This window comes from Primulina eburnea, chromosome 9 (genome assembly GCF_022965805.1).
Source record: "Primulina eburnea isolate SZY01 chromosome 9, ASM2296580v1, whole genome shotgun sequence".
Lineage (NCBI taxonomy): Eukaryota > Viridiplantae > Streptophyta > Magnoliopsida > Lamiales > Gesneriaceae > Primulina > Primulina eburnea.
The window spans coordinates 24,492,574-24,564,662 of NC_133109.1; the positions used below are offsets into that span (position 1 = coordinate 24,492,574).

At 38.1% G+C, this 72,089-nt stretch overlaps 1 protein-coding gene across 1 annotated transcript; it reads right to left on the reverse strand.

Annotated features, from left to right (window-relative positions):
• Positions 1–45,155: 45,155 nt before the first annotated feature.
• LOC140841366 (protein transport protein SEC24 A-like) lies at positions 45,156–53,949 on the reverse strand. The gene is made up of 14 exons (XM_073208720.1): positions 53,792–53,949; positions 51,848–52,992; positions 51,565–51,703; positions 50,666–50,856; positions 49,317–49,424; positions 49,023–49,226; positions 48,683–48,914; positions 47,933–48,082; positions 47,664–47,820; positions 47,196–47,323; positions 46,725–47,047; positions 46,469–46,654; positions 45,719–45,959; positions 45,156–45,601 (listed from the first exon to the last, which is right to left on the reverse strand). Exons 2-13 carry the CDS (start codon positions 52,955–52,957, stop codon positions 45,726–45,728), a joined length of 3,162 nt encoding a protein of 1,053 aa, XP_073064821.1. The 5' UTR covers positions 52,958–52,992; positions 53,792–53,949; the 3' UTR covers positions 45,156–45,601; positions 45,719–45,725.
• Positions 53,950–72,089: the final 18,140 nt, after the last annotated feature.

Below are 72,089 nucleotides of genomic sequence, written 5' to 3' on the forward strand. Positions count from 1 at the left end.
CCGTCCATTAAGGTTCAACATTGATGGGTAAGGCTTGACACGTAAAGATGAACGACGTCATATTATTGGGTCCTAATCAAACGTGAGACAAAAGTTTACGTAAAGGGTTGCATAGAGATGCAATTGGAAATTACCTTTTAGGAATTGTGATTGGTTGATATTATTCGGGATCATAATTCGCTAATTAGACCTTGTGTACCTACTGAGGAAAGGAGTTTCCCGTTTTCAATAGAGGGTAGTGAAAGATGTCAAAACAGTGGGAGTAAACATTTATAAAGTAAAAGTTCATACTTTATATCTTACCAAATATTTTAAAATAGTTATTAAAATTTATCTGTTTTACTTTTCAGTACAATTTTTGACTATGTCTTCGATTCGCAATCCGCTATCTGCAATACTTGACAAACACGTATTAACTGGACATAATTACCTCAATTCGATAAGAAACTTAAAAATTGTCTTGAATTCGGAAAGGATAGCATATACATTGACTGAGTCGCCCCCTGTTGAGGCTCTGACTGACTGCACTCCTGAGGAATTGCAGACTTACAAGGAATGGTGTGACCATGACTTGAAAGCCAGGTGTTATATGCATGCTTCTATGAATGATAAGCTGCAGAGACGTTTTGAGGATGCAAAGAGTGCTGCTGACATTCATTTGCATCTCAAGGAGCTATTTGGTGAGTAGACTCAACCTCTTAGGCATGCTACCTTCAAGAAGCTGATCACTTTGCGCATGCGAGATGGGGCCTCGGTCCATGAGCATGGACTGAAGTTGATTGGGCTCGTGGACAAGCTCGTTGGCATGGATCTGATGTTGCCTTCGGAGTTGACCACCGACGTGTTGCTTTTGTCACTGCCGAGCTCATTTGATTCTTTTGTGGAGAACTTCAACATGAACAAGATGGAGCCGACCCTTGAGGAGTTGGTGAATATGCTTGTGACATTTGAATCCACTATCAAGAAAGAGAAGCCGGTTCTTTATGTGGGTTTTTCATCCGGTGTGAAGACTGGTCCACATGGGAAGGGAAAGAAGCGTTCTTTCCAATGTCCCAAGAAGAACGTGCCCTTGAAAAGGCAATCTCCGAGTCCCGCTGTGGCAGCGATACCAGTGAAGGCTGACAAGACTGTTGACATCTGTCATCACTGCAAGAAGCCTGGACATTGGAGGCGTAACTGCAGGGAATATCTTGCCCAGAAGATTTCTGGAAACGGTATATTCTATATTGAAGTAAACATTTTAATTAACTCTACTTCTTGGGTATTGGATATCGGCTGTGGCTCACATCTCTGTAATGATTTGCAGGTAATGGGAAGAAGTAGGAGACTTAGGGAAGGTGAGACCTTCTTGAGAATGAGCAATGGAGAAAGAGTTGCTGCCAAGGCCGTAGAAGATGTTTACTTGCATTTGAACAATGATTTTAATTAATTTTTAAGAGATGTTTTGTTTGTACCTGAATTGGTGAAAAACATTATTTCCATTTCTATGCTAGATAAAGATGGATATTCTTGTTTATTTAGCAAAGGTGTTTGCAACATTTACAAGAATGAATGTTTGATTGGTACTGGAGAACTTGAAAACGATCTCTACAACTTAAAATTGAAAGATATTATACTAACAATGTCCAAGCTATAACAATAACAAATAAGCGAAAACAAGATACTCTAAATTCGGCACAATTATGGCATGCTCGATTAGGACATATTTCCTTAAGAATGATGAACAAGCTAGTGGGAGTAGGCATGTTTGATATGTCTGATATATGCTCTCACGGCTTGTGAATCCTGTCTAAAAGGAAAGATGACCAAAATTGCCTTTAAGGGCTATGTGAAGCGAGCAAAAGGGTTATTGGATTTGATCCATACCGATGTGTGCGGTCCGCTTAGCATCACCCCTAAGCATGGGCATGCCTACTTCATAACCTTTAACGATGACTTTTTGAGGTATGGCTATGTGTATCTGATGAAATACAAGTCTGAAGCCTTTGAAAGTTTTAAATAATTCAGAAGTGAAGTAGATAAACAGTTGCGACGAAGCATCAATCACTTCGATTGGATCGAGGTGGTGAGTACTTGAGTGCAGAGTTCCAAGAGTATCTTAGGGAGAATGGGATTCTCTCGTAGTGGACTCCGCCCGCTACACCACAATTGAATGGTGTTTCGGAGCATCGTAACCGGACTTTGATGGACATGGTTTGGTCTATGATGGGGTTCATGGAGTTGCCACCATCTTTTTGGGGATATGCACTTGAGACAGCGGCACTGTTGTTGAACAATGCCCATTCAAAGGCAGTTGACAAGACTAAGCCTCCCAAATATTCTTATCTTAGAATATGGGGGTGCCGTGCTTATGTGAAGCATGTACTGGGAGATAAATTGAATAGCTGATCCAATTTATGTTATTTTGTGGGATATCCAAGGAATTCTGTTGGATATTATTTCTATAATCCCCAAGAAACAAAGGTGTTTGTTTCTAGAAATGCAACCTTTTTGGAAAAATAATTTCTATTGGATAGAAAAGGGGAGATGATAGAACTCGAAGAGGTTCGAGAGACACCCACAATTATACAACCCACACCCGAAGAGCCAAGAGAGGAGATACAAGCTCCTAGAAGATCCGAGAGATTCTCGAGACCACCTATGAGGTATGGTCTGCTTCTTGAAGAGGGCCATGATGAGCCTAACCATGGATGTGACCAAGGACCTTCAAGGAAGCGTTATCTGATGCCGATTCATCAAAGTGGCTTGAAGCGATGGAATCTGAGATGAATTCAATGCATTCGAATCAAGTGTGGAATCTCATGGATCCAACTGAGGGAATTGTTCCCATAGGGTTTAAATGGATTTACAAGAGGAAACTTGGGCCGGATGGGAAGGTATTGACCTTCAAGACGCAATTGTTAACAAAAAGGATATACTCAAAGACAAGGATTTGACTTTGAGGAAACTTTTTCTCCAGTCGCAATGTTCAAGTCTATAAGGTTATTGCTAACCATAGCTGCATGGTATGACTATGAGATATGGCAGATGGATTTCAAGACAGCCTTTCTTAATGGGGATATTAAGGAAGAGATTTACATGTCTCAACTTGAAGGGTTTACATCTGTCGGAAGTGAGCATATGGTATGCAAACTTCAAAGATTTATTTATGGTCTAAAGCAGGCATCTAGAAGTTGGAACCTTAGATTCGATAGTCAATCAAAGAGTTTGGTTTTACTAAGAATCATAAGGAACCCTGTGTGTATAAGAAGGTCAGTGGGAGTGCTGTGACATTCCTGGTGCTTTATGTTGATGACATTCTACTCATTGGGATTGATGTAGGAATGTTGCAATCAACTAAAAAATTGTTAGCGAGTAAGTTCTCGATGCAAGAATTTGGTGAAACATCTTTTGTATTGAGAATACAGATCTATAGAGATAGATCGAGAAGATTGCTTGGTCTCACCCAGTCCACATACATTGATACCATCGTGAAGCGGTTCTCGATGGATGAGTCCAAGAGAGGACATCTACCAATGTGTCATGGCGTGTCCTTATCCAAGTCTATGTCTCTTAAGAATGATGCAGAGATAGCGGCGATGACAAGCATTCCTTATGCATCTGCGATTGGTAGCATCATATATGGGATGATATCTACATGTCCTGACTTGGCTTTCGCATTAAGTGTAGTGAGTAAATATCAATCGAACCCTGGTCTTCCACACTGGAAAGCTGTGAAAGACATCCTCAAGTATTTGAGAAGGACCAATAAGTTGTTCTTGATCTTTTGGGGGTGGAGAACTGAAATTGGAAGGCTATTACCGACTCTAGCTTCCAAAGCGATATCGATGACTCGAAGTCAACCTCTGGATTCATATTCATTCTCAATGGTGCTGCTCTCTCTTGGAAGAGTTCCAAGCAAGACAGTACAGCGGATTCCACCACTGAGGCAGAATACATTCCTGAATCAGCTACAGCAAAGGAGGTTGTTTGGATAATGAATTTCGTCCAAGAGTTGGGCGTCATTCTTAATGGAGTTTCTCATGTCCCGGTGTTTTGTGACAAAACGGGAGCCATTGCTCAAGCAAAGGAGCCAAGGTCTCATCAGAAGTCCAAAAATGTATTGAGAAAGTACCACATCCTCCGAGAGATTGTGGAAAGAGGAGAAGGGTCGATCGACAAAGTCGGCTCCGCAGATAATATTGCTGATCCACTAACTAAGCCTTTACCTGGACCATTATTCGAGAAGCATCGCGAATCAATGGGTTTGAAGCATATGAGTAATTGGCTCTAGTGCAAGTGGGAGATTGTTAGAGTAGGTGCACGTCGAGCCAAGTGTTGGCCGAGTGTTCACAATGAAACTCTATGTATAAAAGTCTTTATTTTAATAATATTTGAAATTATTGCTTTGGCACATCTTTATCTGTATACCCATGCTAGTTGCATAGATAAAATCCTTGAATATACAAATAGTAGAAAGAATATGAGATGCTCATATGATTAGTATCATGGAACTCAAATTTGGAATATTGTATATTCTAAACAGTTCCTAGTCGATTCAACCGCCGCTAAGAAGGATATAGGCCACTCGAGTTCGAGACTAGTATCTGCGATGTGAGTACCATGTTTCATTGTTAGGGACATTGTGATGTCCGAACATGAAGATATGTGCTCCTTGTAGAGAGCACTGAACAATCCTCCATAAAGGACTTTCCAAGTGGTTCTCACTTATCGAGTGGAAACGTCCTAGTTTATGGTTGTACACCATTAGTCTTTATGACTCGGGACAACATTCAGACTCTATATGCTAGCATTGCACTTTGACTTGTTTACCGACTCTCATGGGGTCAACAGGTGGAAAGGTTGGGTGTTCTATCGAAACATATAGGAGTCGATGCATTGTAGTCGGGGATTCACTGCTTACCTTCGGGTATGGATATCCTATGTGATCTCATGTGTATGTAGTTTGAAATCTCTGATCAGAGTATGGTTGTAATTATGAAAGAGGTTTCATAGATTACACCATCGATGCAACTACGACATGAAACATAGTATCGATTCATTTACAACTCTCGATATACCAATGGTTGTCGAATCGGTCTTGATATATGAGTTGAAGGGACCGTACTGTACGCTAACCATAATTGATACCTAGGGAATCATGTAAGTGATGCTGCTAGGCGTTTAACATGATTGGTTGGGTACTATTAGACTTGAGTTATGACGTTCTTATTATCAAGGAGTTGATAAGTAAGAATGGAGCAATTGGGGTATGCTCGTATAAGGATATGATTAGTCCGAATCACATGGAGATGTGAACCCACGGCTAGTTGTATCAATTAACCATTGAGGGCCACACAAATACTAGCTTTCTAGATCACGTGGAGAAGTTAAAATAGTTCAATGTGTTTAACGGCTTATAAAGGAGTTTATAAGCGTAAATAAAAATAGAAGTATGACTTCTATAATGAGAATTTAACTTTTAATTTGAGGAAATGTTCCTAAATTAAAAGTTGGCCAAACGAGTAATGTATTTGAAAATTTTGATTTTCATAAACATTATTATGGAACAAATTAAATTAATTCAAGTATTGAATTAATTAAACACTAGTGGGCTTAGTAGAGTCCAAATAATTAAATTAATTCAAGTGTTGAATTAATTAAACAATATTGGGCCTTGTAGAGCCCAACTAGAAATAATTATTAAACTAGTGGGCTTGAGTAAAATCAAGTAAAGTTTTAAATGGACTCAAATGTGTTTTAAACATTTAAATAAAGTCCATGGGCTTTGTAAATGTTACAAGCCCACTTAAAAAGCATGCCAGGGAGGTGAAGGGTTGGAGGCACTTTTTCATTAAAAATTTGCATGGCATGCTCATGCACCTTTATCACTTTTTCAAGAACCAAGAACAACTCATCCCTTCTCTCTTGAACCTAACTTGGCCGAAATTATACACACAATATCCTCCTCCAATTTTTATTCTTCAATTGTTGAGGAAACAAAATACTTTTCATTGAAAAATCCTCTTATTTTTCTAGTGCAAAATAAGAGGGGTTCTGGCTTGCAAGTGGTGGGCCTAATTTTGAAGCAAGGAGAGCTTGTAGATTGTCTTGCCATTCAAGAGCTAAGGCGTTTGCACCTTAGTTGGAGCCATAACATCAATCTTTGAGATTGATAGGTAAAATCTTAAAAACACCCTATGAATGTCATTTCGTGTTTTATTGTATTTGCTACACACTAGTACATGAGGTGCTCGATTTTTGCCTTGAAACTTCCGTTGCGCATTCGGACAACTTAATCGATCCCCTTTCAGCAAGAGGGTATTGTTCTTGGACATAAATTATCTTCTAAAGGATTAGAGGTAGACAGAGCCAAAGTGGTTGCAATTAAAAAGCTTCCACCACCAAAGAATATCAAAGGGATTAGGAGTTTCTTATGACACGCCGGGTTTAATCGTAGATTTATCAAATATTTTTCTGAGATTACTAAACCTTTATGTAATTTGCTTGAAAAAGAATCCACTTTCATTTTAGATGATGATTGTCTGCAGGCATTTGATAAGATCAAGAAGACATGGGTGACAGCACCAATCATGATAGTGCCAGATTGGAAGGAACCCTTCGAGTTGATGTGTGATGCAAGTAATTATGCAGTGGGTGTGGTTTTGGGCCAAAGGCGTGATAAATTTTTTAGATCAATCTACTATGCAAGTCAAACCATGGATGCTGCCCAACAAAATTACACTACGACTGAGAAAGAGATGCTTGCAGTAGTGTTTGCATTTGACAAGTTTAGACCATACTTGGTTGGCACAAATTTAGTTGTTTCACTGACCATGCAGCTATCGATATCTATTTGCCAAGAAAGATGCAAAACCACGCTTGATAAGGTGGATTTTATTGGTCCAAGAGTTTGACTTTGAAGTGAAGGATAGGAAAGGATGTGAAAATCAAGTTGCTGACCACTTGTCGAAACTTGAACTAGAGAAGAAGAATGAAGAGGGTGTTATACAAGAAACATTTCCGGATGAGCAACTCTTGAGGTGAACTCTGTACTTCCTTGGTTTGCTAATATTGCAAATTTTTTGTCTTGTGGTACCCTTCCACTAGATTTGAGCCATCATCAGAAAAAGAAATTTTTCCATGATATCAAGTTCTTCTTGTGGGATGAACCATTTGTATATAAGAGATGTGCCGACCAAGTTATTAAGAGATGCGTGGATGGTGTCGAAGCACACCAAATTCTGGAGGAAAGTCATTCGTCACCTTATGGTGGACATTTTGGAGCAACACGAACAGCAGCTAAGATATTACAATCTGGTTTCTATTGGCCTAGTATGTTTAAAGATTGTTATACCTTAGTAAAATCATGTGATAAATGTCAGAGGTTAGGAAACATCTCTAGGCGTCACGAACTACCACTGACGAATATTTTGGAAATGAAAATTTTTGACGTTTGGGGCATAGATTTCATGGGACCTTTTCCCCTTCTTTTGGTAATTCTTATATTTTATTAGCTGTGGATTATGTTTCGAAATGGATGGAAGCAATCGCCACCAACACTAATGACGCTCATGTTGTAGTTAAATTCGTGCATAAGAACATCTTCACCAGGTTCGGAACACCGAGAGCCATCATAAGTGACGAAGGTACGCATTTTTGCAATAAAATTTTCCACTCACTTTTGGCTAAATACAGTGTGAAACATAAAGTGGCATTAGGATATCACCCTCAATTGAATGGACAAGCTGAAATATACAACCGGAAAAATAAACAAATATTGGAGAAGGAAGTCAACCTTAACCGGAAGGATTGGGCACTCAAGTTGGATGATGCACTATGGGCATATCAAACCGCATTCAAAACACCTATTGGGATGTCTCCCTATAGGCTCGTATTTAGGAAAGCATGCCACTTGCCGCTGGAATTGGAGCACAGAGCATTCTGGGCAGTTAAGAAGTTGAACTTTGACTTGAAAGGATCTGGCGATGTCAGAAAATTGCAGCTAAATGAAATGGAGGAATTCCGAAATGACGTATATGAGAATGCCAAGATCTAAAAAGAGCAAACTAAGAAGTGGCATGACAAGATCATTGTACGAAGGGAGCTCAAACCGGGACAACAAGTACTATTATTCAATTATCGTCTGAAGTTGTTTCCTGGTAATCTGAAGTCTCGTTGGCCAGGACCATTTGTTGTGGAAACAGTGTATCCTCATGTGGCTATCGAGCTAAGTTGCAATGATGGAAGAACTTTCAAGGTGAATGGACAGCGGATTAAGCCTTACTATGGGACCAAAGTAAGGAATATCGACATCATTGGGTTGAGCAAACCAAACTGAGCAAACTGGCGATAATCGGGCTGACGAAGTTAAACCAAGCGCTTATTGGGAAGCAATCCAACCAGTTTATTTTCCTGCTTTAGTTATTTTATTTTCAATAGTATAATTGCTTTTATGTTTTATTATTTTATTTAAATTGGCATGTGAAGATTAGACACTGATTTATGTGTTATTATGTAGGCACAAGTTGAAACGAGGCATGGAAAGGACTCAATTGGATAGAATTTGCGCAAGAATAACGCCTAGGCGCTATACTATAAGCGCCGCAGCACTAAGATGCCGTGAAGAAAGCGCCTAGGTGCTAATTAGGAAGCTCCGCAGCGGTAATATGCGAGGATCAAGCGCCGCGGCGCTACACATTCAGCGTCGTAGCGCCGAAAGGCCGAGAGTTAAGCGTTGCGCCGCTTGTTTGTATTATATGAAAAAAAAGGGCAGCCGACACTTCATTTTCCGAACCCTAAGAAGCAAGCGCCGCTCCTCTCCTCCACTCCACCTCCGGAAAATCGTCCCTCACCATAAATTCTCGACAATCCTTCCTTCTAAACACCACATTTCACCACACAAATCATCATCACCTCAAATCCACCAAAATTTCTCACTCCTAGCACCTCTTTGGCTCAACATTCCCCAAGCGATTTCTTCAACAAGCCGACACCCGGACAGATTGAAGCATATTTTGGGTAGCATATCATAAGGTAACAACCTTTGGATAGTAATTTTTGATTTTAAACGTTTGAAATTTGAAAGATTTGAGTTTTGAATTACGTATACAAAGTGCTCGATGAATTATCTAAGAGAGTTTGTTGTTGAATAATTTGTGGATTGGAAGTAGCGCATGTTAGAGGGGAATTGTTGATTGATTGATTGTGTTGATATCATGAGTATTGCATTGTTGAAATATAGTTGGGAGAGACGTTGTCGGAAATTTTTGTGGAGCCACGGGTTGTATCGAATTGCCACATGCCTCCGAAGAAGAAGAGCAAGCAGGTTCAGTCTGGGGATGGCGAGTCGTCTATATCTAGTTTTGATAGACGATGATTCTGGAATGCCGTTGCTGCTGAAAACTACTATAAGTTACAAGATAAAAGCATGCAATGGGAAATAGGGATGGATCATAGTATCCCGGTATGAACGACATTGATTTTTGCTAGGCATATACATTGGGACGAGTTTGTGAAACTGCCAGCAGACGTTGTGATCTCCATTGTGCAGGAGTTTTATGCCAATTTAAAGGTTAAACATGTGGATTACAAAGTGAAGATTCGGGGGCGGATGGTTGCCTTCGATAGCTGTAATGCCCGAGATTTTGAGTCCGTTAATATGAGGTTATTGAATATGAATTGTGGTGATTATTTCCGGGCCATTCCGAGATCAAATTTGGGCAAAGAATATGAAAAGCTAAGATTTTGGGCCGAAGGGTTGGTGCCCGGGCGGAAGTCTTTGACTGCCCAAGCGCCATTTAATAGGGTAAGAAACCCGAACACCTCGCGCCCGGGCGGCAAGTTATTTCCGCCCGAGCACGACTATAGGAAATGCAAGGGCCGTGAGTTCCGCGCCCGGGCGGAACTTAATGTCCGCCCGAGTGCGAGACATGTTACTTGAAAGAATGAGCCATGTTTCTCTAATATGCATGATATATATATATATATATATATATATATATATATATATATATATATATATATATAAAAGAATGAGCCATGTTTCTCTAGTTATATATATATATATATATATATATATATATATATATATTAAGCTTCCTTTTCTTAGAATCTGAAAGGAAAAGAAGAACGAAGGCTCCAGGAAAACTTTAGGAGTTCGTGGCTTAAAAGTGAGATTTTACAAAATCCGTCCGTCAGAATTAGAATCCGACTTCAGTGTTGTGTTCCTATCCACGTAGGCTACAACTGGACATAGGTTTTGTTAACTGTTGATATGATTTGAAATTATGGTATTGGCAGAATCAAATAGGATTCATATACGATGTTCTTGACATGTTAGACATCGTAAAATCGAAGTCAGATTGAGAAACAGATTGATTATGGAATTGTTATGATTTTTCAGATTATATTGATTGATATTGGACAGATTTGGATTGTTGATTGATTACCGATTGTATTGGATATTGGTTATGGATTGTAATTAATATCTGTTGAGATTGTATTGACGGGGATATCGGGATTGTGCAGTTATGCCGATTGATTTCAAATTAAATCCATATTAATTAGATTGATATTGAATTGAGCAGTATATTGATATGATATTATTGATATTGTTATTGCCAGATAGAGTATTGACATACTTTGAATTCCAGACTTGAACGTCGTCAGAACTTCAACGAAAGAAAGGTATAAGTCAATGTGGTATTGGGAGATCGACTCGAGTAGGATATACTTGAGTTTCCCTAAATCACATACTTATTATTATTATTATTGTGTTCATTGATTTGATTTGATTTGATTTGATATGCTTGTTCTATTGATTTATAGGAAGCATGTATTAGATGAGTATTAGACGAGTTATCTTGTGACATAAGTGCCGATAGTGATGGAATCGTCACTGGTACATTGCACATTGTAACAAGATAGTTAATTGGCAATAGTGCCACAGTGTGTGACGGAGAGGTCAAGACACCGGATGTTTGGTTATATCGAAGTGGATAGAATTGGATTTTCTTCTATTACTGATGTTCGATATAGGAATACCAACATCTGGAAACCGGGATCCCTAGACTAGGATTGAGTCTAGTCTGAGATGTGGACTCACGAGTCTGATTAACAGTTTTATATTGATTATGTTTTCAGATTTGATATATATTACTGATATGTGTTACATGCTTTTACATTGTTTAGATGATTGTATGTTTCATTAATTTATACTGGGATTTTATTATCACCGGAGTTATCCGGCTGTTATCGTGTTTGTATGTGTGCAGGACAACAGGTGGGACAGGTTCGGGGTCAAGGAGATGAAGAGAGATCGTGATTAGAGTGGAGACTACGGACTTTTATTTGAGATAGGGTTTGGAACACTTGATATGTAGTTGTTAAACCTTAGTTTGAATGATTGTACATAGTACTAGACTTGTACTTTTAATACTGATATGTATATTTGCATGTATTTCATTACGTTCTGCAATTTTAAAAAAAAAAATTTAGACCTTGTTTATTATAATTGATTAAATTGTCCCAATGATGATTAAGAACATGATTAGCGTCCGGGTCCCCACAACATGTGGTATCAGAGCGATAGATCCTTTAGACTGAGATAAGAGCTAGTGAGCGGGGTAGATTGAGTTTTATTTCCTTGCTTTTGATTGCTAGCATGATTTACTGCTTTATAATTCATGTTTATCTGTTTATCTGACTTGATTTGAAAACATGTGTTATTGAGAATGAATCAGAGCCGATTCTGGATCAGCAGTAAGATGATCGGAGGAGGACTGAAACAGATTTGTTATATTTAGTTCCTAACCCTTTTGATAATCAGATATACATCCTCGAAGAGTACCGGAATAGGGTAGCACTTCGAATCCTCCAATGGATGTGACAGAAACTCCAATGGAAACATTGGTGAAGAGATTTCAGTCATTTCATCCACCGACACTGAAGGGTATTGAGACAGCAGTGGATTGTGAGAGTTCGCTGGACGATATTGAGATGTTGTTCGAGTCCTTGGATTACACGGATGAGCGGAGAGTGAAACTGATAGGGCACCAGTTGGATGATGTTGCAAAGAACTGTTGGATTACAACAAAGCGGGCATTGGAGCACCGAGGTACTGTTAATACCTGGAATGTGTTTAGAACAGAATTTTATCAGAGGTTCTTTCCAGTGTCGTACAAGAAGGATAAGGGATCCGAGTTTGCCAACTTGAGACAGGGTCAACTGAACATCGAGGAATATGTGGCCAAGTTCTCTACATTGCTACGATTTGCTCCACATGTGGCCGAAAATGACGAAGCCGTTGCTGATCAGTTCTTTAATGGCCTGAATCCTGAAATCTTTACTTTGGTAAACACTGGGAGACCGAACAACTTTACTGATGCCTTGAATAGAGCGAAGGGAGCCGAAGTCGGTCTGATGAGACAGAGAGGAGCTTCGTTTGTGCCTCCAGCACGGAGACCACAACAACCATCTCCTCGGTTTGAGAGTGGCAGCAGCAGTGGCGGAAAGAAGGATTTCTTGAAGGCTAGAGGGAAGCAGTTCAAGAAGTCAGGAAGCTGTTCTTCTAGCTCTGGGGGTCCTCGACAGAGCCAGAGCTATACCGGACCTTACTGTAGCATTTGTGGAGGGAATCATTCCACTAAGCAGTGCCGAGGAGTGTTCGGAAGTTTCCGTATTTGTAGGCAGCAGGGACACTTTGCTAGAGTTTGTCTCCAGAGGGATATTCAGAGATCACAGGGTGCTAAATCATCTGGATCAGTAGCTCAGACTGGTAGACGACCACCAGCTGCAGTTCATTCATTTCAGCCAGCACCATCTCAGTCACAGCAGAGGCCAGGAGGTAGCCAGACGGTGAGCCATCCTCCTAGACAGCAGGCCCAAGTATTTGCTCTGACAGAGGAGCAGGCTTAGGATGCACCTGATGACGTTGTTTCAGGTAATTGTTCTTTATGTGGTTACCCTGCGTATGTATTGATTGATACTGGTGCTTCACATACTTTTATTTCTGAACGATTTGCATTGAGTCATGCTTTGCCTGTTGAGTCATTATCTAATATAGTGGCTGTCTCTTCTCCGTGGGGACATGTTTGATATCAGTAAAGTCTGTGAAACATTGTATGCTACAGTATGATGCGCATGAAATTGAGTTAGATTGTATTGTGCTTGGATTGTCTGATTTTGATTGTATTATCGATGTCGATATGTTAACCAAGTACAAAGCCACTGTTGACTGTTTCCACAAGATTGTAAGATTCAGACCTGAAATGGATGAGGAGTGGAAATTTTACTGTAAGGGTTCTTGAGCCAGAATTCCTTTGATATCTGCTATGAATATGACTCGATTATTGCAGAAGGGGGCAGATGGATTTCTTGTTTATTCAATTGATCTACTGAAATCGAGTCCATCATTGGCAGACTTGCCAGTGGTGTGTGAGTTTGCTGATGTCTTTCCATATGAGATTCCTGGTTTACCTACGATTCGAGAGATAGACTTCAGCATTGAGTTGATGCCAGGTACAGTTCCGATTTCGAGGGCTCCATATAGAATGGCACCGATTTAGTTAAAAGAGTTGAAAGAACAGTTGGAGGATTTACTGGCCAAGGGGTATATCAGACCGAGTGTGTCTTCTTGGGGTGCTCCAGTACTGTTTGTGAGAAAGAAAGACGGTTCGATGAGACTCTGTATCGACTACCGGCAACTGAACAAAGCAACGGTAAAGAACAAATACCTTTTGTCCCGTATTGATGATTTGTTTGATCAGTTTCATGGTTCATCTGTATATTCCAAGATCGATCTGAGATCTGGATACCATCAGCTGAGATTCAGGGATTCTTATATCTCGAAGACAGCATTTAGAACCAGGTATGGACATTATGAATTTATTGTCATGCCATTTGGTTTGACGAATGCACCGGCTGTATTTATGGGGTTGATGAACCGTATCTTTCAGAGATATCTGGATGATTTTGTGATCATTTTTATTGATGATATTCTGATTTATTCCAAGAATATGATTGAGTATGCTGAGCATTTAAGAATTGTGTTGAGAATTCTGAGAGCTGAGAAATTATATGCTAAACTGTCGAAATGCGAGTTTTGTTTATGACAGGTTGTATTTCTGGGGCACATTATATCTGGAGACGGGATTTCTGTTGATCCTATTAAGGTTGAAGCCGTGATTTCTTGGCCGAGACCGACATCAGTTCCCGAAATTCGCAGTTTTATGGGTTTGGCAAGATATTACCGGCGATTAATTAAAGATTTTTCCAGCATCTTACGCAATTGACTCAGAAGAATGATCCATTTGTATGGTCTGAAGAATGTGAGACCAGCTTTCTTGAATTGAAGAAAAGATTGACCAGTGCCCCGATCTTGACGATTCCATCAAGTACTGGTGATTTTGTAGTTTATTTTGTTGCATCTCACCGAGGATTGGGTTTTTTTTCTAATGCAGCGAGGGCATGTTATCGCGTATGCATCAAGACAGCTGAAGCCCCATGAATCTCGTTATCCAATTCATGATCTTGAATTGGCAGCCATAGTCTTTGCATTGAAGATATGGCGGCATTATCTATACGGTGAAAAATTCGAGATCTATTGTATTGCCCGAGGAATTTATCCCGTTAATTCGAAATGAGTTAGGGATGATTATTATAATCTATTGGTGATAATCGATTTGATTATAGACGAAACAGATCGGACCGGAAAAGACGAGAAAATACACCAAATAATGAGAAGGGCCGAAGCCACGGCGCACATGCGCGAAGAAATGCGCGCATATGCGCGACATGTCCAGAAGGTTCGGCGCATATGCGCGACGTAGATGGCGCACATGCGCGGGAGGGACAGTAGGCTTGGCGCATATGCGCGAGAAAAGTGGCGCATATGCGCGAGAAGGAAAAATGCTGGTTCTAAGAACTGGCGCATATGCGCGACTTTGGGCGCGCATATGCGCGAAACGTGCAGCACATGCACGATTCCACTTGCCTTACATGCGTTCGTGGATGTATATATATATATATATAAATATATATATATATACAAACGAATTCTTCAGTTTTCAGAAGAAAGAATCGAGAAAGGTACGGAGAAAAGAATTGAAAAATCCTTACGCCTTTTGTGAGAAATCCGTCCGTCCGATTTTGAATCCGACTGCGGTACTGTGTTCCTATCAACGCAGGCTACAACTGGACGTAAGTTTTGTTACGTTTTGACCTGTTTTGAAATTATGATATTGTCAGAATTGAATGGAACTCATATATGTTGTTCTTGACATATTAGACATCATAGAATCGAAGTCAGATTAAGAAACGGACTGATTATGGAATTGTTATGATTTTCGGAGTAGTTTTGGAGTCGAGTTGATATCAAAATTGAGTTGTTATTGAGTAGGAGATATTAGAATTAATATCTGATTGATATGGTATTGTTGGGTATATTGATATTATACCGTTATGCCATCGATATTGAATTAGGTTAAGTATGAGCAGAACAGATTGGATTCGAGTGGTGTATTGATATTATACTCCTCGATATTGTTCTTGTCATATTGAGTATTGACAGGCTTGGGGTTCGAGACTTCGACAGAGTCAGAGTAACAGAAAGAAAGGTATAAATTAATGTTGTGTTGGGATTGCACAACTCGAGGAAGGTTTGACTCGAGTTTCCCTAAATCACATACTTAGTTTATTACATTGATTCTTGTAATTGATGAGATTGATGATTGTAGTCTATTGATTTATAGCCACTGCATGTAATGACTGCTGATTCGCTAGTCATTGATTGATTTGCTTAGATACTGACTGTATGTATTGATTTCTGAGTCGTTGAGTTATAGGCTGATTCGCCTAGTCACCGGCTGATTCGTCGGGTTATTGACTGATTCGTCTTATTATAGGCTGATTCGCCTAGTCATCGGCTGATTCGTCTGGTGATTGACTGATTCGTCTAAACTTAAGCTGATTCGCTTAATTACAGGCTGAGTTGTCTGATTATTGGCTGATTCGCCTAATTACCGGCTGATTCGTCGGGTTATTGACTGAGTCGTCAAGTCTACGGCTGATTCGCCCAGACACTGGAGATATTAATTATATCGATGTCGTTTAGGGATTGATTCATTCCTATCGACTGAGATTCGATATAATTACCTATATCCAGACATCGGGATCCCTAGGGTAGAGTTTAGTCGAGTCTGAGACGACGCGTCAGTGGAGTCGAGTCTGAGACGACGCGTCGGTTGAGTTGAGTCTGATATGACATGTTGATTTACATTGTTTAGACCATTCATGATTATTGAATGTTTGATATGGATTCATGTTTCTGATTTGAGACATGTTATGGATACTTCTTATATGCTTTCGTATATGCTTTTATATGATTGCATGTTTACATTGTTTATACTGGGATATTTATATCTCACCGGAGTTATCCGGCTGTTGTCTTGTTTTGTATGTGTGCATGACAACAGGTGGGGCTGGATCAGGGTCAAGAAGAGGATGAGAGAAGATTAGATAGCGTGGAGATCCGGGCTTCGAAGCAACATAGGATTCAGCACTGATATGTAGTTGAGCCTAGTTGAATTCTTGTAGATAACACAAGATTTGTATGTTCATGTTTAATATGTAATTTGAGTAAATTACATTACGTTTCCGCTTTGTATTTTAAAAAAAAATTTAGACCCTGTTTTATAATTGATTAATTAGTCCCAATGATGATTAAGAACTTGATTAGCGTTCGGGTCCCCACATCTATTCTAATCACAAGAGCCTGAAGTATCTGTTTTCGCAATCCGATCTGAATATGAGGCAACAAAGATGGCTTGATTTACTCAAGGATTTCGATTGTGAAATCAAGTATTATCCAGGAAAATCCAATGCCGCAGCTGATGCACTGAGTCGAAAGGTGTGTTCATTATCCTTATCGACGATTGGTGTTTCCAATTTGATAGAAGATTATTGTTTGTCTAGATTAGCTTTTGAAACAGATCGTCAGCCTCTGAGATTATGTGCTATTGGGGCCGAACCAAAATTGATATTGCGAATCAAAGAGGCAAAGAAAGTTGATTAGAATGTACAAAATTCGATTGCCATAGTCAGAGATGGACATCAATCGGAATATAAGGTTCGTGACAGTGTTTTGTATGTGAATAATCGTATTGTTGTGCCGAATGTTTCAGAATTGAGACAAAGGATATTAGTTGAAGCGCACAGCAGTCGTTTTAGCATTCACCCCGGTGGCAGAAAAAAGGTATAATGATTTGAAGACACAGTATTGGTGGAAACAGATGAAATCTGATGTTACGGAATTTGTAGCCAAGTGTCTGAATTGCCAACAGGTGAAAGCAGAAAGAAATAAATCAGGAGGTCTACTGCACAGTTTATCTATTCCTGAATGGAAATGGGATCACATTTCCATGGATTTTGTGACGCAGTTACCACGTTCCTGCAGAGGTTGTGATACGATTTGGGTTGTGATTGACAGATTGACCAAATCTGCATGTTTTATTCCATACAAGATGACATACAGATATGACCAGAGGGCCGATATTTATGTCAGAGAGGTGGTCAGATTGCACGGAGTGCCGAAGTCGATTGTTTCAGACCATGATCCTCGGTTTACTTCGCACTTCTGGTAGAGTTTGCAGGAGGCTCTCGGTACGAAGTTACATCTGAGTACCGTATATCATCCCCAGACTGACGGACAGTCAGAACAGACGATTCAGACATTGGAGGATATGCTGAGAGCTGTAGTTCTTGACTTTAGCACTAATTGGCAGGATGCCTTGCCTCTTTGCGAATTTTCGTACAACAATAGCTATCAGACGAGTATTGAGATGGCTCCATTCGAAGCGTTGTACGGACAAAATGCAGATCCCCTTTATATTGGGATGATATCTCTGAGGTTCCTGAGATTGGACCTGATATGATTAGAGATATGACGGAAAAAGTGAAGCTGATTCAGAAGAAAATGAAGGCAGCTCAGGACCGACATGCCAAATATGCCAACATCAGACGACGACCGTTGGTATTTGAGACTGGAGATCGAGTATTTTTGAAGATTTCACCTTTCCGAGGAGTTGTCAGATTTGGAAAAAAGGAAAGTTGTCTCCACGATACGTTGGTCCATATGAGATTCTCGAGAAGATAGGAGATCGTGCCTATCGACTCGCCTTGCCGCCTTCATTATCGGGAATACATGATGTCTTTCATGTATCTATGCTGCGGAAATATCTCCCTGATGATTCTCACGTTATTCAGCGAGACGAGGCAGAATTTGATTAAAGTCTAAGTTATGTCGAGAAACCGATCCAGATTATCGATCGCAAGGAAAAACAACTTAGGACGAAGACTATTCTTCTTGTAAAAGTTCAATGGACTCGTCATGGCATTAAAGAAGCGACTTGGGAGACTGAATCAGATATGAGACAGGAATTCCCAGCACTATTTAACTGATGTGAGTTTTCTATTCAATATTCTCTTATATACATTTCCTTTCGATATGATTTGATTGCCTGGGATTTCGGGGACGAAATCGTATCATAGGGGGGAGAAATGTAATGCCCAAGATTTTGAGTCCGTTAATCTGAGATTATTGATTATGAATTGTTGTGATTATTGCCGGGCCGTTCCGAGATCAGATTTGGGCAAAGAATATGAAAAGCTAAGATTTTGGGCCGAAGGGTTGGCGCCCGAGCGGAAGTCTTTGACCGCCCGAGCACAATTTAATAGGGTAAGAAACCCGAACACCTCGCGCTCGGGTGGTAAGTTATATCCGCCCGATCACGACTGTAGGAAATGCAAGGGCCATGAGTTCCGCGCCCGGGCGGAACTTTATGTCCGCCCGAGCGCGAGACGTGTTACTTGAAAGAATGAGCAACGTTTCTCTAGTATGGATGATATATATATATATATATATATATATATATATATATATATATATATATATATATATATATATATAAATATATATATATATATATATTAAGCTTCCTTTCCTTAGAATCTGAAAGGAAAAGAAGAACGAAGGCTCCAGGAAGACTTTAGGAGTTCGTGGCTTAAAAGTGAGATTTTACAAAATCCGTCCGTCAGAATTAGAATCCGACTTCAGTACTGTGTTCCTATTGACGCCGGCTACAACTAGACGTAAGTTTTGTTAAGTTTTGATATGATTTGAAATTATGGTATTGCCAGAATCAAATAGGATTCATATATGATGTTCTTGACATGTTAGACATCGTAAAATCGAAGACAGATTGAGAAACAGATTGATTATGGAATTGTTATGATTTTTCAGGTTATATTGATTGATATTGGACAGATTTGGATTGTTGATTGACTACCGATTGTATTGGATATTGGTTATGGATTGTAATTAATATCTGTTGAGATTGTATTGACCGGGATGCCGATTGATTTTGAATTAAATCCAGATTAATCAGATTGGTATTGAATTGAACAGTATATTGATATGATATTATTGATATTGTTATTTCCAGATAGAGTATTGACAGGCTTTGAATTCCAGACTTGAACGTCGTCAAAACTTCAACGAAAGAAAGGTATAAGTCAATGTGGTATTGGGAGATCGACTCGAGTAGGATATACTTGAGTTTCCCTAAATCACATACTTATTATTATTATTATTATTATTATTATTATTATTATTATTGTGTTCATTGATTTGATTTGATTTGATATGCTTGTTTTATTGATTTATAGGAAGCATGTATTATATGAGTATTAGACGAGTGATCTTGTGACATAAGTGCCGATAGTGATGGAATCGTCACTGGCACATTGCACATTGTCACAAGATAGTTAATTGGCAATAGTGCCACAGTCTGTGACGGATAGGTCAAGACACCGGATGTTTGGTTATATCGAAGTGGATAGAATTGGATTTTCTTCTAGTCGATATAGGAATACCAACATCTGGAAACCGGGATCCCTAGACTAGGATTGAGTCTAGTCTGAGACGTGGAGTCACGAGTTTATTGATAGTTTTATATTGATTATGTATTCAGATTTGATATATATTACTGATATGTGTTACATGCTTTTACATTTTTTATATGATTACATGTTTCGTTGATTTATACTGGGATTTTATTCTCACCGGAGTTATCCGGCTGTTGTCGTGTTTGTATGTGTGCATGACAACAGGTGGGACAGGTTCGGGGTTAAGGAGATGAAGAGAGATCGTGATTAGAGTGGAGACTACGGACTTTGATTTGAGATAGGGTTTGAAACACTTGATATGTAGTTGTTAAACCTTAGTTTGAATGATTGTACATAGTACCAGACTTGTACTTTTAATATTGATATGTATATTTGCATGTATTTCATTACGTTCCGCGATTTTAACAAAAAAATTAGACCCTGTTTATTATAATTGATGAAATTGTCCCAATGATGATTAAGAACATGATTAGCGTCCGGGTCCCCACAATAGCAAACAATCAATTCGTTGTACTTGATGCCGGATTACGATAATGATGAGTACACGACATTCATGCGAGAGGCCTACCCCTATGAGACGATTATCACCACACTATGTGAGCCGGGCACGGTTTGGAAATTAAATAATCAACGAGCCCCGACACATTCTCTGCGACGTCCATGGATAGGGAGGCATACAACTGGTACCACTTTGTAGCCTCGCGATTGATGCCATCTGGGTATGTATCTAATGAGACAAAAGCAAAGGCAGCCTTGGTGTAATGTATCATCATAGGCAAAACAGTAGATGCAGGCCGAGTAATTATGACTTCGATGATGCAGGCGTCTCGGGGCATTTACACTGTTATCATGCCCCACTCTTCTGCCATTACGGATTTATGCCGGTTAGCAGGGGTTGTATGGGATGATAGCGAGCCAGTTTTGCATACAAAAGGCGACATCTTACTGGTTGTTAGACTCTCGAGGGATCGGAGACAAATACAGATTACTAGTGCTCCGGGAGAGGCTTCAGGGAGTGGAGCGCAGCCACCTCCCGTCCCACAGGCACGTACAAGGAGAGGACAGACCGCACACGAGCGTCTCGATGATATTGAGCATATTATGAGGCGACAATGGAGGATGGCACGAGAGCACATGGAATACGTGCACGATTTTAATCAGGTGCTCGCACAGCAATTCTCAGCGGCCGTATTTCCACAGCCACCGCATTTTCTCACAGACCTATTGAGGATGACGAGGAGTATTATGATGACGAGGAGCCTGAGCTGTCTAGCAACGACAGTGATTCCTGAAGCGCGCAATATGAGGTACGTGTTCCCATTTTTTTCTTGCTTTATTACTGTACATTGGTGACAATGCACGTACTTAAGTTTGGGGGGGGGGGGGGGGGTGGTCTCACTCTGTTTATCATTCACTTTGTTTTCCTTTTGAGTTACAATTGTTACTGCGTTTTTATTCTATGACTTTCATGATTATTTATTCCATGCAAGGTACAGTTTAATTCCAAAAAAAATCATTTATTTATTTATTGCATGCTAGAATTGTTAGGAAGATTCATGTATACGTCGTTGTGTGGCCAATGATGAAAATGAAATCGTGGTTTTAATGCATATATGTATTCATGATAACTTGGGAGTCACAAATATTGTTGCACGGTCATGTTTGTTGATATTATCAATGCTTAGAGACAATTTGCATGCTTGTGATGCTAAATAGACAATAGATATTTGAATTTTAGTATTTTTCACATGACATTAATTGACATTTTTGCAAACACAGAAATGACCTAGGCAATCTTTCTCAATGTCGTTGGGCCTGTTTTCATTGCTATTATCGTTCGTTAGCCCATTGAGCCTTGAGTATATTGAGATTCTTAACTTTTCTTTGTGCACCTCTCATATATAATTTGATTGAAAATTGCATGTGATTGGTTTTTATGCTTTGACCACTGGATTGATGGTAATCTAGAACTTGCTTGAACACTTTTCGAGGAGAAATACAGATAATATGTGAAAAAGGAATGATTTAGGCAATCTTTGGAACCGTTTAAGCCTTTGAGCCTACCGAATAAACATGAAACATCCCTAGTGTCCCATTTTGAGCCTATTTAAAAAATATCAAGTGGTGTGTGTCAATGACATACAATTAGCCCCCACTTGTATCTATTCTACATCTCACAATAACTACCTAATGAAGCTTATACACTTATTGTCCTACCTAATTTTGAGAGAAATAAGTTCATTGTTGTTGTAACGATTCAAGTTCTTCTTGAAAAGAAAAAAAAGTACATGCGAAAAAAAGAGTTGAAAAAGTGACAAGAAGAAGAAAAATAATCAAAAGAATGAATCAAAAAGTGGAGAAAAAGAAAAATATGGGAAATGGAGGACATGATTGGGAAGAAAACAATGAAGTGATGGTGAATGAAATAAGAATGAAGATGGTGAAAATTTGATTATTTTTCTCAAATTTTGATTTCCATACCTTTTATTGTAGCCATGAGCCATAGCCTAACGTTACAAGCCTACAAGACCTATTAACCTTGTCACATTTATCCAATATACTAGTAGAGAAAAGCAGTTCAAGTCAAGCCTATGGATACCTGAGAAACATGGTTAGTAAGTATGAACTTTGATCATTTTCATGTAAGCATCTCATTATGTAACATCATCGTTTGGTATACTTGCATTGATACCTATTGAACCAAACAATTACCAATGAAACCCTTTGGGATCTTTGTAAGTGAATTTTTATATTTATGAAGTTTGATTTGAACTGAGCTAAAGATCTCTTGAGTTTATAAAGCTAGTGTGTGTTGTAAATTTATTTGAGCATTTGATTGGGTAAATGAACATTGACATATCACACACGCACATGACTCTTGAGTGATTATGAATTACATAAAAAAAATGGATTAATCAGAGGCGAAGATCAATGGTTGCATGTCCATGACTTTTAGTCGTTTTCATTATTTGTGGATCGAATTTCTATTTCTGCTTTTATTTTGCTCGGGACTAGCAGAAGTTCAATTTTGTGGGGTTTGATAAGTGCAAGAATTGCACTTAATTTATATGTTGATCCATTCAATATATGCTGGTTTCGAACAGAATTATGCTTGGTTTTTGTTGTTTTTGTGTTGTGCAGAGGATAAACAATAGTTGGATGATTTAGAGCAAACAGAGGTGTTTTTAAGCATGATAATGCAATATACAAAAGCCGCAGCGCCACAAAATAGCGTCGCAGCGCTCATTAGGCCGAATATCAAGCACCTAGGCGCTGCCCAACAAGCACCGCGGCGCCAAACTACCAAAGAGTAAGCACCTAGGCGATGCTTCTCAGCGCTGCGATGCCTATATCAGGGAACCAGGCGCCACTTACTCAGTGTCGCGGCACCAATGACGGCTAGACAAACACTTTGGGCTTTCAAATTACGGCCCAGGCGCGGAAGTAAATGGGAGCCGAGGGTTTAGAACAGAGGAGGCCGTTTTTGGAGAGAAAGGATACAGGAGAGCAAGCACGGACACGAGACGAAGATCCAGAGTATGAAGAACAATCACAAATACGAAGAGCGACGGATCTGGGGACGGAGACGACACTTCAGATTTGTCATCTATTCTTTTGTTTTTATATTTTCGTGTATTTCAATGTCTAAATCTTTGAACATGCATTGTTTTTATTTAGATTTCGTCATGAACTAATTTTCTAGTCTAGAGAATGATGTAGCTTTGTTGATACGATAATTTGACTCGTTTTTCTATATGATTGAATTCCTTCTCGTTTAACTTTGTTTTCTTTGTATTGTTTTGACTGCAATTTACTGGCCATAAATTGTACGTTATCTGATTAATTCTACAACTCGGGAGATTGATTAGGATTATAGATCACTAGATACACATCGTTGAATGTTTATATCGTTTGGAAGACGTATAAATTTAGCGAGGCTTAGACAAGAACATTGTTTGCATTTATCACGTAAATCTAGATTCTTATTAGCAATGTTTGAATCAAGGTTTGAATGATACAGTTTATTTGTCAATTGGGGAAGGGGGAATAAAATAATTATGTGTTCTTGGCCATTAAATAATTGAAATTCATGAATATAAATTTAACTGGAAATAATTATCGTGGAAACTTAATGAAATCATTCCTCTAGATATTTTCTCTCATTGTTATTTCTCAACTCGGTGACTATATTAATTCTTTGTTTTTAAATTAATTCGTTTAAGCAAACCAAACATTTTACTGAATTTTCTAGATAAATTCGGGACTATTCTAATTACAAGCACAAATATACATTTATATACACACTCCTCGTGGGATCGACACTTGTACTCAAAAACACATTTTACTATAACTTGACGTCGTGCGCTTGCGAGCAATCAAGAAAACACGCAACATTCATCTTTACGTGTCAAGCCTTATCCATTGATGTTGAACCTTAATGGACGGTCGCCATGAGTTCTCTCATTAATATGAGCCGAAATCATGGGAGTTCCAAGTAGTTCACATCACCATGTCAATGGATGTCACAACTTTCCGGTGTCCAGGGCCCCTCCCAATAATATCAGCTGAGCCCCGAGCATGGGTAGAGTTCATCATGCACTCATTGTCGATAGAAGACATGAAAATTATAAACACTTCTATAATTCTCTTTTTCAGGCTTGATAATAATTTTGAATCTTATTCAAAATGAGGGTTCTTTAAGTTTGAAAAGTCTTATCATTAATTTTGTTTAAAAGCTCGCCATGCTTCATCGTATTTTTGCCGAATTCATGCAACTTTGTTATTATCATAATAATAACGAACATACTCATTATTTATAATATATCATGCATATATCATAAACAGTAAACTAAACAAAGATGATCAATCACCCCAAAACTAATGGCCCGTGTGAGCTAAGCACGGGCCTAGGTCCAATCCTAGAGAAATGCATGGGAAGCAAATGAAACTTTTACATAAGCCTCCAATATTTATATGTCTTCGATCTTCATAATCATCAAAGCCATTATTTTCCAATCTTAATCTTCCACTATACTAATATTTACAAATAAATATCAATGTCAAATAGAGATGCATCTCATGGGGTGGGAATGGGCCATAAACCAAGCTTACTTGTAAATTGATAATTATTACAATCATTCAACACAAAATATCCTAGCATACACCTAGCAAATTGGGCTTGAGATTTTGGTCATCCATTATGCATAATATCACATATCATACACCATCAATTAATTATCACAATAATCAATTGATCCAATATTATATATCTTAATCCAATCACTAACCACACGATTATAAATTAAATTAAAAAAAGTAAACAAACTCCTTTTTTCTCTTTTCTGATTAATTTATTTTTAACCGAATTTCTTGTAAATCACCATTTACTATAAATAATTAAAGTCCAACTTCAATTATTTGTTTCATGAGAAAATATATAAAAATTTTGTAAAATTTAAACTTAAGGGCCCAATAAGACATTTTTCACCAAAAATATTTTGGTCCATTTAAATTTCACAAATTGTGTTAGCCATCTAATGTCCCAACAACTCAAGGTCCATGACACTTTGATATTCCAAAACACTTTTAGAAATCTTAGTCGTCACTGTCGTTGCCAGAGCTCTGTTGCCGGATTCCGTCCGACAATTTTTTTTTAATTTTAAAAGATTGAGGGGGAGTTGATTTGATGAAAAAATTTATCTCATGCGGTTAGAAATAGTTCTCAATATAATATCATGTATTTGTTACACTAAAATTGTAACCATTGCTCTGATACCACTTGTAAGGGAATCAGTTACGGTGTCCGGTTGCGCAACGGAAGTTTTGAAAAATTGTTTTTCAACAAGAAAAACAAAACCGAGCTCCTCACAATATGTGTAGCAAATAAAAAAACAAACATGTCATACATAGAATGTTTAAGAAATATATCTATCAATCTCTTAAGATTGATGATTGCTCCAACTAAGATGTTAAACACTTTAGCTCTTGAATGTTAGACTAGTCTACAAGCCTCCCTTGAGCTCTTCTTGCTCAAAATCAAGCACATCACCAACAAGCTAAATCCACCTTACACTTGCAATAGAAAATGTAAGGAAATTTTTTTTTTAGAAGTTTGTGCTTTCATTAACAATTTGAAGAAGCAAAATAAGAGGAATTTTTACTAAAAAAATTCGGCCAAGGTGAGTTAGGAGAGAAGGGGAGGAAATTTTCTTGATACTTGAAAAAGTGATAAAGTGCATGAGCATGCCATGCATTGTTTAATGAAAAAGTTTCCTCCAACCCTTCACCTTCCTTGCAAGCTTTTTACTTGGGCTTGTAACAATTACAAAGCCCATGGACTTTTATTTAAATGCCTCAAACAAATTTCAGACCGATTAAACCTTACTTGAACTAGTCAAGCACACTAGTTGAATAATTATTTATAATTAGGCTCCACAAGGCCCAATATTATTTAGTTAATTCAACACTTGTATTAATTTAATTATTTGGACGCTGCTAGATCCACTAGTGTTTGATTAATTCAACACTTGAATTAATTTAATTTAGTCCATAATAATGTTTATGAAAATCACAATTTTCCAATACATTATTTATTTGAGCCATCTTTTAATTTAGGAACACTTTCACAAATTAAAAGTTACATTCCCCTTAGAAGTCATACTTCTAATTTTCCTTGTGCCTATAAACTCCTTTATAAGCCGTTCAACACATTGAACTATTTTCTTCTCAACAGGATCTAGAAAGTTAGCACTTGTGTGGCCCTCAATGGTTCATTGATACAACTAGCAGTAGGTTCACATCTCAATGTGATTCAGAACTAAAAATGTCCTTATATAAGCATACCCCAATCGCCCCATTCTTATTTATCAACTCCTTGATAATAAGAACGTCAGAAACTCAAGTCTTATAGTACCCAACCAATCATGTTAAACGTCTAGCAGTATCGCTTACATGATTCCATAGGTATCAATGATAGTGCTTGCAAGAACCATTCTATTATGGTTAGCGTACAGTACGGTCCCTTCATCTCATATATCCCGACCGATTCGACAACGATTGGTATATCGAGAGTTTTCAATGAATCGATACTATATGTTATGTCATAGTTTCATCGATGGAGTAATATAATAAACGATTTTCTTAATTACAACCATACTCTGATCAGAGATTTCATACTACATATACATGAGATCACATAGGATATCTATACCCGAAGGTACGCGGTGAATCCCCGACTACAATGCATTGACGCCTATATGTTTCGACAAAACACCCAACCTTGCCACCTGATGACCCCATATGAGTCGGTAGTAAAGTCAAAGTACAATGTTAGCATATAGAATGTAGAACCCGATAAATCAGATTACGTATAATCCATGCATAATTACTATTATTTAAATTAAAAATGAGTTCTTTTATATTTATGGAGTGTTTAATGCATTTTAAAATTTGTTAAGTCATGATCATTTATTTTAAATCGTAGAATTTTAGTTTATCTTTTCGGTTAAATACGCGTGGCCGGACTGGAGTTGGAGTATTGAGATAAAATTTAATAATAAGAAAATATTCCTAAACTTAATTTAAGCCAAGGAATAATTTATTTTAATGAAAAAGAATGTTTAAGGATTTATTTAATTAATTGGAGTGAAGTAGTAAATAAGTTCTTTTATGTCCAATAATTAATTAAAAAACCTAAATTAAAATGTGTAACCAATTGGGATAAATTAATCTAGGCCTATTTTATTTAAGAAATTGTAACTTAACATGTTAGTAATTTATTTTAAGATTTAGCCATGCATCCAAGAAAAATTATTATCCTAAATTAAGTTATGAATTCACTAAAATACATAATAACTGTATAAAACTTTATGTGTTTAAAATTCATTAATTAAGCAATATTTTACCCCATTTTGTTAAGCAATTTCGGCCACTCCCTTAAACAAGTTAATTATGTTTTGGCAACTCTCCATTTTTATTCCTTTCCTTATCCTTTTTTAGTAAGATAATTCCCTCACTTATAATCACCAACAATTAATAATTAAGAAATATTTCTACCTTGTTTTTTATAGCGAAATTTGGTAATATCATCCTATCAAATCTCCCTCAATCCCACCATATCACACCTCATTCCATATCTAACAAACAACTAGGATAGAAATATTTGTATTTTCCATTCAACCTCCTCATTTAATTGGTAACTTTCACCCTCATCACCTAGCCTTCCTCCCCCACCATCCTTCCGAAATTCAGAAGCTAAACCAGCAGCAAAATCGTGTATAGCAGGAAGAGAGCAAGAGAGAAAAGAAAAGAAAACTCTGTCTCCGCCGCGCCGTGTTCGTCGTAGTGTTTGATTTCTTTCTTAAACGAAATTCAGGCATGTATATGTTATTCTTTTCTTTTCAATCAAGTCTTATACATATTTTAAAACCATGTTATGTCCATAAATCATGAAGCAAAAACGAAATCATGACAGCAAATTTCGAAAAAACCTGCACAAAAAATTCTTTGTCTCGGCTACTTCCTTCATGCTTCACAGTTTGTGTGTTTTTGGTGATTACAGGGAGTTGGTTGGTTCCAGGCGCTCAAGGCTGCATCTAGACACAATATAGAGTTTATTAGGTCCATCAGTTTAAGTCCATTCGCCACAGCAAAACGAAATGGACAGCAACTCTCCATAGTTGCACCCGTTGAGTCTCGATTTTCATTGTTTATTGTCTAAGGTGGGTGTTCGAATCATGGTTGGTCCAAGACCGGTAACCATAGTTAGAACATCTCCTTAGCAGGTCTAGGACATGACCAAGATGGCCTTTCAAGTCTTGAGTCTCGGTCCCATCAGTTTTCAAAACAAAACATGCAAGTGCCCCTCGGTTTCTCTTTTGTGATTTTGTATCAGTGAGTTTCGAATTTTGGGTGTTTGGGTGGATCTTGGTTGGCTTTTAGCCCTTAGGCATGGTTCACACAATACCTCATGATTTCTAGATCGAGCCATGGTCGATCATATGGCCACTGAAATGATGTATGACAGCAAGCGATTCGATACATCACAGTACAGATTTTTGAGTTCTCGGTTTGGACCTTGGTCGATCTTAGGTGGTTGCTGGGATTGTGGTTGGCATAGGGCCCTTAGCCATGCTTCAAGCCACACCTTAGGATGTTGGGAAGAGGCTCTGGTTGGTGGTTCAAGCCCCAATGATCATTAGTCTCTTAAACGAACACAACAAGCGCAGCTGCTGCCATCTCACATTTGACAGCAGAATGGCTTCGGTCCAGAGGTGGTATTTTCGTTCTTGGTTGGCTTTTATCCTATGGCCTTGGACTGGACAGTACCTCAATGAGTTAGGAAGGTCATGTTTTTGGCCTTTTGTGATTTGGTTAAGTTTAGAGGTCGTACGAGAATTTACGGTGCAATGTGCCAAAGTGACTCTCGAAAGAGCGTTTTACAATTTTGGCCTCCATTCACTATTTGTGTGTATTACATACAGTCCTAAGGATATGTTTTCCAGTATTTTAAGAGTATTTTAATTATGTCTAAACGATGGTTCAATGTTGGTTCGGGTTTTTATGAAGCCATGGTTGAATACTAAGTTTGTTGGGCGTAATTGTCTCGTTTCTAGTTCAATTATAAAGTGTTGGTTACGAAGCCAAAATTATAATTATATAGTATTTATTTAAATTTAAAGAAACAATAGAAATTATGTATGTTAGTTACGTGTGAGTTATGTATGGAACAGTATGCCTCCTAGACGCAATCCTGAGCACATGAGAGATGATGAGCATCGTCATGAGGACGGTGAGGATCATAGGCAGGAGAGAGATTTACCAGCACCCCCTCCACCGGACATGAACGCCCAGATGCTAGCCGGAATGACGCAGTTCTTCGCACAGTTTGCAGGGAACAATGCTGGGGTAGCCAGGCAGACGGGGCCTGAGGCTACCTATGAGAGGTTCATGAAGATGTGACCGAAGGAGTTCTCATGGACGACAGATCCCATGATTGCCGAGGGCTGGATTAAGTCCCTCGAGGTTATCTTCGAGTTCATGGAGCTTGGAGACGAGGATAGGGTTCGTTGTGCGACCTATCTGTTTGGAGGAGACGCGCGCTTGTGGTGGGAAGGAGCATCTGTAGCCTTGAATGCGGCTACTCTGAGTTGGACGCGCTTTACAGAGGTATTCTACTCTAAATATTTTACTGACGAGGTGCGTTCCAGGTTGACCAGGGAGTTTAAGACCCTGAGATGAGAGTCTTGACTGTTACGGAGTTTATCCTTAAGTTTGAGAAGGGTTGCCATTTTGTGCCCCTGATTGCAAATGATGCTGAAGCCAAGTTAAGACATTTTCTGGATGGTCTACGGCCGATCTTGCGCCGCGATGTTAGGGTGGCTGGCCCTACTACCTATGACGTCGCTGTCTCCAGAGCTCTAGCTGCAGAGCAGGATCAGAATGACATCGAGAGATCGCCAGGGTAAGCGACCAGTCCGAGTGCCGCACCGCCCTCCTCAGTAGCAGCATCAGAGTAATAGGCCTTTCCACGGCCCACCCAAGAACAGAGGACAGCAGCAACAGGGACGGGAAGTCCCGAGGAACGTAGAGTACCCAATTGTGCTAAGTGCACGCGCGGTCACGCTGGAGCTTGTATGTATGGCTGAGGGAAGTGCTACAAGTGTGGTAGTTCTGACCACTTACTTAAGTATTGCCCTCAGGGAGTCTGCCTACCCAAGGCAGAGTTTTTGCCCTCCATGCAGCGGAGACGAACCCGGAGACGCTGCTCTCTACAAGTATCTTAAAGCTTTAAGTTTATATTTGAAAGTTAATGTTTCAAGGGTTTGGGTTAAGGTTTTGAAATTAAAATTTGTGATAGGATTGCATGCTCTAATCAGAGTTATTTCGGGAATTTAGTTTAGAAGAACTTTGACCTTCGCATGTCTATAAGTTTAGATCTTGTGATTATTAGGGTCAGCTTGATGTTTCAACTTTTCAGGGAGAATTTTTATAGCTGGTTCAGCTACTAATTACTTGATAGATTCAGGGGCTACTCATTCGTTCATTTTGGAGACCTTTGTGAATTTTCTCCAGATCAAGACCATTGGGCTAGATGTAGCGTATTCAGTAGTATTGCCTTCTGGAGAGGAGCTGTCAGCTACTAATGTGATCCGAGACATAGACCTCGAGCTTCATGCTAATCTTGTTTATGCGGATCTTATCGTACTGCCGATGCCAGAGTTTGATATCATCCTGGGTATGAACTGGCTATTAAGGAACAGAGTTTTGATTGACTTCCAGAGGAGATCTGTTCTAGTCCGACCGCTTGGGAGAGAGCAGTACTTATTCTAACCTGACAGGTACTTTTCTTTACCGCATATAATACCTTGTGTCCAGGCTAGGAAGCTCGTGCGTAGAGGGTGTCGAGCGTTTTTAGCGACTTTTGTATCTGTTCCCGAGACACCCAGTCAGTCAGCCTCCGATGTCCCAATTGTTAGGGATTTTCTAGACGTGTTTCCTAATGACGTCTCTGGTATGCCACCTGTGCGGGAAGTGGAGTTTTTTATTGAGCTTATGCCAAGTACCACACCGATATCAAAAGCGCCGTACCGATTAGCACCGACAGAGATGGCAGAACTCAAGAAGCAGATTCAGGAACTTCTTGACAATGAGTTCATTCACCGGAGTTTTTCACCATGGGGCGCGCCAGTCTTATTTGTGAAGAAGAAGGATAGTTCGATGAGGCTCTGCATTGATAACCGGGAATTGAACAGGGTTACAGTGAAGAACAAATACCCACTCCCGAGGATTGAAGATTTATTTGATCAGTTGCAGGGAGCTTCAGTATTCTCAAAGATTGATCTACATTCAGGTTATCACCAGTTGAGGGTGAAAGATGCCGATGTTCTCAAGACTGCTTTTAGGAATCGTTATGGCCAATTCGAGTTCCTTGTGATGCCGTTCGGTTTAACAAATGTGCCCGCGATCTTCATAGATCTAATGAATCGCGCAGTCGTATCTTGATCAGTTCGTGATAGTGAAACGTCTGCCCTTTTTATTGCTTTAAAAGTACTAGAATTTTTTTTTAATTTTTATAAACACTCAAATTTTCGGCCATGAATATTTACCACATGAAAATATTTCTATAAAATATTTTACTCTTTTAAAGTAAAACATCAACCAACTAGCATATTTAAAAATCAAGTTCAATAGTCATAAAATAAAATAGTCAACTGTTTTACCAAACCTAAAAAGCAATAAGTTTGAAAAGTATAGTCCATACTAAACCTCTCAAAAATCTCTCAAAAAGCATAAATAAATAGTCTTAAAATCTTTAACATAAATCATAAATGCGGAAAAAGTAGAAGAGCTGGTCCTCAGGTTGTGTGCGCCTTCAGTCCAGTCAAATCATCTGTCAAGTCCTCCCTCAACCTCACCTGAATCCACCCACCTAGTGAGTCTAAAGACTCAACACACCCTAATCTTTATAGCAAATAATACATATAAAACCACATGCAACAGTGAAAATACTTTTACGTAAAAATTACCTTTCATGACATGTAAACATAAACTTTAACTTTCCTTTTTTCCTCGACATGACATCACATAAACATTTTTCATGATCATAAATATTTTCTTTTTCCTTTTCCTTTTCCTTTTGTTGAATTCAGATCGTTAATTGTGACTTTCCTCATCATGACATAAACCTCAAAATTCGACAGATCCATCTACATGTAACCACAGTACTGGGCAGTGGGGACATCAGCGACACTCTCACCGGTCAACTGAGCCTTGGCCTATCCTCTTTCGAATAGAAATACGATCTTCGGGGCTCCCTCTGGGGCCTTCTCTCATAAATGGGATCGCTCTGGGGCCTTCTCCCCTCACGATATTCTTATTCTTACCTCAAACCTCATATCCTCAATGATCAATAGAATTATGATCGTCGGGCTCCCACTTGGACCATAACCCTCACGATATCTTCCAATGTAACCACGTAATAGTCACAATTACTTCCCTTCCTTCAACGTTTCTTATTCTCATCACTTTATAAAAATCATACATAACATAACATTTTTGTTTTTGAAACCAAGCATGCAACATGTCTTTTAAATGTCTTCCTTAAATCATAAAAATCCCTTAGATATTTAGAAAAATCATATTTTAATCATGAACATTTCATAAACATTTAAAAATAATCATAATATCATAAAAACAGCATTTAGGGCACTGCCATGACGTTTACTAATTTTTGGTGTAAAAAGATCGTTTTACCCCTGGACTTGACATTTTACGATTTTGAATTTTTTCTTGATTTCTTGACTCTAACATGTCCCAAATAATTATTTAAGCTTACATGAATTTTTCCATAATTTTATTTAGCTTAAATATTAGACTTTTTGATTTATCTTTAATTAATTGTTTTTACGGTGTTTTTAATCCCGAAAAATCTCAAACATTAATATAAAATTCCTAAATTCAAAATTTAGTCTTTTTATATTATTTTAGCCCTTATGAACCATGACTCGACCCCCATGAGCCGTTTCAATTTTTCTTAATTAAAAACCCTATTTTGACCCTAAACTTCGACCCCGAGCCAACTTTCGATTTTCACGAGTTACCCCCGTACCATGTAGATCCAAAACTTGACCAACATCCTAAAGTACCCTACTGGACCCTTAGACCACTAAGAAACCCAAGCCAAACCCAAAAACGAGCAACCCCAAGTCACCCCTATGCTGGCCGTGAATCCCAATCTGCACGGGTTCTATGTTTGTGCATCCAGGCTGCTTCCCGCGAACCCAGACCTTGAACCACTCATCCTCACACCTTCCTAAGACTCTAAAGCCTCGTCCTAACCCAGCCCTTGATCCCTAGACCGAGACCTTATGCCCTTGCAAGTCACCCGAAGTCTGCACACTTTTGTGCCACTTCTCGGGTAGGAGTCCTTGCTTGCAAGAACTCCTCCCAGCCCTTCCAAACCGAGTCCTAGCATAGCTAGGACTCTCCCCCTGACCCATGACCGACTCTAGCCGAGCCCTGGCCCAAGCCAACACCAAGCCAATCCCTTTTTAATGGAACCCGATCACCCCCAACCCATGACAGCAACTCACGGCTTCAACCTGTTTTGCTTGTTTCGCTTCGACTTTGGTGAGTATGGTGAATAGGTTAGGGCCTTAATTCATGTATAAACATTACCATTGCATAACCTAAGACCATGGCAGCCCCTTTACATGACAAAACCATGAATTTGCATCAAAAATCTTAAGTTTTCTCATGAGTGCATGCAATATCCGAAAATTCTGAAAATAAAATCATGTTCTTCATGCATACAATAATTCAAACAATAATATGATATGATGGATGAGAAAAGGAGATGTAGGGCGTGCCTTTGCGTTATATACGCACGAAAAAAAAACCGTTGAAGTCTAAGAACGGATCGAAACCTTGGCTAACCTTCCCTTGAACTCCTTCGAAAACCCTTCTAAGTGTCGTGTGTGTTGTGTCGTGTGTGTTGTGTGTCTTTGGGTAGAGTTTTCTGAATTGAAAAGTGGGAGGCGTAAGTTGTGATTCATGGTGTAGGGTTTATAACAAATTAAATATAAGTAACTTACTAACTAGGCTTAGGCCTATTAAGCCAATTAAATTAAGCCCATTAGTCTCAAGTAGGATTTAATTAAATCAACAAGGTTTTTGTTTAAATAAATTTATGAATTTATTAGCCGGGTTGTCAAAACACTCTCATTTTTATTGAAAACCAACACCGATAAAATTTTACGTCCCAGCGTATAAAATCACCTCAAAACCCCTTATTTTCAAAAATATGAAAAACCATCAACCTTGTTTTAAACAATTAAAAACAATTATTTCATAAAAACATTTTACGTTTTTTCAGCCATCAGTCTCCGTTCCTCGATCGCAACTCGAATAACCTTTAAAAATTTCATTTTAATGCAACCATGTAGAAAAATATAATTTAAACATATCAATATGCACCACATAATTAATTAATACAATTAAAACATTTAAATAAAATACAAAAGAGTTTAATAATTGCATGCATGTAGTTCGCGTGGACCATTAAATTTTCGGGACGTTACATATAGTATTCATAGACGACATCTTCGTCTACTCAAAGAATCAAGAGGATCACAACAGACATCTGACCGCAGTTTTGCAGACCTTGCAGAAGCACCAGCTATTCGCGAAGTTCAGTAAGTGTGAGTTCTGGTTAGAGAAGGTAGTGTTCTTAGACCCAGCGAAAGTTGCAGCAGTCAGAGATTGGGTTGTACCGCAGAATGCATCAGAGATCCGTAGTTTCCTTGGGCTAGCAGGATATTATCGGAAGTTTATTCAGGGATTCTCCTTTATCGCAGTTCCACTCACGTCGTTGACAAAGAAGAATGCAAAATTTGTGTGGAGCGATGAGTGTCAGAAAAGCTTCGATACTTTGAAGCAAGCTCTTATCTCAGCACCAGTATTGGCCATGCTATCAGGGCCTGCAGACTTTGTTTTGTATGCCGATCCTTTGAAGCTCGGTCTAGGCGCAGTGTTGATGCAGCATGGGAAGATGATAGCATATGCTTCTCGTCAGTTGAAAATCCATGAGAAGAACTACCCCTACCCACGATCGAGAATTGGCAGCCGTAGTATTTGCCTTGAAGATTTGGAGGCATTATTTGTACGGAGAGAAGTGCCAGATCTTTACCGACCATAAGATCCTCAAGTACTTCTTTAAGCAGAAGGAGCTGAATATGAGTCAGAGGCGTTGGTTGGAACTAGTGAAGGACTATGACTGTGACATTAGCTACCACCCGAGCAAAGCTAATCACTGAGCAGGAAAGTCACAGTGATGGCTCATTTGGTGATTCTGAGACATCTTCAGTTTGAGATGCAGAGGTTTGATCTAAAGACATATCCTCGAGGTAGAGTTCCCTGTCTATCCACTTTGACGATTCAGTCTTCTCTTCTAGACCGTATTCTCAGTGGACAGTCAGCAGATGAGCAGTTGGCAAAGTGGAAGCAGAGAGATGAGGCCAAGGGCAGTATCTTGTATACAGTTAGCGACGGCATTGTGAGATATCGAGACAGAATGTGGGTTCCTAGCAGTGATTCTATTCGAGCAGATATTTTATCAGAGGCCCACATGTCGCCGTACTCTACTCATCCTTGGATTACGAAGATGTACAAAGATCTACAGTTGTTGTATTGGTGGCCCGGAATGAAGAAGGATATCAGAAGTTTTGTATCCGAGTGTCTGACGTGCCAGCTAGTGAAAGCGGAACATCAGAGACCAGCAGGCTTGCTCAAGCCTCTTCCTATTCCCGAGTGGAAGTGGGAGAATATTACCATGGACTTCGTGGTAGGCTTGCCGAAATCAGCCAGAGGGTCAAATGCTATCGGGGTGATTGTTGATCGTCTTACCAAATCCGCGCACTTCTTGCCCATTAAGACGACTTTCACCATGATTCAGTATGCAGAGTTGTATATCCGAGAGATATTCAGGCTTCATGGTATTCCCTTTTCTATTGTATCTGACCAAGATCCTAGATTCACTTCCTCATTTTGGAAGAGTTTGCATTCAGCCGTGGGTACGAAGTTGTTGTTTAGCACAGCCTTCCTTCCTCAGACGGATGGTCATTCAGAGAGAGTTATCCAGAGTCTGAAGGATCTTCTCCGTGCATGTGTCATCGATTTCTCAGGGAGTTGAGAGTCGAAGTTGTCATTGGTAGAGTTCACCTATAACAACAGTTTTCAGTCGTCTATAGGTATGGCTCCATATGAAGCACTGTACGGTCGTAAGTGTAGATCTCCTATTCATTGGGATGAAGTAGGGGAGAGATCAGAATTGGGTCCGGAGATTATTCAGTAGACTACCGATGTAGTAGTCAAGATCCGCGATAGGTTGAGGACTGCTCAGAGTCGACAGAAAAGTTATGCGGATCAGAGGATGAGAGATCTAGAGTTTGTCGTTGGTGACCATGTTTTCGTGAAGATAGCACCTATGAAAGTGTCATGCGGTTTGGGAAGAAAGAAAAGCTTAGTCCAAGATTCATCAGACCATTTGAGATCCTCGACAGGGTTGGGACGTTAGCTTATCGTGTTGCTCTTCCGCCGAATCTGGCTGGAGTGCATAATGTGTTCCACGTCTCTATGCTGAGAAAGTATATGGCGAATCCTTCGCATGTCTTGAACTTCGAACCGTTGCAGCTTACCCCGAACCTGTCTTATGAAGAAAGACCAGTGCAAATCTTAGACAGACAGGAGAAGAAGCTTCGGAACAAACTGGTGAAGCTAGTGAAGGTCAAATGGCTTAATCATCCGGAGGAGGAAGCTACGTGGGAATCAGAACCAGAGATGAAGAGTCGTTACCCCGAGTTATTCGGTAAGTTTTAATTTCGATGACGAAATTTCCTTTAAGGGGGGAGAGTTGTAGAACCCGATAAATCAGACTACGTATAAGCCATGCATAATTACTATTATTTAAATTAAAAATGAGTTCTTTTATATTTATGGAGTGTTTAAGGCATTTTAAATTTGTTAAGTCATGATCATTTATTTTAAATCGTAGAAGTTTAGTTTATCTTTTCAGTTAAATACGCGAGGCCGGACTGGAGTTGGAGTATTGAGATAAAATTTAATAATAAGAAAATATTCCTAAACATTAATTTAAGCCAAGGAATAATTTATTTTATTGTAAAAGAATGTTAAAGGATTTATTTAATTAATTGGAGTTAAGTAGTAAATAAGTTCTTTTATGTCCAATAATTAATAAAAAGCCTAAATTAAAATATGTAACCAATTGGGATAAATTAATCTAGGCCTATTTTATTTATGAAATTGTAACTTAACATGTTATTAATTTATTTTAAGATTTAGCCATGCATGCAAGAAGAATTACTATCCTAAATTAAGTTATTAATTAACTAAAATACATAATAAGTGTATACTTTAAGGGTTTAAAATTCATGAATTAAGTAATATTTTACCCCATTTTGATAAGCAATTTCGGCCACTTCCCTTAAGCAAGTTAATTATTTTTTGGCAACTCTGAATTTTTATTCCTTTCCTTATCCTTTCTTGGTAAGATAATTATCTCACTTTTAATCACCAACAATTAATAATTAACCAATATTTCTACCTTGTTTTTGATAGCGAAATTCGGTAATATCATCCCATCAAATCTCCCTCAATCCCACCATATCACACCTCATTCCATATCTAACAAACAACTAGGATAGAAATATTTGTATTTGCCATTCAACCTCCTCATTTAATTGGTAACTTTCACCCTCATCACCTAGCCTTCCTCCCCCACCATCCTTCCGAAATTCAGAAGATAAACCAGCAGCAAAATCGTGTATAACAGGAAGAGAGCAAGAGAGAAAAGTAAAGAAAACTATGTCTCCGTCGCGCCGTGTTCGTCGTAGTGTTTGATTTTTTTCTTAAACGAAATTCAGGCATGTATATGTTATTCTTTTCTCTTCAATCAAGTCTTATACATATTTTAAAACCATGTTATGTCCATAAATCATGAAGAAAAAACGAAATCATGAGAGCAACTTTCGAAAAAACCTGCACAGAAAATTCTTTGTCTCGGCCACTTCCTTCATGCTTCACGGTTTGTTTTTGTTTTATTACAGGGAGTTGTTTAGTTCCAAGCACTCAAGGCTGCATCTAGACACGATATAGAGTGTATTAGGAAGGTGTTGGTCCATCGGTTTAAGTCCATTCGCCACAGCAAAATGAAATGGACAGCAACTCTCCATAGTTGCACCCTTTGAGTCTCGATTTTCATTGTTTATTGTCTAAGGTGGGTGTTCGAATCATGATTGGTCCAAGGCCGGTAACTATGGTTAGAAGCTCTCCTTAGTAGGTCTAGGACATGACCAAGATGTCCTTTCAAGGCTTGAGTCATGGTCCCATCAGTTTTTAAAACAAAACATGCAAGTGCCCCTCGGTTTCTCTTTTCTGATTTTGTGTGAGTGAGTTTCGAATTTTGGGTGTTTGGGTGGATCTTGGTTGGCTTTTAGCCCTTATCCATGGTTCACACAATACCTCATGATGTCTAGATCGAGCCATGGTCAATCATATGGCAATTGGAACGATGTAAGACAGCAAGCGAATTGATACATCACAGTACAGATTTTCGAGTTCTCGGTTTGGACCTTGGTCGATCTTAGGTGGTTGCTGGGATTGTGGTTGGCCTAGGGCCCTTAGCCATGGTTCACGCCACACCTTAGGATGTTGGGAAGAGGCTCTGGTCGGTGGTTCAAGTCCCAATGATCATTAGTCTATTAAACGAACACAACAAGCACAGCTGCTGCCATCGCACATTTGACAGCAGCATGGCTTCGGTCCAGAGGTGGTATTTGAGTCCTTGGTTGGCTTTTAGCCTATTGCCTTGGACTGGACAGTACCTCAATGAGTTAGTAAGGTCATGTTTTTGGCCATTTGTGATTTGGTTAAATTTAGAAGTCGTACGAGAATTTATGGTGCAATGTACCAAAGTGACTCTCGAAAGAGCGTTTTACAATTTTGGCCTCCATTCACTATTTTCGTGTATTACACCGTACGAGAATTTACAGTGCAATGTACCAAAGTGACTCTCGAAAGAGCGTTTTACAATTTTGGCCTCCATTCACTATTTTCGTGTATTACACTCCTAGGGATATGTTTTCTAGTATTTTAATCATGGCTAAACGATGGTTCAATGTTAGTTCGAGTTGGTACGAAGCCATGGTTGAATACTAAGTTTGTTGGGGCGTAATTGTCTCGTTTCTAGTTCGATTATGAAGTGTTTGTCAAGTTAAGTTTATTTGCATGTTTCTAAAGTTAGAATTAGGTCGCAGCGAGCCTGAGAATGATCCAACTCATTCGGTAAAACAGGGTTTTAATTATATTGCGTGCATAAAATATAAAATGTTTATTTTTGAGATATATGCTATATGACTTGTGGCCACGTTACGCTTATGGGATTGCTTCACCCGGTGACTTACGACCGGTTTACGATTATGTATGAGTACGGATATCCAGTCCAAGGTCTGTGATGATCTCTACCGCCCAGTATACTGTCGTTTAGTCTGATCAGACGTGCATGTTATGTTATGGGCCACTTGCGTAGAAACATTATCTCTACAAAAATTACGATATGATATGTTATGACAGAGCTCTATCGAGCAAAGCTTTTACGTATGATTTTCAGATATGCACGTATTTATAATTATCCATGACACGATTTTCACCTTACGCTTTACGATACGATATTTTTATGTTACGTGAAATCTTATGATATATTTACTTGTTATTCACGATATATGCATGCTGAGTCTTTAGACTCACTAGACTTTATTGTAGTAGGTATTGATGAGGTCGGGACCGAGGGCGGGGACCAGTGAGCTAGCTTGGGTCAACAGTAGTAGGAACCCGAGGACCTCATGCTTCAGTTTATTTACCTTTTTATGCAAAAAACTCATTTTTATCATGTTGAATTATTTTAAGTTGTTGTTTTGAAAACGATAATTTCTTCCGTTGTTACTTTAACATTAAATCTTTTTATCAATTCATTTTATGAATGAGGCGTGTTATTTATTTAAAGAGAAATTTTTTTAAAATAATTCCGCAAATTTACAAATACAAAATATGGGCCTCTACATAGAATCTCAATGTTGTCCTAGGTCATAATAACTAATGATGTACAACCATAAACTCGGACGTTCCACTCGATAAGTGAGAACCACATGGAAAGCCCTTTATGTAGGGTTGTTCAGTGCACTATACAAGAAGCACCTATCTACATGCTCGGACATCACAATGTCCTCTACCAATTAAACATGGTACTCACATCGTAGAGCTTGATGGGTTTGTTTTATTGCTAAATGGGCTTAAAATCATTTTAGTCCTTTTAAAAGTTAATTAAGGGCCCATTATTAAATTATTATATTATCTTAACCTAGTGTAATTAACCCTAATCCCAATCAAAAAGCTCTCGGCCGCCCACCCCTCCTTCAGCAACCTCTCCACATAAAATTTCAGCAACAAGGTCGGCTCTTTCAATTTTTTTCTCAAGCAAGTTCCTCCCCTCCCCTCTGGTGCTTCCCCAATGTGTTTTTCTTCAAGCTTTTGATCATAAAATCATCAAGGCACGCTTATATCATTTTTTCCTCTTCATTCACGCCATATTATTGCAGTTATATATGTAAATGCATGAGGTTCTTTTCGGCTAGCATGAGAAGTTGTTTTTATGCAAGTTTGGTCATGACTTTTCCATTTTTGTGTTGTGTACTCGTTTTTCATGTGTTGGTGCAAGGGTCTACCATGGCTAGGTGGTAAGAGGTTATCCACGTCGAGGTTTATGAGGAAAGAAGTCTGATAACACGTCGAGACACGGTTAGGCAAGGGGGCCGATCGTTTTAGCTTTTGTGTGTGCGTGTTGGTTAGACCGGGAATTTTAGGAGTGCGCCGATACAAGGGGAATGCTAGGGACGTGGATCAGGCCTTGGTCGGTCTGAGACACATCCTGGAGCAGCTCGTGTAAGGCTGTTCTCGGGTGGAAGGAAGGTCGAAAGAGCTAGCCGTGAGTTAGGGTCGTGCGGTCGATTTTTGGGCTCGCGTCTTGTAGTTCTTGTTTGCTGCGGGCATCGGGTTAAAGGAAGTGGTTGGGTCACTCCAGGAGGGTCCCGAGGTGAGCTAGATAGGGTTGGTTTGGGGCTGGTCCTCGATGGTTTGGTCTAGAATTGATAAAACGTGAGTATGGTGCGACTAGGGTTACAGCTTGAACGTGCGGAAAATTACAGCAACCGTTGGTCTCGTTTTCGTGTGTCTTAGTAGGCTGGAACATGTGGTTTTGAGGCTGGTCCAGTAGAGTTAAGTCATAGGTTGAGTTGGGAAAAATTTGGTTAAGTTTCGGTTCGATTCGGGTTAAAACCGAAACCCCGGTCCAAGTTTAAAACGAATAGTTTAAGTTTTGAAACGGACTCGAGTTTATGTCTAAGAAATATTTTTAAATATGTTTTGAGGTGTTTTAAGGATTTATGTAAGTTTTGGGTCGAAATTTAGATGTCCAGAGGTAAATCGGTCATTTTGGGTTTCAAGAAGCAAAATGGTCATTTTGGGTTTCTAGAAGCAAAATGGTCATTTTGGCCCCGAAGTGAGTTTTTAGTCCTGGCAGCACCCTGATTACAAATTTATCGTTTTTTTAAAAGTTTATGAATCATGTATATGATTTTTACGTAATTATAAAAAAAAATACGGTGCATGGTTGGTTTTAAGGAAAATTTACGTATATGCATGTTTTTATTAAGTGATGAATACGATGTCACGTTTTGAAGAATGAGATTTGGTTGTGATTAACACGATTATATGAGATATTATGAGCTGAGGCCAAGGCTCAATGGACGGGTAATGATTTCGCTGATGTCCCCACCGTCGGATACAACGGTTATATTAGATGGATCCATCGAATAGAGCTGATACAAAATTCACAACTAATGAACTGAATTCAATTAAAAGAAAATGTATACGTATAAGATGATATTATGAGACATGTTTTGATACGTTATAATTTTTATGACATGTTTACGTTTATGCTTTTAAGTGCATGAAATGTATGTTGATTACATTATTTTTCACTATTGTGTGCTATGTATATGTATTTGTTATCACGATACAGGTGTATTGAGTTTTTAGACTCACTAGGCGTGTGTGATGCAGGTGAGCATTTGGATGAGGATACTGGAGGTGCCGAACTCTGAGTAGGCAGGGCTGGATGTGCGCACACGACCCGAGAACCACACTTTTCCGCACATCACAATTTTATGAGCTTTGAGTAGACATTATCAGTTTTACACGTTATTATGTTATGATGTGGATTTCCAGTATTTTACTCGTTTTATTTTCTTTCATGCATGGTTAAGGGCCAAGTTGGTAAATTTTAAACTACAGTATTTCATTTGTCAATTGTTTACGATTATTTTTAAATGACATATTTTCAGTTCGGTTGCATGTATGCAAAATATTTAAATGTTTAATTTCGAATAATAAGCTTTTCAAAAAAAAATTTTAACAGCATTTTAAATTAGTAGACGCCACATTCGATATATGATCGATAATTAAGAAAATAAAATGTTCTTATATTTTATTAATGTGGGAGTCCTGGAGTTTTAGAAGAAAAACTCGGCAAATCATGATAGAGGAAGAAGTCAGCACCTTTTAAAACTAATATTTCTACAATTTTATGAACTTCTTGAACTTTACATTTGCTTCAAAGAGTTGGAGGATTAGGCCCATTAAGTTGAGATAAAAGACAAAAGCGTATCACAAAATTTCATGTAAACAACAACATAGGGAAGAAAAAGACCTTGAAGGAAGACAACAACTTTCACTCGGGACTTGGAGGAAGAAGGAAGCTAGGATTTGATGAAGAAGGAAGCTAGGATTTGATATAGAGTAGGAAGACAACTTGAAAGGAGGAATCACACCAACCACGTCGGGAATTTTTATTTCTTCCTAGATTTTATTCTTATGAGTTCAAACATTATGTTTTTTGCTTTATTTGTATTTTATGAAATAAATTTCTTTAGACTAAGACCATGATAGGGAAAAACAATACTTTGTTTTATATTTTATTATTTAAATATATTGTTTTTCTTGATTTTAATTGTTGTTGATTTAATATTTTTGATAATAATCTGATCACCTATTTGCATGTTTGTTGCTTAATCACGAATCAGAATATGATTGGATAAATATAGCAATAAAAACTTCAATCTAACACATCTTTAAATTGATTTTATATTCGATTTCACTGTGCGGTTTTAGGTGAAAACTTAAACTCCACAAAGATTTTATGCATTTAGATATATTTAAATTCAAATATGATTACCTTGAATGTTAGATTTATTAATTTATCTTAGATTAATAATTAAATCCTCCTCATTTTATTTGTTTTGTCTAAGTTAAATTAAATGATAAAATTCTAGTAATTAAATATTAGTCTATATGAGATCGATACTTGGACTCATAATTTATTTACTATATCTAGTTCGCTTTCTAGATTTATCCTCAACCGAAATAGTTGTTGAGAACCTAGATTGGCCCCATAGGCCAAATTAACTATGAGGGCAATTGTTGTACTCAAATTCAGCAAAAAACCAACAACAAATGTCCATAAGTTGTTAGAGCCCAAATTTAGTCAAGACTCGTTGCCAATCAATGCAAAATGAAGGCCACACATGGGAGAAGTTGACCCACGATCCACAATTGATGATCCTGAAAGATGGTCAGAATCTCTTAGAAGAATGGAACAAAAACAGATGTGATGATCAGAAAAAAGCTCTCACAACAATTCATTAACAAACAACATAAAAATACTCTGTAAATTCGTTAATTCTAGTTCATTTCTGTTTACTCATTTTCAGATTTTATGATTTTAGTTTTCCTTACTTTATCATATTCCTTCAGCTTTTATGTTCAATTTCTATTTATAAAAATGTTGATTCGTAAAAACATAATTTGTTTTATTGTTGTTTATAAATGTTTCCTTCAATTTCTTTTATTTTTTTAATTTAGTTTTTGGTTGACGCTTTATCGAGGGAATCAGAACTATAGACCGATTCGAGGTTGATATCGTTCGGTTTAGAAGTCGGATTTCATATTTGAAATGTCTTTGTGTTTGTTACACCCGCAAAATTTTATAATAAATAAAAATAATACATTTATTTCATTTTGTAAAGTTGTGTTTAGATTAATGAATTTAAGATTTCAAATTTCCAATTCATTAATTTTAAATTTCTTGTTTTTCTTGAATTTAGAAAAAATTAAGTAAATTTCAAGAATGTACTTGAATCGATAGATTTAAATTTCGAATTTCAAATTTATTGATTTTTAGAATTTCTTGATTTGTTTTGATATACATAATTCAAGTGAATTTTAAATTCACTTCATATGAAGTCATGCATATTTAATAATAATTATAATGGATTTTAAATAATCTCCCAAATTAAATACATCAATAGGAACGTAATACAATTGAAATATATTCTATCCAAAACAAGGGAAAAAATCGTAACTCGTTATCATGCATCATTAACCATCGACTACATAAATCTTACACAAATTTTGTGTATGATCATATAAATTTAGAAGTATAAATATGATGTATATCGTGTTAGACATAGTAGTACCGCAGCAGCCCTTACTTGGAATTAATTGAACAGAAACAATTTAAAAGCATTAAATCATAATTTCTTATCAAAATCTTAAGAGTCGCCCAGCAATTCTCAATGACAAAAAATCACTGCAGACATACTCACACACCGTGTACAAATTAAACTTCAGGAGGAAAACTAATACGTTTCTACAACTAAATAAATAGCACACAAATCTGTCCCACCCCCCCAAATAAAAAAGTATGTCCTTTCTGGAGAAAATTTTGACCGACATAAATGCCAATAAATAAATATATCATTTTAAGCTACGATGCAAAATAGTCCCAGAAGCAACCCCTTCCTCGTATCCCCCCTTCCACAGGGAATCCCAGTAAAATTAAGTAATCGGAATATGCTACCGAAGAAATACAGCATTATTCGGCCATCGCAATTTCGGCAGTTTCATCCCAAGTATACCTCCTCTTCTCGCCCACAAAGTTTCACACATTAACTTAAAACAACAGTTGCTCCTGTACGTAGGACAACAGAGATCATGAAACTGGGGGAAAAAGAACAATTCTCGAAAGACGAACACTTTCTGCTTCTCATAAAGAAGAGGAAGCGCAAACGAAACAAAGTTTTCTTACCCGAATACTATGCATTTTGTTGAACTTGACGGTGTAGTTGCATGAACCAGTCGGCATAACCACTCGCACCTCCAGCCTGGTCCTCTACTAATTTGGAAAGAAGGAAGTAACCTTCTCTTGGCTGCTCACCTTGCCTCACGAGATGACAAAGCTGGTAATACGATGGATCACTTTCCCTACATTTCTGAAATATCTTCGTCAGTTTTCTTGACATTTCATTGTCTCGCCGAGGCAGGCTAATCTGGATCCATAAAATACAGAGATAGATAACAGCAAATTCAGAGTGAGAACTTGCAGCAGGAAGTAGAAGAAATGTGTAACGATAAATGAAGCAAAAAGCTATTATATTAAAAAAACTGGCACTGACACCATTCCATTCATGAGTTGTAATAGTTTACTTGACTTGCAAGGGGGAAAATTATTGAAAAGTTGAGCGACAATAATTGCTAATAAATGTGAACCCAATTGCTGCTGGGATCTGATATTAATTCCACCAAGTCTCCGCATAACATTTGGAGCAGAATTAAAACATAGAACAAAATAAACATAAACCAAAATTAGATCAGAAGATCCAGGTGATAGCTTAATATAAATTGACTCAGGAAATAAGATTGAGCGCGCATCATGTGTGTGGGTGTTCAGGAATAAGATGCTCAATGTTTCACATATATGACACATAGACATGCAGGTACAAACTATGGGATTAATGTCTGGAAAAATAATTTATGTGCTAAAACTAACTAACCCAACCTTTGAGAAGTCTGCACCAAAATCTTCCCCAAGCAAACCCCTAGCTATGTCAGGTGAAGCTGATATGCCAAACCATATGACCAAACGGAAACCATCATCAAAAATATATAAACTTCTGGTATCCAAGCTCTCTGATGTAAGCGGTAACCTCTTTGATACGTCAAAATCATCAGCCTCGACAGATGACTGGGAATAAAAAAATGACTTCAGAATGTTCAAATAATTTTATAAAAAATGAAAAGTGCCAATAACTTACATTCACAAGACAGTCATCTATACGCAGAAGGGTAGGATAGAGAAGTTTCAGCAATTTTTTAACAGGTAAAGCCATCATGGTATAACCAGCTTCACAGCGTTCATCAAGTTGAGCATCAGAATATCCACCACGGAGGGGTGTGGATTTACTTAAAGCTAATCCATACAGGGGTAAAAATTTCAGCGTTTCTGGGTAAATCATCCTTCCAACCAAGCGATGCTGTACAGCATATAGATTTCGATATTCTCTAAAGGCTTTTACAATCTTCAACTGAACAAAGTTCCGAGCATCTTCCAACTTGTTGGACAAAGTTTTTTCAATTGCTGCAGATCATATCGAACCTAAATTAGTCTGCAACTTGGCTGTGAAATACCCCCACCCCCACTCCCACTCACTTTTGTTTTCTTTTACCATTTCCCATCAGGAATGGATGCTATGGGCAGGATCGAAGAAGATAAGACAGCCACTTACCTAGCCTGGAAAGCAAAGACACAATCGCCCCCGTGTCGGCCAGGCGATACATTTCTCCTAAGTCTGCAACAACTGGAGCTGCTGCCGTGTGAACCCTGATTCGCCTTTCTCCAGAAGACGATGTATATCTTCAGAACAGTTGAGGAATTTCAACCTTTTCCCTCCAAGAAAGCTCCCGAGTTTAAAAGGATGCAGGAGAAAGAAAACAGGAATATATGATCTAAGGAGTATAGAAGGGGAGAGCCTCAAACATGCATAAACCCTTACAGACAAAGGGGAAACAGCCATACCTGCTCGACATGCAAGATAGGCTGAACCTAGATGTCATTTTTCAATTGCATAAAAAAAGGTAAGACCTCGTAGAGTGACAACCATGAAGTCTCTAAAGTTAACAAAAACTCGAGTTCTAAAATCATAATTTTTTTGGAAGAAACCGTCACACTAAATTCTTTTCAAGGACAAGGATACAACAAAGCAACTTGGAAGTACACAGTCTGGGTCGTTAGCAGTGTCTCTTCAAGAGATAACTGAGCCGCATAAGCCTTATCACAATCAACAGCAGGAAGTGCTAGCAAATCAGTGGATCTTAGCATGAAATTTCCATGAAAAGATGTGAAACGAACACCTAAAGAGAGGACATAACCCTTGAATATCAGAACTTAACTAACAAAATAATTCACAAAAGAATCTGAAAACATGAAAGTCTGGGCTCAACAACTAGAGGAGCGTGGATTTACCTTTCCCACATCTAATACGCATGACAGATTCCCATGCAGTCTCTCTAGTAAGATCTCTGGTTAACTCATGCCTCAACTTATCTTTGTGGACGACCGACAGAAAACTTGGATAGTAATACACCTGGCCACCAGTATATTTTGCGAGGGTTCCTACAAGCCATTTAAGATGGCCGTTTAAGTTTATAATAAATTTCCACATAGCAAGTGGGGTTTGAACCTAAAAAATATGTTATTTCGAATTTCAGATACTCAGAAGCGTTGAATTCAACACAATAGCAGAATTCTCAAGCGATAGCACAATGGTGTTACTTCAACTCCTTTCTTTTATTATTAGATTACATCTAATAACTCGAAAGGAAGTATTCTAACAGTAAGAAATCGTACCGAGGCAATGAGGACAAGAGTTTTCCTGTGTGATACATCTTATCATGTTTCAAAGCACCACTCACGAGAAACAAAAAAATCTTTTTTTTTTTCACCAGAGTGCAGCATCATTGAGCTTTTCTAGGTATCAAGACTAGATCTAAGAAAGAAGAATTAAAAGAATTATACAACACTCATTCACTCTAAACTCAAATTTCTGGTGACATTCAGGTTGTTATTTCATGTGTGCGTACTAGCAGTTTTCTGCTCTCCTTTTTCTAATCTCTTTGCATGTTAACTCTGTTACAATTTTCTGGATACTGGTCCCTCATTACATCTTTTCAATATAAAGGCTAGCTAGCTACGCTACACATATAAGTTATGTACCTAAGGATGCTATGTCTGTATACTTTCCACTGAATGCATATACATTTACTGCAATTTGATACTTGGTAAAATCAGCAGCCATTTGTTTATAAAATGGATCTTCAGGAGTGCGTAGAGTATGCTCCTTATCTGTTCCATATACACGAATGTCATCTCCACGTAGCCTCAGGCGACCAACACCTAGTGATGGCAGGGTATTTTGGAAAATTAACAATTTACCCCCAAGTTGGCTCTGACAGAAGAAAAACACAAATTAAATACAACCAAGTAATGAAGAATGTTCCTAAGGCAAAAAATTACAAGTCAGTTGAATTTGGAGCATATAAAAAGTCACACACACCATGACCATGAAAGCAGCTTTGAGAGCTGGACCAAATGCTGATTCTACATTCATGTTCTCCTGGAACATGGAGGGTAAACTCTCAAGGAATGCTTCCACCACAATTCTAGATTCCGATAAGTTGACCAGAAGATCCTCTGGCAGTGGAATGAATATGTCATCCAAATCTGAGACAACCATCATCTGAGGCTGCACCAAAGATGACTGATACAAAAGAAAGGAAAGTTTCCCGTCATTCCTAATGCTAGGAGAACTAGAAATGCTGCAAACTCTCTCCTAAATGGTATTACTTGCCTTCATATTATAGAAATGAATTGTGCTATCGTAAGTTAGAAATCCAATCTGTGTTCGAGGAGATCCAGGCAAGTTGTCAAGACAAGACTTAATTGTTTGGGCCATAACCTGCAAGATATCACGCTTTCATTATTGATTTTTCAAATTTAATGAAACAATCTGAAACAAAGATGGAAACTATTAAAAGGACTGGTCATGCTACCATGTTGACCAATCCCTCACAATCAACTGGTAAGCAGGAAAACTTAACATCACAGACCATCAGAGCAATGACAAAACAAATACAAAATGAAACTATCAAAAAAATTATATAAGAACAAAAAGATGAGTTGAATAAACTTGTACTGAGTACTGAAAGATATCAGAGTTTTTTAAGGAATGTGATTCATCCTCGACAAATTTAGCTCAATAAAACTTGTCCACAACCTGTCTATATGAAGGCCATAGAGCTTAATCTTCCATGTAAATGCTTAACATCAGCATTTATTATTTGACACAAAATGATCAATTCTCACCAGTTGGCCTGTTCATGGTCAACCGCCTAGTTAAAGCCCAAACCTTATTCTTTTTCAGTGAAATCGATTTACCACTGCATTTGCAACTAATTTTTATGATATTTTCCCTCTGAAAACCATGATTTTTAATATAACTGTTTTTTCAAGATTAAGCCGTGAAATTTAAAAACTCCCATCTACTGTTGGATAAGACTCTACATCTGGAAGTAGAACACCCATATTTAGTGCATTGATGGTATACCCCACTAAAATTTTAAGTGTACATCCCTAGTAATGAACACGAATGGAAACAAAAATTTAACGGTGTTTTAGAATATTCTCAGAATCCAGACAACTTTTTAATCCTACACATTATAAGGATTTTAACAGCTAGACCAAAAGTCCACACAACCCAAATTCCATTTTCCACTTCACACTTTTAAAAACAATTACGTTTGTTTGGCATAGAATGTTGTCCACCCAAAAATTTTGATTTCTTATACATTAAAGCATTAATTTTGACAAGGAATCTAAAAAGAAAACAAAACACAAACAACTTTCTTGGTGTTTGGTTTGCGTTCATAATCACAACAATGTAGAAGACTTATCTCTTTAGCCTAAAAGAAAATGATGATGCTTAACATTCTTTCATCACGAAAAAAAATTTTGCCCCCGTCATGCCACATCCATTACTCAAATCTTTATGAGAGGTAACAAAATTGGAAAGAAATAGCATTATATGCTGCCATAAGACTAGAATTCCAATGTAACTTCTTATTTGGGTGGACAAATCAGAATAACAAACCGCAGAATCTCAAAGCTATAAAATTATATAATTCTCAATGGAAGTGTTACCTCAAGCATTCCACTTTGAACTGCAGATATTGACACGTCGATAAGAAAAAAATATAGCGGAGGCATCGGAGGGCGAACCATGTATTCAGCTGGAGCAATAAACTCAACACTACCCTTTGTTAGCTCAGGCCGTTGATCCAGATCAACTCTTCTGCCATTAGCATCCACATGAGCAAAGTAATCACCAGGAACTGAACATGAGGAGTTAAGATAAATCAATTCACACATGTTACAGTAATGAAACAAAACTTTACAAGGATAAGCCACTTGCCTAAATTTTTTGGCAGTAGACATATAGGAAACAGGAAGCAAGAACTGAAACTAGACTAAACTTCAGGGTTGTGCGTAGAACATGCATTAGTTGGCAGTAACTTATGAAGTTTCATAACACCAAGAATGACCAATTTCATAAGGGCATATTTAAGGCAATTCTGTTTGCAACTTAACCATTTAAAGGTTTCCTGAGTCAGTTGGATGACAAACTTTGCTTCTAATAGCTGCTTCTCCATGCAAAAATAAACAGACAAAAATTTGCAGGCAACTACAAAATGTTCCATAAAAAACAGAGATTAAGAGTGAAGGAAACTGAGATGGACAGATTCCAATATATGTCCTCTTAGGGAAAAAAATGAGGCTGAAAAAACTGTCAGTACATAGAATATTTAGACACAGAGTAAATGAGCAATTTTGTCCATCTATACTTGTCATAATTTAGTTCTATTTGATACAAATAAATTGGCCAAACCATTTAACATGCTCCTTGAACAGAAAACAAAAGCATAAATAAATATGGAAAAATACAAAACTCCCAAGAGCAGATATAAGGCATGATCCCAAAGACCCAAAAATAAAGACATATTATAGCTTCTTAATTAGACATATTATAGCTTCTTAATTACCATCATTCAGCAGTGAACATATATTGCACCTCCACTTTCTTCCATGATCTGTGAAAGTAACATAAGGATTCACATAAGTGCGGCACCTTCGACAACGAATTATTCCTGTGGTGCCAAAATTGACAATGGGCACTTCATCCTGAATGAAAAATCAAGTAACAATTAGAGTAGAATAGAGATATTTTGTATCTGCAAATAAAACCAGACATTTTTGGTAGATATATAATTTGGGCTAATAAACATAAAATAAAACATCTCAAACGCAGTTGAACTTGAGACTAACCCCAATTGGAGATTCTGCCAAAGGACAAACAACTGCCCCAAGTCCCAAATGCCACCTCGAAGCCAGGGACTGAGAATTTGGTATGCCACCAGTTGTCAGTCGCAAAACTCTAGGGCCACAGTTCAGCGGGTACATCTCAGCTAAAGACTTTGGTTCCACATCACCATCCAATGGCCTTGGTAATGCTTTAACATCAAGTCTAGTGTCCAATGATCCTGGCACAGACCCAAGAGAGAGTGAATTAAAATCTTCAACCAATCCCCGTGAAGCGATAGGCTGTGCCGTGCCTTGAAGCTGCACTTGGTCCCTTGAATAGGGGACTGATGACGTTGTAACTGGAGGACCTGGCATATAACCTCTTGGTTGACCAGGAAATGGAGCAGGAGGCAGGGGTGGAGCATAGCCTCCCGGTTGTGATGGAAATGGGGCAGATCGCACCAGAGGAACTTGAGCACTAGAATAAGGTTGAGCACTAGAATAACCTGGAAATGCTGGCTGAAATGTGCCTCTAGCAGTGGCCTGAGATGGCCCCATCGGTGGTGGAAAAGGCTGGACATGTTGCCTGGATGGAGAGAATGGTTGATCTGTAGAGGGAGGGATATTTGTGTTGAATTGTCCAGTTTTTATGTTTTGGGAAGGAGATCGCATTGATATAGAAGGTGGTTGAGGCTGTGGAAAAAAAGAAGCTTGGGATGGAACTGAACCCCCTTGTGGTCTGGTTGGTGGAGGCGCAACTGGAAGACCTGAAACCGAGGCTTGTGGGTGTTGCAAATGATCTGTTGAGGCTAATGGCGAGGTTGGAAAACGTTGGAGTCCTGTAGTTGGTGGTCCATATGGTGATTGTGTCAATGGAGGTTGTCCAACCAATTCATTAGACCTGACAGATGGAGGAGGTCTAAAGCCAGGGGCTTCAGATCCTGCCAAAGGTCCAGCGGATAAAGGAGGAGTTGGAAATTGAGAGGAAGCAGGAGGCACAGGTCTGAAGGCAGATGCTTGAGAACCAATCACAGGACCAGACGATAAAAAAGGTGCTGAACTCTGTGGAGTAGAAAAGGGAATTGTAGCTGGCCTTAATGGGTAATTTTGACGGTTGGAATTTTCGGTCCCCATTGCTTTACTTGATCTCCTACCAAATGTCTTAGCTTCTGTAATTACAGCATGCACAATTTGTTATCAAAAAAGATATATGGCATAAAAGCCATTTGCTAATGCCAATTATATCGGGGTGAAAAATCTTAAATCTGGTGCCCTCAATTCTATCATTGTAACTGTAATAGAGTAGGAGAAAGAGGGACGGATGTTTAGGCCCTTCAGAACCTTAGATTTCATTTAAAAACATACTACAGAGGGGAAAAAACATCTCCTGGTTTTAGAGTACAAATGAACTGTGCTTACCAATATCTTTTCGATCAACATTGGGTAATCGTTAGTCTTCTTAGTTTTTACTATCATGCTATTCACATTTAACTAATCTTGGGCAGTAAATACAATTTTAGCACCACAAACGAGCCCAATTTGGTTGATTTGTCCATTTTGCTTTTCTTTCCTGTGTCCGCAGTATTAAACAAAACAGAATTGAACCAAATCAATGCATGCGCAATTACACCAAATTTCTACCACTTTACTGCATATTAGGTGTTCATTAATCAAACTAAACCATCAAACAGAAGCTTCCGATTTTTCCCGCCGTGGTAACACTAACTGACAACCAAACACTGTAAAAGGACGGAAATCTTATAATCAAACTCAATCTGGCATCAAATCGAAGAATATTTCAACTAGAACATCGGAAGCAGTTCATACTGAATCTACAAACACCAAATCTCGGAAAGAAGACAAAATACACGAAAAATTCCCAAAATAAAAAACAATGATACGCCAAATAAAACCTGTCGCAATAATTTAATCATAAATCAAAGAATTCAGTTTCAACGTAGAGCCTACCTGATCATAGATCTCTCCAGAGAGAGAAAGATCGGGAGAATTCCAGCGCAGGCGATCGAACAGATGAGAGAGAAACAGCCACGATCTCAACGAGTCCTTGCTCTTTTGGACAAGGCCGACCAGCTATTGCCGTTTTGGGCCAAGCCCAACAATCCAAAAAACGAAAATCAGTGTTTGAAACAAAATGAAATGCTGAAGTTTTTTAAGGCGAAAAATGGGTATGTATGTATGTATGTATGTATGTATGTAGTAAATAAGTTATTTTAATTTTAGTTTTTTTAAATAAAATATCAACAATAACCTTTATTCAAGTGTTGAAAAGATAGATTTATTCTGTCAAAAAAAAAAAGATAGATTTATCGTGTATTATGATAAAAAGTAATCTTGGATTAGAAAAAATATCGAGGGTAAAAATTTCCAAAAAAAATTATTTATTTATCGAAATATCAAAATCACTTCTGAATAATTGAAATCAATATAAAACCAGTTTCGATATTTGAATTAGATTGGAAAAAAGCAGACCTTTTTTAAAAAAGCAAAAAGGAATATGTTGAAAACATTCCCTAAGCAATTTATTGTATTTAAATTTTTACTATTTTTTATTAGAAAATAATAATAGTAGTTCGTGTCGATTAACATAATCCAGTTATCATTATGTAAAAAAAAAATAGATTTGAATTTTCAGTGTTATTGTCTAGAATTAGCTAATCTTTATTTATTTATGCCTAGATTGATTTAATCCGTAAAATTTATATAAAATTCAATTATTAGGAAAATATTATATTAATATTTCTCCGGGTAATCGCGTTAATAGATTTTAGATTATATTTTCTTTATTTTAGTTTGGAAAAAATAACTTATAGATCAAATAACTTCACCACCAGATAAGTTTCAAGGTTCGATGAACTATCCCATGTCTATATCGGTCATTCTCATTTGGATACACGATATTTTAAAAACTAAAGTTAATACTTTCTTTTCGGATTTAAAAAAAAATTAAAAAAGTAGGTGATAGTGTGTAAGCGTCAAAATTAAGACGACGTAATTCAACTGCATGTAAATCTAGGATATACGAAAAATGATTAATCAAATGATTTTAATGGCATAATTTAATTGTGACATGCATGATTGTTAAATAGATTTTATTTTCATCATGCATTAAAATATATTTTTTAGAATTATTCGAATTGCAACCGAAGAACGGAGCTCGAGGGCTGAAAAATGTAAAATGTTTTTACTAAAAAATTGTTTTTAATTATTTAAAATATGGTCGATGTTTTTTCATAATATTTTTGAAAATAAGGGGTTTTGAGGTGATTTTTATGCCGAGACGTAAATTTTATCGGTGTTGGTTTTTTTAACAAAAATACGAACGTTTTGGCAACCCAGATAATAAATTCATAAACTTGTTTAAACAAAATAATTTTTTTATTTTAATTAAACACTAATGGGCGTAATTAACCTCACTAATGGGCCTAAGCTTGTTTAGTGCTTAATTAAAGTATATAATATATAAAATCTACACTAAACCCTCCAAAACCCCACGCCACATTCAGAATTCACTCCAAAGAAAAACCTTCCCCAACCTACACGGCACACACCAAGAGAAATAAGGAGGAACCTTCGAAAATTGCAAGGGAAATTCAAGCTAAGGCTCTCTTTGTTGTCGTTCTTCAATTGTCAACAAACTATCGTGCGTTAAATACGCAAAGACACGTCATACATCTTCTTTTCTCGTCTATCATATCCTATTATTATTTTGAATTACGTTTGTATGAAAAACATGACGTTCTTATGAATATTTTCGAAATATTGCATATACATGTGGTAATCTTATGATTTATGTCCCAAAAACTTGTTTAATATGTTCTTATGGGGCTGCCATGATTAGGGTATGAACAAGGGTGGTTTTACACGAGTTCAAGGGTCCTAGGATGCACAATCATCGCTGCACATGAAAAATTTACAAGCTGGAAACCACATTGCTATCATAGGGATGAAGGGGTTCGGTTTTGGTATAAAGCTTGGCATGGCAGGGCACGGCACGGCTAGGACCAGGGCTAGCCAAGGTCATGTCCGAGTCAGGGAGAGAGTCCTAGCCATCAAGTCAAGGGCTGGGGAAAGAGTCCTAGCTTGCTAGGACTCCCACCCGAGAAGGGACGTGTTGCGCAATTTGGTGCAGCAACGCTTGAAACGTCTACCGTTTTAAAAGTGTTGAAATAATTTTTTTTAAAGCTGCAATTAAAAATAACATTTAAAATAATCGTATTTATTTGTCAACAAGAATGACGCAGTTTAAAAATAACTAACGTCATCCAAAAATCAACGTAAACATAAACGTATAAAAATCGTAATATCATCAACACATATAAAAATGTGTAACTCATCTCAAAAACATGAATCAATATGCAGAAAAATAATGGTCTTCGGGTCGTGTCACCGCAAATCCCGTCTGATTACTCAGTCTTCGGCACCTCCGGTCACCTGATCAAAATGCTCACATGCATCACACACGCCTAGTGAGTCTAAAGACTCAACACACATGTACCAGTAATAACAAATACATATACGTAGCACACAGCAGTGAAAATTAGCATAGTCAACATACATTTCATGAGCTTAAAAATATGAATATAAGTGTGTCGTTTAAAATCGTAACGTGTCAAAATATGTCTCATCGTGTTATCATATCGTATGCGTAACCGTGACCTGTAAAAACATGGTAAAAGCATGTATCATCGTATCAGCACATACGTTTTAAAATCATAATTTGAATTTCGTTCATTAGCTGTGACTTTCGTATCATCATGTCGTGTAACCACGTTACTGGGCGGCGGGGAACATCAATGATACTCTCACCCGTCAATTGAGCCATAGCCTATCATATTATCATATCATGTCAATGAAAATACGATCGTCGGGCTCCCTCTGGGACCTTCTCCGTAAACGGACTCCCTCTAGGGCCTTTTCCCTCACGATATCTCCAATCATATCATCGTGTTAGTCACAACTAAATCAATTCCTTCAAAACGTGTCATCATATTCATCACTTAATAAAAACATGCATATACGTAATTTTTCTTTTAAAGCAAGAATGCACTGAATTTATCATAATTGCGTAAAATTGTAGACATGATGCATAAACATTTAAAATATCATAAGTTTTTGCTCAGGGCACTGCCATGACCAAAAACTCACCCCGGGTGCAAAATGACCATTTTGCCCCTGGAAACTCAAAAATTTTCGTTTTAACCCTGGACCTCTAAAATTGACCTGAAGCTTACCAAACTCCTTAAAATGTCCCAATTTTTTTTAAAAGTACTCCTAGATGTAAACTCGAGCCAAAATCAGAACTTAACCGATTCGTTTTAAAACTTGGACCGAGGTCTCAGTTTTAATCCGATTCGACCCGAAATTTAATTAAAACTTTCCCAACTTTTTACCATATATTACAAACACTAAAATATCCTAAGATAACAATATGGGACCTAAAATTTCTCGGCGGAAAATTTCAGCAAGCAACTAAATCCTCGGCCCTTTCCTAAACATCTCCTTGAACACTCATTTTTTTTTTCCAAAACTCACGCCTCTTCCCACATTTGTTTTCACTCTTAAGCACTCATTACAGCCATTAAATCCTTCACATTAAACTCCTAATCCTCGGCCAACCTACTGTCCCCAACAATAATCGGCCACCCTCCTTCGATCTGCTCCTGGACTGAGACCCACTGTTCCAGCCCCCTCCCAGCCCTACTACTAACCCAATAGGGTTGGCTACAAGACCTGTACTGAGCCATCACAGCTACCCACTGAACCTCTCGATCTAGAACTCAAACACCCTCACATGCGCTTGACCGAACCAATTCCCCTCGAGCTGGGCAACCCGAATTTCCAGCACCTAAACATCCTTAAACACAGCCATCTAACATGACTAACTTGACAGCCCCTTGCACGAAAATGGGAAAGACGTGAGTGTTGAAGCAAAAAAATATGTATTTCTCGCATAAAACCAAGAAACTCATGCACACCTTGTTGGATCAGAAGTTTCATGAACTATCAAGCATATATCAGCGTATATAAATCGTGCATGATGGATGAAGAAAGGTACAAATGCGTGCCTTATAGATGCTTGAAGAACAAACAAGTAGTGGGAGACATCGGGTGAAATTTTCCTAAGCAAGAAATGAAGGCCGAAGGTTTTCCTTGAGCTGCTGAGTTCTGAAATCGAGGGTGAGAGGTTCTGAATGGGGTTTCGGCTAATGACTTTTAGGTTTAGGGTAAATGGTGCTTTAGTTAGTAATTAAATAGATAAATAATAGGTAATGGGCTTTAAAATAACAATTAAAGGTTTAAAAGCTAATTAAGCCTCATAAGCTTAAAATTAGGTCCATTAAATCCAAACACACTCCCAAAAAATAATTCATGTTGGAAAGATTTTGAAAATATTAGCTGAACCCTTAAAAAGTTCCTCGATTCGCTAAAATTTACGTACCGATAAAAATAAAATCCTACAGGTAAAAATACCCATAAATCCCATTTTTGAAAATTGGCCTTAAAAACACCTTATATTATTTAATAAAAAAATTAATCGTGAAATAAAATAATTTTCTTGAAAATTCTCCGGTCTCCGATCCTCGTTCGAGCGTGAAATGTATCTAGAAACCCTAATGTATGAGCTTTTAAAATTTCATGAATTAAATCCTATCATGCATGAATTATGCATAAAAATAATTAAACACAAATTAATGAGATAAAAATGCATTTAATGCTTTAAAATAATTAAATAAAATACCAAATAAATTTAATAACTTGCATGCATGTGGTTCACGTGGACCTTCAAATTTTCGGGACGTTACAGCGCGCATGGGCTCAGGGGTTCGGGCTGGGGGCTCGGGCTGGGCTAGGTAAAGGGGTTAGGGTCCTAATATGGTGCTTGAGGGGCTGATTTAAGGGTTGGCTCGTTGGCTAGGTCCTAGGCGTGTCAACAAGAGTCCTCTCGAGTGGGAGTCTCGGCCGAGAGCTTGCAGCTGGAGTTGCTGCTCATGGTTGGGGCTAGGGTCAGGTTCATGGGGTCATGTTGGTCCAGTAGGGTCCATAGAAGGTCTAGGAAGTGGCTGGCTTGGGTGCGGCTCGATAGAATCACAAGTCGGCTCAAGAGTTAACAAGCATTGTTCGAACTTAGGGTTTTCGTTTAGAAAATAAATCGAAACATGGCTCACGGGGGTCGAGTCGTGGTTTACGAGGGCTAAAATAATATAAAAAGTCTGAATTATGAATTTAGGAATTTTATATTATTGTTAGAAATTATTCGGGATTAAAACGCCTTAAAAACGAATAATTAAAGACTAATTTAAAAGTCGAGTATCTAAGCTACATATAACTACGAGAATTTTAATTTAAGCTTAAATAATTTTTTGGAACATGTTAAAGTCATTGCAATTAAGAAAAATTCAAATTCGAGTAATTTTATTTCTAGGGGTAAAACATTAATTTTACACTCAAAAATAGTAAACGTCATGACAGTGCTCTGAATGTTTTTTTACATGCCAAAATATTTATTTTAAATGTTTATGAAATGTTATGATTATTTATGGAATTTTTGATGAAATGATAAAGTTAAAAAATATGTTGCATGATTGTTTTTTTTTTAAAAAAGAATAGGATATTAAATGCATAAATTTTATAAAGTGGTGAAAATGTGAAATATTGGAGGATGTGAAGTAATTGTTACTATTGAGGATATGAATGGGGATATCGTGAGGGAAAATGCCCCGGAGGGAGCCCATTTATGGGAAAAAGCCCCAGAGGGAGCCCGATGATCGTATTTCCATTCGATGAAGATAGGTCAAGGCTCAGTTTACGGGTGAGAGTGTCGCTGATGTCCCTACCACCCAGTACTGTGGTTACATGAAGATAGAACCATCGATCTTATGAGGAAAAGGAAAGTTCATAATTAACGATTTGAATTTAACAAAAAAAGAAAAATGTATATGCTCATGATGAAAAAATATATGATATGAAATGATGAAAAGGAAAAAAATGTCGAGGTTTAAGTTATGCATTTTATGAAAATGTTATTTTACGTAAAAGTATTTTCACTGTTGCTTGTGGTTTTATATGTATTATTTGTTATCAAGATTATGATGTGTTGAGTCTTTAGACTCACTAGGTGTGATGGATGCAAGTGATTATGATGTTAATGTTACTGGAGGTCTTAATGGTTGACTTTGCTGGAATGTAGGTGCACATAACCCGAGGTCCAGCATTTTTATTTTTCCGCACTTATGATTTGTTAAAGAGTTTAAAGACTATTTATTCATGCTTTTTGAGAGGATGATACTTTTAGAAACATTTAAAAAGGTTATATTTTAGGTTGGTAAAACATTTGACGATTTTATGTTTTGAGATATTTTTTTTGATTTGCAAATATTAGTTGGTTGTTTTATTTTAAAATGGTGCAAAAATATTTTATATATATATATATATATATATATATATATATATATATATATATATATATATATATATATATATATATTTCGGCCGAACCTAATACATACATATATATATATATATATATATGTATGTATGTATTAGGTTCGGCCGAAATATTATGGGTTTTTTTTTTAAAAAAAATTCTAGTACTTTTTAAGCAAAACGAATAGCAGACGTTTCAGTTGGTATCAGAGCAAAAGTCCTGTAAAAGGTTGTGCCACCATCACCACCGGAAAGATCAGTCGTCAATCCTCAATCTGTATGTTTACATGCTCTATATTATTATAATGTTACCCGCATGATTACATGAATAATATGTTTACGTCGCATGTTTACTAGTTTTTTGAGAATATATGTTTTGTATGTTTAAAATTGCTAAAATGAACAAGGATATGTTACACGATTAGAGAACTTATATTTAAATGCATGTTGATTACGTTAGAATTTAGAAAACATTCAGATATAATGCCTCCTAGACGCGAACCTTTTGATAGACAGACAGAGACCACCGAGAATCAGAATGATAATGCACACCCGCCTCCTAATGGGGATGCCACTACATCGTGCCTTAGATAGGATGGCTCGTTTCGTCGAGCAGCAGTTACAACAGGCACCTAGGTCACAACATGACGTGTATGATCAGTTCCGGAGGCTAGGGCCGAAGGAATTTTCTGGCACCACCGATCCATTTTATGCTGAGGCTTGGATTCGTGCCCTCGAGGTACACTTTCGTTATCTGAATATGGGGGATGCTGACTGTGTGAGGTGTGTCACTTGTTTAGGGATGATGCTTCTTTAAGGTGGGAAGAAGACAAACATGGTGTTGACATTGCTATTCTTACTTGGGCTCGATTTAAGGAGATATTCTACGAGATGTATTTTACTGCTGATGTTAGAGGGCGACTGAAGAGGGAGTTAATGAGCCTCCGTCAAGGAGACTCGACTGTTGTTGAGTTTGTGAAGAAATTTGATAGGGGTTGTCAATTTGTACCCCTTATTGCGAGAGATGCTGCGGAGAAGCTTAGACATTTCATGGATGGTCTACGACCCACCATACAAAATAATGTTCTGACAATGCGTCCTTTGGATTATGCCACTAGTACTACTTATGCATTCCAGTCTGAGCAATCTTTAAGGAATATTGATTTTGAGATGCAGCGCAAGAGGCAACAACACCAAAATAATAATCAGTCAAACAAGAATCCATATACGGGTCCTCCTAGACCTTAAGGGCCTCAAAAGCCCCAAGGTCAAGTCAAGAAGCAAGGACAACAAAAGCCAAAAAATCCTGTAGCACCAAAGCCTGCCGAGAGGCAACCATGCAAGGAGTGCAATCACCCACATCTTGGCAAATGTGAATAGGGGACATTCAAATGTTTCTTTTGCAAGGAAATGGGCACAAGGCTGTTGATTGCCTGAAGAGAAAATCATCTACTATAGGACGAGCTTATGTTATGAATGCTGAGGAAGTTGAGGAGGAGGCAGACACTACGCTTATCACGGGTAACCTAGTTATTTAACATTTTTATATTGCTCTTGTTTGAATGAAATGTTAAATTGGTTATTAAAATTGAAATGGGATCAAGATTAACCTAGTGGAAATTAGGTTGCATGCTCTACCTTAGTTGAGAATTCATATATGATTTTAGAAACCATAGAAATGGTATTTATTTTGATCCTTATTTTATGTAATGATGAAATAATTCCAAATAAAAAATTTTAGAGCTAAAATTAAATAAAAATCATAATTAATGGTTGTAAGGGGTTTCATTTTTGAAGGGTATTAAGTGCAATTTTCGAAAGTTTTAAGACTTATTTGAGATTTCTGGAAAGTAAAGGGAATAAATTCCAAATAACCGAAAGTTAAGGGGATTTAATGCAATTACCAAATTTTAAGGACTAATTAGACAATTTTCAAAAATTAAAGGTCAACAATGTAAAATTCCAAAAAATATAAGGGCCAAATTGCAAAAAAAAATTCGAAAATCCTAATGACTAAAATGCAAATTTCGAAAAATTGAAGGGCTAAAATGCACTTTTTCAAGGATTGCTTGAGTTCAACGCTTAATCTTCACCTAACTTTGGGAGGATAATGATATAAATTTCCATTAAGCTTCGACACGAAAATATTTAAAAGACGATTTCACCGCAGGGATGATTATCATTCAAGGGGTAGCTACCTATGCACTGGTAGATTCGGGAGATACACATTCCTTCATATCTGAAACTTTCATAAAGCGACTGAATATTATCCCTGAAAATATGGGTTTGGGTTTCAAAGTTTCTATTCCTTTCGGTGATCAAATGCTCACGTCTAAAATTTTCAAGAATCTGGAGCTTCGGTTATTCAAAGATGTGGTTCCGGCAAATCTTATTGTGCTTCGTATGCCTGAATTTGATATCATACTTGGTATGGATTAATTATCAGCAAATGTAGCTTCGATTGATTTCCATCAGCGATCAGTGTCTATTAGATCACTTAGTGGTAAATCTTTTGTCTTTGAGGCGGCGAGAAACAAACAAATGTCGCACATTATCTCTTGTCTATGTGCGAGGAAACTTTTTAAACGTGGATGCCAAGCTTTTCTAGCATGTGTCACTACCACACATGCTCGTATTAGTCAAAAGTTAGAAGATGTTGATATTTTCAGAGATTTTCCTAGCGTCTTTCCCGAGGACGTTTCTGGCATTCCACCCGATCGTGAAGTGGAATTCTCCATTGAGCTGATGCCGGGCACAATACATATTTCAAAAGCGCCTTATCGTCTTGCACCTACTGAAATGAAAGAATTAAAAGATCAAATCCAAGAATTGCTAGAAAAGGGTTTTATTCGCCCTTCACAAAATCAGCAACAGATATGTCTCCCTGACGGAGAGTCATAAATTCCCTCTTTATCCGGCTTCTGACATCAGCAGTAAAGTGTTTCTCATAGAATTTCGTCTTGAACTGTGCCCAAGTGAGTGTAGCAAGGTCAACACCATGCTCGGCTCCTTCCCACCATAAAGAAGCGTCAACCCTAAGCAGATAAGTAGTGCACCTCACACTGTCGGTGTCTCCCATATCTAGATAGCGAAAATGTACCTCGAGTGAACGGATCCAACTCTCAGTAGCAAATGGATCGGTGGTGCCAGAAAATTCCTTCGGCCCTAGCCTCCGGAACTGCTCATAAATATCTTGTTGTGGCCTAGGTGGCTGTTGTAGCTGCTGCTGCATCTGCTGTAACTGCAGCTATAACTGCTGCTGTTGTAACTGCAGCTGCTGTAGTTGTTGCTCGAAGAGACGAGCCATACCCTCTAAAGCACGAGTAGCAGGATCCCGTGGACGAGGAGGAGGTGGTGGTGGTGCATTTCTTTGACTATTCCCTCGGCGATTAACACTGTTCTTTTCCTGATTCTCGATAACGGGTACACATCTAGGAGGCATTTTATCTGAATGTTTTCCAAATTCTAACGTAACCAACATGCAATTAAATCTAAGTTTCCTAATCATGCGACATGTCATAATTCATTTTATCAATTTAAGCATGCAAAGGATAAATACTCAAAAAGCTAATAAACATGCATCATAAACATAATATTCATATCATCATGCAGGTAACATCATACTAAATCATATAAAGCATGTAAACTTAAAAATTGAGGCTTGACGACTGATCTTCCCGTACAGGACCTTTGCTCAGATACCAACTGAAACGTCCTGCCCTTTTTATTGCTTTAAAAGTACTAGAATTTATTTTTTTTTAAACCCTCAATTTCCGACCATGTACATTTACCACATGAAAATATTTTTATAAAATATTTTACCCTTTTAAAATAAAATACCAACCATCTAGCATTTTAAAAATCAAGTGCAATAGTCATAAAATGAAATCCTCAATTGTTTACCAAACCTAAAAGCAATAAGTTTGAAAAGTATAGCCCATACTAAACCTCTCAAAAATCTCTCAAAAGCTTAAATAAATAGTCTTAAAAATCTTTAATCATAAATCATGAGTCAAAAGTCATAATGCGAAATAACATAAGTGCTGGTCCTCGGGTTGTGTACGCCATCAGTCCAGTCAAATCATTCATTAAGTCCTCTCTCAATACCACCTGCGTCCATCGCACCTAGTGAGTCTAAAGACTCAACACACCGTCATCTTTATATCAAATAATATATGTAAAACCACATGCAACAGTGAAAATACTTGTAAGTAAAAATAACTTTTCATGACATGCAAACATGAATTTCCTTTTTCCTCAACATGACATGACATAAAACCTTAAACATGATCATGAACATTTTCTTTTTTCCTTTGTTGAATTTAGATCATTAATTGTGACTTTCCTGACATGACATGAAAATCGATGGATCTATCTACATGAAACCGCAGTACTGGGTGGCGGGGGACACCAGCAACACTCTCACCGGTCAACTGGGCCCTGGTCTATCATGATTAAATAGTAATACGATCGTTGAGGTTCCCTCGGAGGCCTTTTCCCATAAATGGGTTCCCTCTGGGGCCTTTTCTCCTCACGATATTCCCATTCTTACCGTTACCACATAATCATTACCACATATTCATAATTATGGAAACACGATCGTCGGGCTCCATTGCGACCATCATCCTCACGACGTCGCCAACATTAACGAATTAGTCACAATCACTTCACATCCTTCAACATTTTACATTCACATCACTTAGAAAAATCATGAGTAGTATTTACATTTTCTATTTTTGAAACCAAGCATGCAACATGTATTTTAAATGTCTTGTTAAATCATAAAAATCCCTTAGACATTTAAAAATCATAATTTAATCATAAACAATTCATAAACATTTAAAAATAATCATAATTCCATAAAAACAGCATTTAGGGCACTACCATGACCATTACTAATTTCTCGATGTAAAAAGACCGTTTTACCCCTAGACTCGACCTTTTACGATTTCGATTTTTTTCGTGATTCCATGACTCTAACATGTCCCAAATAATTATTTAATCTTACATGAATTTTTTCATAATTTTATTTTGCATAAAAGTAAACTTTTTCAATTATCTTCAATTAATTGTTTTATCGGTGTTTTAACACCGAAAAATCCCAAACTGTAATATAGAATTCCTAAATTCTAAATTTAGTCTTTTTATATTATTTTAGCCCTTATGGACCACGACTCGACCCCCGTGAGCTGTTTTCCAATTTTTCTTTATTTAAAAACCCTATTTGACACCTAAACTTCGACCCCGAGCAAACCTTTGATTTTCACGAGTTACCCTCGAACCATGTTGGTCCAAAACTTGCCCAACATCTTAATTTAGCCTACTGGACTCTAACATTGCCAAGACAACACCCCAAACCATGAAAACGAAGGTCCCCAACACACCCTTTTGCTGGCCGAGAGCCCTACCATGTATGGATTCTATGGTTTGCATGCCTAGGGACCTAGCCGACGCTCCATCACCCAAAACAACCTATAGTGCACCTTCTTAGGACCCTATGGAGACACACTAGCCCAACCTACGACCCACGAGCCGAGCCCCCAAGCCCCTGGACGCCAGCCCACTCGCGCGCACATGCTGCGCAGTTCACGGGTGGCTAGGACTCCTTCCCCAGGCCATAACTCGAGTCCTAGCACGGCTTGGACCCTAAACCTGACCCAAGTCAGCCCTGGGCGAGCCCTGGCCCCAGGCACGACCCTGCCTCCCCCTAAAACAAGCAGCCGATCAACTTTACCCCCCCCCCCCCCACCCATGGCAGTAGGTTTCAGTGTTTCCGGTCATGCTTCTATGACTTTTGGTGCATCATGTGTGTCTCTAAAACACATAACACCTATGTTTAAACTTAACCTGACATCATGGCAGCCCCCTAACATGCTTGAACAGTTTTCATGCAACATAAGTCATGGAATCGAAAGCTAAACATGCAATAATTCGAAATTCTGAAAAATAATTCAAGTGCTTCATGCATCCAATAATTAAAACGTTAATATGATATGATGGATGAGAAAAGGAGATGTATGGTGTGCCTTTGCGTAATATACGCTAGAATAATCATTGACGACGAGGAACGGAGGGACGACTATGGCTTGAACTTCTCTTGAACCCTTCAAAAAACCTTGGATGTGCTTAGGTGTGTGCTGCCGTGAGGTGGTGGGGTTGGGGAGAGTGTTTTCAGAAAATAAAATAGGGTGGTGACCGATGGTTTTCTTTTTAGAATAGGGTTTGTGAATTATTTAATACATTAAATACTAATTGATCACTAACTAGACATTAGGCCTAATAAGCCATTAAACTAGGCCCATTAGTCTAATTAGGATTTAAATGAAATAATAACAAAGTTTTTCTTTAATTAAATATGTGAATTTATTAGCCGGGTTGTCAAAAAGTTCGTATTTTAGTTGAAAAACCAACACCAATAAAATTTACGGCCCGGCGTATAAAATCACCTCAAAATCCTTTATTTTCATAGATACTAAAAAGCATCGAACATATTTTAAATAATTAAAAATAATTATTTAATAAAAACATTTTACACTTTAAGTCATCGGTCCTCGTTTCTCGATCGTCACTGAATAATCCTAAAAATACAATTTTATGCATGATGACAATAAAATCTCATTTAGCATATAAACAAGTATGTCACATAATTAATTAGCAATTAAAATCAATTAATTACCCATTTTTCATATTTTTCTAGATTCGCATGCAGTTGGATTACATCATCTTAATTTTGGACCTTACACTACCTCTAGTGGAGTTTACCTACAACAACAGTTTTCAATCATCTATAGGTATGGCTCCCTATGAGGAATTGTATGGGAGGAAGTGCAGATCGCCGATTCATTGGGACGGAGTCGGAGAAAGAGCAGAACTTGGTCAAGAGATTGTTCAGCAGATTGCTTATGTAGTGGTCAAGATCCGAGACATGATGAAGACTGCCCAGAGTCGTCAGAAAAGTTACGCTGATAAGAGAAGTAGAGATCTCGAGTTTGCCGTAGGTGATCACGTTTTTGTAAAGATAGCACCCATGAAGGTTGTTATGAGATTTGAGAAAAGAGGCAAGCTGAGTCCGAGGTTTATTGGACCTTTCGAGATTCTTGACAGAGTTGGACACTAGCTTATCGTGTTTCCCTTCTGCCGAATCTGGCCTGGGTACATAATGTGTTCCATGTCTCGATGCTGAGAAAGTACCTAGCTAATCCTTCGCACGTGTTGAGCTATGAACCGTTACAGTTGGCTCCAGACCTATCGTATGAGGAAAGACCTGTCCAAATCCTAGAAAGACAGGAGCGTAGACTTCGGAACAAGGTGACCAAGCTGGTCAAAGTCAGGTGGCAAAATCAATCAATAGAGGAAGCCACTTGGGAGACCGAGACAGATATGAGAATTCGCTACCCAGAGTTGTTTGGTAATATTTAATTGAGGACAAAATTTTATAAGTGGAGGAGGAACTATAGTGCCCAAATTCAGTACACGTATAACACATGCAATTACATCATTATTAAAGCATTTATTTAAATCTAAAATGAGTTTTAGCCATGCATGATTTATTTAAATTCATTATTTTAAATTATTTAGGTTTATGTGATGCACGTTAAAAAAGTGTTTCGAGTTTCATATTTCAGGCGATTTGAGGCGAGATCGAGGAATAGAGACCAGTGACAATTTTGACAATTTTAAAACATGGTATTTTATTTTTAAGTTGAGGATGTGGCATTTTAGATAATTTATTTAGTTTAGCATTTTAAAGCTAAAATATTAATTGAGTGATTTTAGAATTTTAAAACTTTTAAAGTTTAGCAAATGTGCACTTTATTTTTAATTTAGAGATTTTTGTTATAATTAGGGGAGAGTTAATATTTAAAATTAGTTACTAATCACTAATTAAGTAATATTCTAATCCCCTAATTTAGCTAAACACACACACACACACACACATGTTTTATCACACACACACACACACACACTATTTTCAGATTCTTAATATTTTTGAGAGGAGAAAATATTAGGGTTCTTAGCCTAGAGAACATCCGCCCCTTCCCTCTATAATTTCCAGCGAATTTTCTTCGTTTTTGTTGCAAGAAAATCGAGCCACCATCGTCCCGGAACAACTTTCGCTCCGTCTCCGTTTCGGTATCTTCGGTTCGGTAAATTTTAATATCAAAAGGCATGTGTCGTTTATGCATCGATCTCGTCATATTATGCATTGTGTTATTTATTATGCATAAAATACATGGGTGATGTATAAATTTTGAGCAGAAATGGTTTAAATTGCATTTTGATCGTTTTTGGGATCTCAAATCACGTTTTTGCTGTCAAATTCAAAACTGCGATTTTTCCATCGTGATTATGAGAAAACGTTCAACACAAAAATCGTATGACTTTTCGATACCTTCGATTGACAGTAATTCGAAATATTTGGATACAAATTGAGTGAGTTATGACGTTTTTCGTGGGACTGCTCAAACTGCGTTTTCTGAAAATTGTGCTATTGATGTGTTCTTGCAGTTTGTTTATTGCAGGCTTCGTTGGGAACCGTCAGGTGATCGATGCTGTGTTTAGGTATATGGAGTAAGGGATTGGGATGAGTTTTGATGCTTCGTTTTTTGTCGATAGTCGTTGGTTGCATTAGAAATCGTGGGAATCAATTGGTGTCAAAATTTGAGTTTACGGATTTGTCGCTTGTTTGGCGTGCGTCGTTTCTTTGGTAACGATTGCGGTGTCATAGTGTCCTAGGATGAGTCTCGATGGATTGGTTCACGATTCGTATGATTTAGCTAGGAGTATTAATCTTCGATGTCGCGGAGTCCAGAAGACTCGGCGCCCGAGCGATAATATTTACCGCCCGGGCGCCGCTCTTTCTGTCCGAGGGTAGGCTTCCAGAGACTTGGCGTTCGAGCGGTAATTTGTTACAACTCGAGCGCGGACTCTTCTATAAGAAATGTTTGGTTTTCACTTATTTTCAAGTTTCAATGGTGAGTTCATGTCTATTATTTTTGGGAAATGTTCACATCATCATTTTAGAGATTTTTCGAGGTTCGATGTCATGTGTTAGTACGATTATTTAAAGAGGTCAAGTGATAAGTGCAAGATTTGCACTTAAATTATATTAGAATCCATTTTGAATTATGCTTGTTTCGAACAGAATTATGCATTTTTTGGTTTGTTTCTGTTGTTATTACAGGAATGGGGAAAATAGCGAAGACGAAGCCAAGTGGACCAAGAAGTGCACGACAATGAGCACGCCACCGGACAGATGTGTGCGCGCCACCGCGCCACTTCACGCGCAGGCGCGCGCGCCACCGCGCCACATCTCGCGCTAGGGCGCGCACACAGCTGAAGCATATGAGCAGAAGCTCGCGCGCGAGATCACGCGCAGCCGCGCGCGCACATGCACGGCCAGACACAGCAACTCGCGCACCACCGCGCGCACCCCGCGTCCAGAAAAAGTATAAAAGCGCGATCGCTAGGTCAGAAAAGGAGTTAGCCGCCGTGAGGAGAAAACACACGAAAATACACCATCTTGGGAAGAAAAAGAAGCGAGAGACGGAGCGCATACACAGGACGAAGATTCAGAGTGTGAAGAACAGTCACAACTACGAAGAACGACGGATCTGGGGACAGAGACGACGCTTCGGATTTGTTATCTTTCCATTTGTCTCTTTATTTTATTGCGTGGCGATGTCTAGAATCTCAAACATTTCTTGTTTTCTCTTGGATTTCGTGATGAACTAAATTCCCATTCTAGAGGTTGACGTAGCTTTGTCTATACGATGATTTGACGTGGATATTTTTATGATTGGATTCCGTTTTATTTAATTGTGTTCTCTACTCTTATTTCATTGCAATTTACTGGCCATAAATTGTATGTCGTGATTAATTCTGCAACTCGGGAGAGGAACTAGGATTATAGATCACTAGAGGCACATCGTGGGATGTTTATATCGTTCGGAAGGCGTATAACTTGTGCGAGGCTTAGGTAAGAACATTGATTGCATCTATCAATTAAACTTAGATTTGTATTAGGAATATTTGAATCGAAGTTTGAATGATACAGTTATTCGTCACTTGGGAAAGGGGGAATAAAATACGTAGTGTTCTTGGCCATTAAATAATAGGAATTCAAGGATTTAAATGCTACCAGGAAGAATAATCGTAGAAACTCAGTGAAATCATTCCTCTAGATATTTTCTATCACTGATATTTCTCCATTCAGTAATTCGATTTATTATTCGTTCGCAATTTAATTGTTTTTAACAAACCAATTCTCGTACGAATTTTCTAGATAAAGTTTGGACTATTTTAATTACAAGAATTGATATACAATTTTACACACACTCCTCGTGGGATCGATATATGTACTCTAACCAGTACTAAAACTTGACACCGTACACTTGCGGTAGTGAAAACACGCAACAAGTTTTTGGCGCCGTTGTCGGGGAGTGTCAAATTTGAATTTATATCAGTATTGTTACCGATTAGTCTAGATTTTAATTTAGAGCTTTTATTTTAAATTGATTGATTTTTTCATTTTTTCTATTTGACAGTGCATGCTAAGATCGCAAAACTCAGACTCGCTTATTTTTGATCCGGAGATCGAACGAACAGCGAGAAGATAAAGAAAAGCGAGAAGGGAAGAAATCAAAGCGATGGCTGCTAACAGAGAAAACGACCGGCAGATGCCACCTGAGGCTATACCAATCAGAGATCACTTCCGACCAGTGATCAACACGCACTATTCTGGCATTGCTCGAGGAACCATCAACGCCAACAATTTCGAGCTTAAGCCTGAATTGATAAACATGGTTCAACAGAACCAGTTTGGGGGAGCCACTACTGCAGATCCTCATCTACATCTCAGAACATTCTTGGAGATAACGGATACGGTAAAAATAAATGGTGTTTCTGATGATATTATTCGACTGCGCTTGTTTCCTTTTTCTCTTAGGGACCAAGCTAGTGGATGGCTCCAAACATTGCCACTGGGGAGCATTACGACATGGCAGGAGTTGGCGACGAAGTTCCTTTCTAAATATTTTCCCCCTGCGAAGTCTGCACAATTAAAGATTGAGATCAACACTTTTAGACAGACTGAATTCGAGCAGTTGTATGAAGCTTGGGAAAGGTATAAGGAGTTGTTGAGGAGGTGCCCAAATCATGGTTCTGAAGACTGGGTACAAATCGAGCTTTTCTATAATGGATTAAATGGTCAGACACGTACAACTGTGGATGCAGCAGCAGGTGGCACGATCTTTGCCAAATCTCCTGCTCAAGCCTACGACTTGCTTGAGCAGATGACTATTAACAGCTACCAATGGCCATCTGAGAGGTCAGGAATACAAAGGACTGGTGGAGTTTATGCTGTGGATCCTATCACATCACTCACTGCGCAAGTATCAGCATTGACTACCCAGATAGCAACCATGAATAAAGTGAGTATATCAAACACTGAGGGATCATCGTTTGTTGTTGAAGAATCACAATCTCCTGAAGAAGTTCAATACATCAACAACAAAAATTTTGGAGGCTATGGAGGATATCGAGGTAACCCTCCCCCTAACACTTATCATCCTGGTTTGAGAAACCATGAAAATTTTTCATACGCGAATGCTAAGAATGTATTGAATCCTCCACCGGGGTTCAATACATCAAATGGGGAAGGGAAGCCATCATTTGAGGATTTAGTTGGAATATTTGTTGCTGAATCTGGCAAGAGGATGGCTAGGACTGAATCTAGGCTTGACAACCTAGAAACACACATGGCAAATATTGGTGCTACCTTGAAATCCTTGAATCGCAAGTGGGGCAGATAACGAAGCAA

What these genes read in the sequence shown, in the direction of transcription:
- LOC140841366 (XM_073208720.1), bottom strand. Translation starts at nt 52,957, where the DNA reads ATGGGGACCGAAAATTCCAACCGTCAAAATTACCCATTAAGGCCAGCT. An exon ending in ATGTTCACTGCTGAATGATG is followed by an intron (nt 50,857 to 51,564) that starts GTAATTAAGAAG and finishes CCTCATGTTCAG; the next exon opens with TTCCTGGTGATTACTTTGCT. An exon ending in TTGGTGCAGACTTCTCAAAG is followed by an intron (nt 45,960 to 46,468) that starts GTTGGGTTAGTT and finishes TTATGGATCCAG; the next exon opens with ATTAGCCTGCCTCGGCGAGA.